This window comes from Myxocyprinus asiaticus, chromosome 6 (genome assembly GCF_019703515.2).
Source record: "Myxocyprinus asiaticus isolate MX2 ecotype Aquarium Trade chromosome 6, UBuf_Myxa_2, whole genome shotgun sequence".
NCBI lineage: Eukaryota > Metazoa > Chordata > Actinopteri > Cypriniformes > Catostomidae > Myxocyprinus > Myxocyprinus asiaticus.
Window position 1 is genome coordinate 14,328,517 of NC_059349.1, and position 72,089 is coordinate 14,400,605.

The following is a 72,089-nucleotide window of genomic DNA, read 5'->3' on the forward strand; positions in this document are numbered from 1 at the left end:
GATGTTGCTGTGTCCGGTGCGAGCTTTACACATCTATTTGGATCGCACGCAGAGCTTTAGAAGCTCCGAGCAGCTCTTTGTCTGCTTTGATGGACAGCGGAAAAGAAGCGCTGTCTCCAAACAGAGGATCGCCCACTGGGTCATTGATGCCATCGTGATGGCATATCAGGCTCAGGACGTGCCACCCCCTGCGGGGTTACAAGCCCACTCTACCAGGAGTGTGGAGTCCTCCTGGGCCCTGGCCAATGGCGTCTATTTGGCAGACATCTGCAGAGCAGCGGGCTGGGCAGCACCCAACACATTTGTGAGGTTCTACAATCTCTGGGTTGAGCCGGTCTCATCCCGTGTATTGACTGGCACAAGCAGGTAAGTTCCGGGACAGCTGGCCGGGTGTCCCGCTTGCGCATAGCGCCTTAACCCTCCTTTAAGGTGAAGACGTGCACTCTTGACTCCCAGTCGTGTTCACAGACTGTGATCCCTGGATGAATTTCCTCCTTAGCCCTCTGGCAGTTGAGTTTGCGGAGAAACTCGCTGCCGGAGCAGTATGTGCGCTAATCAGACCCTGTAATGAAGTAGGTGCTCCACATGTGCTGATTCCCCAATGGTGACCCCATGTGATATCTTCCACAAAATCGTTTCCTTGTCAGTAAGCTATGTCTTCCTTGGGCAGATGTAGGCCCCTCTGCCCCCGGTTGCCATGCCTTGTAGAAACTCCTCCCCCTTCGGGTAGGACCTACCATGGGACCTCTCCACATGACATACTTCCGACAAGACTTGGTAAGACCATGTGACATATTCCACTTAAAATACCCCCCCCCCTTTGGGTGGGGTGTGGTCTCCGCAGACACCCCTCGACGCAGACACTTATGGCTCCCAGTCGGTTAACAAATTCCACTCTTTTTGGGGAGAAAAGAGAGGAAAAGAGGCCTCGGCTGGCCTAGCCTGTCCCTATCTTTGGGCAGTTGACTTGTTCCTGAAGGACTGTTCGACGTTCATAAGAGCGTTGGGGGAGGTTACGTGATGGCCTGGTGCGCTGGCTACTAGGCACACAGCAGTCTGCCCGTAACACACCTCCAGTTCACGTAACACAGTTCAGAAAGTTGTGGCATTTTGTATAGGGACCCCTAGTGTCACTACATCGACACAACGTCGAGTGAGTGACAGATAGGGAATGTCATGGTTACTTTTGTAACCTCCATTCCCTGATGGAGGGAATGAGACGTTGTGTCCCTCTTGCCACAACACTGAACTACCCGCTGAAATGGCCGGGACCTGGTCTCGGCTCCTCAGCACAAAACCTGAATGAGTGGTTGCATGCCAGCTCCTTTTATACCCGTATGTCTGGGGGAGTGGCATGCAAATTCCACTCGCCAATTCTCATTGGCCTTTTTTAAAAAAAGCAGAGGTGTTTGGGGCTCCCAAGAGTGACCCTTAGTGTCACTACATCGACACAACATCTCGTTCCCTCCATCATGGAACGGAGGTTACGAAAGTAACTATGATGTTTTATTAGTCCACCAGGAAAAACATTGCTTTTTGAAAGGTACCAGGTTGATACTATAAGTTCTGCTGAGTAAGAACTAATCACTGTAATCAGCTTGAGTGAGTGGTATTTACTTGTCGGAAACTTGTGATTATAGTAATTCCAACACTGCATGACTGGATCATTAACAAATGTATAAAAGATGTAACCAGCCAGGAAAAGTAATACTCTATATAAATATATATGTGAAAGCATACAGTATATTGTATTTTATAATTTGTTTGTCATTATTATAATCACATTTTAGTTTTTAGAAAGAATAAATTAATATGATGTCATGACATTGCATATATAATAATGATATGAGCTGTTTGAAATAATTTGTACTACCAGTATTTACATTTAATTTACATTCCTTTGTATAACGAGTACTAAAACGGTACTGTCTCTTAGACCACATTCACACTAATAGGTTAACACATCTTTTTGACAGAGAAATCTGAGCTTTTCAAAAACGCACTCCCAAGTGTATAAATGTGAAAACGACATCTTCGCATTGTAGTGTGGACAGGGAAAATGGAGATACCTGAAAATGATGACATATTTGTTGTCATGTGATGCAGTCATGTGATCCATTCAACCCAAAACAATCAAGATGGCGGCACATGTTATGGTGATCAATGATTTACTGATGGCAGAATATGCTGGAGGATGATCCATATTAGTGTTTCATGATTTAACTGCAGCATTTGAAACAGTTGATCATTCAGTTTTAATTGATAATTGGGGCAGTGGTGGCTCAGCAGTTAAGGCTCTGGGTTACTGATTCAAAGGTCAGGGGTTCAAGCCCCAGCACTGCCAAGATGCCACTGTTGGGCCCTTGAACAAGGCCCTTGACCCTATCTGCTCCAGGGGTGCTGTATCATGGCTGACCCTACACTCTGACCCCAGCTTATCTGGGATATGTGAATTTCACTGTATATGTGCAAATGTATATGTGTGATAAATAAATATAATTAATTATTATTACATTAAAGAGATGGGTGGGAATATCTGGGGTGGCTTTAGACTGGTTTGTTTCCTACTTGATGAATAGGAAATGTGTAGTGTATGTTGGAGATGAGATGTGCTCCTCTTGAAAAATTAAATGTGGTGTTCCACAAGGATCCCTGTTAGGGCCAATATTGTTTTCACTATACGTATATGATGCCGCTTGGTTCTGTGATTCGAAAATACAACATTCATTTTCATTGCTATGAAGATGACCTGCAATTGTATTTGTCGTTGAATCCCAATGATCTGTATAATATAAATGTTCATCAAGCGTGTATAGTACTCTAGATATATAAAAAAAAAATTGGATGGCATGTAATTTTCCTCAGTTAAATACTAACAAAACAGAGGTTGTCATAATCGGTCATGATTCTAAAAAAAGTCAGATTGAGTCAGCACTTAATCAAGTGGGCCCAAATATTCAGTAGTTGGTGAGAAATTTGGGAGTCTATTTTGATACTTATTTAAATTTTGAATACCATGTCAGGAAGTTAGTTCAATCTTATTTTCATCAGATCATTATTAATTTCAAGGAACAATTCCAAGGTGAAAAATGTCGAGTTTCAAGGATACAGAGAAGCTCATCCATGCTTTTAATTCACCTCACCTTGATTATTGTAATATCCTTTTTTCAGTGTTAAATCAACACACTTTAGCATGGCTACAATCAGTGTAAAATGCTGCAGCTAGACTTTTAATGCGAACAAGGTCTTTTAATCATATTGCTCCAGTTTTAGCTTCTTTGCATTGTTACCAATTCATTTTAGGGTTAATTTTAAGATTTTATTAATTACATATAAGGCGTTACATGGGTTGAAGCCTGAATGTTTATCAGAACTTTTAAGTCTTTATGAAACAGTTAGACCTCTTAGATCTTCTAGTCATGAACTGCTGGCTGTTCCAAGATCCAGATACAAAACAAAAGGTGATAGAGCATTTGGGGTGAAGGCCCCACGATTATGGACCAGCCTGCCCAGGGATATTAGATCTGCAAAATCTTTAAGTCTCATTAAAAAACTCATTTTTATAGACTTGTTTATTACTTATTAATATGTGAATGTGTTGTGTTTTACTGTGTATGTTGCTTTTATTACTATGTGAATAATTTGGTTTTTACTGTGTTTTTTTTTTTTTTTTTAATTTTATGTTTTGTGAAGCACATTGTGCTTAATCGCTAAAAGGTGCTATAAAAATAAAATTATTATTATTAATATTATTATTATTATTATATTGTAGCGGCGTTGTTGTGCCTGGTATTCACTTTGATAGCATTGTTAAAGATATGTTATTTTGTACAACTTTCACATTGCATTCCTTCAAAGGCGATGAGAAGTTTACTTGGAATTGCTGTCTGGCTACAGAACACGAGGACAATTGCATTTCAGACCGTACATGGAACGGTAATTTTTTGCATGAGCAGTAAGGGGATTTAAGAATTGTTATCCTTTTCAGTGTGGATGAGAAACTTTTGGAAAATGCTTGAAAGCGCCAGTGTGGACGGAGAGCCAAATGAAAATGACGTTTTTCAAATGTATCCGGATTAATTTGGAATAGCGGCAGTTCAGTAGTTGTCTAATGTGAAATTTGGAGGCATATGCAAGTATTTTAATCGCATTGATGATATTCACAATTAATTCACAACCCTCTTCAAAGATGTGTGGAAAATTTATATTTGTTTCTCAGGCATGATAACTGCATAGAAAAGGTCAGTTTTAATTTAAAGCACTTTTAAGCACTTTTCAACAAAACAAGCCAATTGTCCAGGTATTTCAGTATTTACATTTCTAAAAACTAAGTTCAAGCACTTTAAGCACTTCAAGGACTTTGTGCGAACCTTGTTTGTTTGAGGCACCATATTAGCCAAAGCCTATATAAATAAAATGTATAATCCGTTTTTGTTTCTGAGTTGTATATATATGAAATTATCTATGAAATACACTAAATGAAATAAATAAATCTTTTCATGACAGTCCACAAATTTTTTTCAACTGTTTGCAGAAACTGCTTAGATTTGGATGAATTTTTCTCCAATACTTATAATTGCGGCAAACATCCATTTCAAATGGAAGGGGTTACACGCTGATCTCCCTGCTCTATGAATGGGTGGGGAGTTTGCCCTGAGCAGAACCATACCACCAACACCATGCTTAAATTGTGTACAATAGGTAAAGTATTCATTCAGTATTCAAGTAAGTATTCATTGAGGGAAATGGTCCTGACTGAACTGGCCTAAAACAGCATGTACATTCAAAAAGTGTGGTTGGTTGTTTTACTGTACATGTCAGTCACACAGTCTTCCTGTGCTGCAAAGTCATGGTTGGGAGGATTACTTTTAAAATGTAATCCATTACAAGTACTGATTACTTAGTAAAAATGTAATCAGTAACATAATCCAGTTACCTTGATAAGAAAGTAATGTAATCATAATGTACTCGATGACTTTTAATCATACCTTCTGAATGCAAACAAATCGTGTTTGAATAATGTTATGTGTTATGTAGATATTATATATATATATATATATATATATATATATATATATATATATATATAAGAAAGAAAAAACATGAAAAACAGGGACACTGCCTCCTTAATAGGAAAACAGAATATGTTAAAATGTAGACCAACTCAGAGCCAAATCAGATGAGTTATCTATCTGTTACAGAAAATAATTTATTTTCTCATCAAGCAAATACAGTTAGAACAGATGCACTGAATTATGTCTTGGTTAACATAAAAAAAAATCTGACAGGATATACCTCAGATTCAAAAACACTACAAAGTTGAATTCTGCCATGTATTTCAGTTAGCATGTAGACAAATTGGCACTGACCATTCATTAACTTCCGACTGCAATAGGAAGATCACATGCTATCATCATCATCATCATCATCATCATTATTATTAATGCCATAACAAGTTATTAACAAGTCATCTTGTTTTAAAGAATAGATCAAAATAGATTTAAACCTTTTTAGTGTATCTTGATCTAATTATTTCTACTTTCTATGAGTTTTAAAATGTTACATTTGCCAGTATTTCTCCCTCACCCATATTTTTGAACTGTTCTTAACAATACATTTATAACAAGTATTAAAATCAGATCAATTATCCATTGCATTTTTCTCTTAAGAACTTAATAATATTTTCAATTAATTTGGTAATTGGTATTCATGAGTACAATCTGGATTTTTTAACAAAGAAAAAAGAAATGCTGTCCCAATTACTGTTGTCATTACAACATGACAGCATTTCAGAGAACAATTTTAGAGTTTCAAATGAAGTTAAGATGGAAATTAGAAGTCACACTAAAGTTTCGAAAGTAGGCGTCCCGTGTACCGGAAAACTGGCTGTCCGCCGGGGGGAGTGGTCGTTTCTCCGCTTCTATTCCTGCTCCCGCGAAAACGATCGACAGATGGTCGGATGGCAAAATTAGGGAACACTTATGACAAATTTGAGCTATTTTTGCTAATGTGATTCTTGTGTGGGTTTTACCTTTAAATAATTCTTTAAATTATATGTTGGGTCCTTGGAAAATCACTGCATCATCACAGCTGGAAAGTAAATTGCACTGATCTGTAGTTTTGTGGAATTTCCACAAAAAATATAATAATCCTCCAGTGGCCATTGCGATGGAACAACACTTTTAATGGTTTGAACAAGTTTGCCTTGAGAGCACAGTGTTGATGTGAGACAGATGTTATTTACACATGCAACAATAAGTGGCAACAGATTCAGGTCAGTCACAGGAGAGAACCAGAAGAGATCTCCAGCTTGCATCTGATCATATCTGTACCACTATAAAAGCAAGCAGTGGTCTTTATCATTTTATGTCAGGAGGATCTTTTGTTTATTTTTTTATATATTGAAAATTTTAATCCTGCTAGTAATCCCAATTTTTATCAAACGTAACTGTAATCTGTAAACTGTAACAGATTACAGTTACACATTTTTTGTATCCTGATTACATAACGTCATTACAAGTATTCCGTTACTCCCCAAGCCTGTGCAAAGTTTACCAGACTTAATGCTGATAGTCGAAAGCTTGGCTACACAACACTACACCATAACTAATCCCACTGTTAGCTACACAAGATTTAGGACAATTGGTAAAAAGTAGCCGCATTAACATATTTTGGCCTTTACCTTTGGTCTTTACAGTGACATGGATGGCCAAAAATGTCCTCAGTAATGTGATAATTTTAAAACATGTTTCAGGTTTATTTTTGAATTCAAGATCTTTACACTCTTTATTGTCTCTGAGAGTGATGCTGTGTGCCTATACTTAAAACTAATATGTACAGTTTATATAATGCAGACCTTTATCATAAAACAAATATGTACAATTTACAATTTTTAGGCATTCTAAACATGAAGATTAAATTAGTTTGGCATTAAATCCTTCATAAGAAGATCCATATGTAAATTAATTATTAGTATTTATTCACAAGCCTACAGTAAGTAATGTTAATAAATAGCTAAGAGATGTATGTCACATGATCAAGTGCTATTGACAATATATATATATATATATATATATATATATATATATATATATATATATATATATATATACATACAGGGTTGGGAGGGTTACATCTGAAATGTATTCCATTACAGATTACAGAATACATGCTGTAAAATGTAATTTGTAACGTATTCATTTAGATTACTCAAGGTCAGTAACGTATTCTAAATACTTTGGATTACTTCTTCAGCACTGGTAGATTTTTTCACTTGTTTTGACTATAAAAACTCAGCCAATACAGTAAGACAAAATACACGTTAAAACTACATTCTCTGAAAAACCTAAATATCTTATGCAGTGTTGTTTCTAAAACAAGATGAATCTAACTGATCTTGTTTTAAGGATTTTTAGATATTTTTACAGGAAAACAATAAAAAAATTATTATCAAGAATAAGATTTTTGCCCTAATATCAAAGGTCTTACTAGAAAAAGAGAAATTATGATCCAACGTGAATTTTCTTGATAAATTTCTTGAAAAAAAAAGATCATAGTGCCTGGTAACATGTGCATGTAAAATGGCTAGAAATAGCATCTTAGCTGACAATTTACACAAGGTTTATTTCTATTTCTTCTGCTTCAAACTTACTTCAAACTTACTTCTCTGTCTGCTCATATGAATGTAACACATCATAAGAAAGTGTTTCACCGCTGTTCAAATGCACTTTGGATTGCATAATTTATATGTATAAATGTTTTCCATCTGAAAGGACTAAATATTAAATGAAAAAAAATGACAATAAAATGCAAAGTAATCTCTTCAGTAATCAAAATACTTTTTGAATGTAACTGTATTCTATTTACCAATGATTTAAATTGTAACTGTAGTGGAATACAGTTACTTATATTTTGTATTTTAAATACGTAATCCCGTTACATGTATTCCGTTACTCCCCAACCCTATATATTTTTTTTTTTTTTTTTTTTTTTTTTCCGTTACTCCCCAACCCTATATATATATATATATATATATATATATATATATATATATATATATATATATATATATATATATATAATAAAAACCTATATAATCAAAAACTTATACTGCAGTCCAAATCTACAACCAGGCAGCTGTGTCTTCACCACGTTCATTAAAAACAAAGGAGCGAGACCTTCTCCTGGTCATAGTCACTGGGCCTTTCCTCTTGGTCAGCGTCAAGTAGATATTGGAGGTGAGGAATCGTGGATAGCAGTCTCTTTTCATCAAGCTGTAGATTTTATCTTGTGCTGCATCAAAGCAGGTGTGGGTGGGCTGAAGGATGTTCTTCTCAATGGCAGTCTTGGTTGAGTGATCAATGTTGATCTGAGGGGTAAAGTGCAAAAAATTGAACACAATGATTTTACATGACTGCATCCTATATTTCCCAAAATTCTACTATCAGAATATTGTGCAATGTGACAAAAAAACAAGATACTTGAGTAATGCAAGATTAAAAATGATGTTGTATGTTCATGTGTTCTGTGTCAACCATGATTACGCCATATAACTGATCTGTGTTTTTGTCTGGTATATGAAGATCTTATGACCAGAATTGCACAGCCTACAAAGAAGGAAACTATCTTCACTTGTCATTATCTTGTCTTTCAGCTCAAGTTCCTATTTCAGATTCAAAATTTGTAAAATGTTATCAAATGATATCTGTAATATTTTTTTTGTTTGTCACTTACACACATACTGTATGCCCTAAAAACACATTTCTAGCTAAGTAAGCTTGTTTTCATGTGTGGTTCCATTTTAAAATGTGTCAGAACACATTTCTCAGCATTGTCAAAAGAAACTGAGGCTTGTTACCACCACAATAATGCAAGAACTTAAGTTTGTACAATGGGACTGCACACTTGTGATGTGTTGGCTACGCATTCACATCTTTACTTCTTTAGACACAATCGTAACTTCTTAAAACCTATTCCACAAATACTACAGCAGACAAACCACTGTTAAAAGAGACCATTACAGCTAACCCTAACCCTAACCCTCTATTAAAACAGCAGTTTTGGAGAGGTGAATTTTGAGATTGTATGACTCTGATTCCCTCAGATCTCAATTTTGGTTGTTAGAAGCTAATTATGTGCAGGCATATGCTCAAAATCTATCTAAATGAAATCAGGTAATACATTATTAAAGGTGCACTCAGTAATATTCATGTTCCGCTGACACTGGGTGGCATATATGCAGCACCATGCAAAAGCTCAGTTACCAATTGAACATTGAGGAATTTCACAGTCAGCCATTTTAGAGACAAAACAAGCAATATTCGGCTGGTCAAGTGATCTCAACATGGCAGCACTCATGAATGTGCGCCCACCATATGTACAATAAAGCTGCTCTTTCTTTAAGACTGATAAGACTAGAGTGTTAATCTAATGTGAGGGTACATGATTTTAAATAAACCTTTAAAACAATACTATTACTATTTATTTCAGTTGAAAAGTTTATCAATTAGCAAAAACACTTCATTTTTGGTGCTCTCACAGTCATATTACTGAGACCATTTCTCAGCAACATTTTGGACTATACAGTATGTGTGAAATTTGGTGAAGATTGGACAAGATGTCGGAGGAATGTAAAAAAAAAAACAACAACAACAAAAAAAAATTTTTTTTTTTTATAATAATTCAAAATGACAGACAGGCAATATAGCCGACCATGGAAACATTGGTATCATTGTATTCTGCATGACCCAAGGAATAAAATAAGACAATAACAATAAGCCAAGCTATTCAAAGGGTACAAGCAAAAATGGCAAATGTTCAGATTTTTTCACCACATAGGTATCCCAAAACTGTGCATGCACCCTCATGGTGGTGATCAAACGTCAAGTTTCTTGTCATTATGCTCAAGTGCTGCTGAGATACATCATCACTCCTTTTTTGGCATCCTTGTTGTCGCCTTCATAAGCAGATTTTTCAGGAACAGAAATTAATATATAAGAAAGTGTTAACTTTTTTTGTGGCTTATTCTCAAGATCATCTGAGTAAAACTGTTGTGCACATTAAAAATTCAAAATGGAATTACATTTCTAGCCCACATGGTTCAAAATTTACAAGCAGAAACATAAGTGCAAATTTGACCTGTTCTTGGCTCTTAACAGTTTGAGATAGTGACCACAAACTTTACCAGGAATGTTAATACTCTCCCCTATCAATGTGCCAAATATCAGAACTTTTTACCTTATGGTTCTATGGGCTGCCATAGGCGTCAATGGTGGAATAATAATACTAATTAGCAGAAAACGAACAGATACAATAGGGGCTTGGCCCCTAAAAATGTATTTCTTTGCAGTGCTAATTTTCATTCTTCACTTCTTTATTTCTTCTCACTTTGGTCAAAGAGAGCAAGTGCTCTATGGAAATGGTCGTACTGTCTCATTTTCTCTTCTCAGTTTTCTTCTGAGTCTATTTTCTCAGCTGTGTGGGCGGGTGAGGGGGGAGTTTTCAGCCAAAAGCAGGAAAACCACAGTCACATCTCTGCCCAAAGTCATGTGGCTGGGCCTCACAATGGCCTCTGTGCAGACACAATGTTCAGGCTCTGACCATGATGCAGCTCTGCACTGCACCACACACATCATTTAACAAAGCTCTACTTTATGGCACTCTTGTTGAGGTTACATTGCTCATGCTCGAGAGAAACATTGCATTGCTCATGATCAGCAATGGTTAGGTTAGGTTATTTTTTTTTATGTTGTGCTGGCCAATATGGCAGTCATCTTGATTCGCACCTATTGTTATGGGACCAGCATCACGCAGAATCATTGTGTAATCATCAATTGTAGAAATGGACCAATAGCAGTCAGCCATGACTGATTTATTCGGCTGGTCATGTGACCTCAGTGTTGGCCCCCATGAAGCGACCCACTCCGTGAATATAAACTGCTATTAAATAAATATAAACTCCATAAAATAAAACAGCTTTAATTAGAATACTGATATGACCGGAAACTCAATCTCATAAGAGGAAAACCTTAGTCTATGGGTCATTGGCATATAGGGTTGTCCAAGGTAATCAAAAATCTTTAGTTTAAAACACGTCAGGTTCACAGAAATTTAGTCTTCATGTCCAATTTGGTTTCATAACATTTTCAGCATTTTCAACTGGAATTCATTTATAGAAGATTTAATGATTAAATGACTTTAAATGTTATGTGGTTTAACCATACTGGTAAAAGGTATTGAAATATGTTTCTTGCATCTTGAAACATGAGATCATTAATTTCAAAGACGTTTTCAAACATATTTTTCAAGGTAAAAAAATGTGTTCTTAAAATATTATTATTATTATTATTTTACTGTCTCAGGACGGTTACACTACATGTCCATCACAGAAGTGGTGCAAAATTATGGTATGGTTCCAGACTGTGAAATAACTTGGATCTTACATGCCCCAGTGCAAAGAACTTTTCAGGCCCCCTTCTTGGGGGGCCTCAGCCATTTTTAATCCCTCATTCACCACGGGCCCTAGGGCAGCTGCCCAACCTGCCCTCCCTGTAGTTATGAATCAGAATCAGAATGAGCTTTATTGCCAAGTATGCTTACACATACAAGGAAGTTGTCTTTTTGACAGAAGCTTCCAGTGCACAAACAATACAACAACAAGATAGAGATAATAAAAATAGTTCTGCCCCTGGTTGCATAACTTCATGACAACACAGTTCAAAATGCAAAATATGCATGTATACATACATACCTCTTTGGGGGCTTCCTTGTCAATGAAAACTGCATATATCTGTTTGGCTTTCGACAGCAGTTTGGTGGCAGACTCGGTGGTCTTGAAGTCTTCACAGGCTAACCAAAACTCAATGTTCTCCTCACTGAACTCTGTGCGCAGAAACTGAGTGAAGATTTCTACCCCATCTGAATCAACAATAGATGTAATATAATGTTATCATTCAATGTATGATTTATACTCAATTTCAGATGAGTTTTCTTTAAATAAATTTGGACTATGAATAACAATAACAACAACTACTACAATTATGACTACTGTCACCTATGTACCCATGCCTAAGAAAGAGGTGCTTGCAGTAATCTAGGTGGCACAAAACAAACAATGTTTTTGTTGAATTAAACAGTTCAGTGAACTGGTTAGAAATATGACAAATTAGAAAATTCAGAAAACTGTCATCACAAGCACCTTTTCTCATCATGTGGGACAATCTATTCAGAACACTTCTGCTATAATAGAATATGTCTGACTCAAACAGTGGTGTTTGGTATGCAAACTATAACGACAAGATGTCCTGAGGTGATCTCACCTGAGTGACTAAGCATCTCCTCAAATGAATCACTCCATCTCAGAGCCATGTCCGGTGTTATGCTGTGAAAATCACATTAAACAGGAATGAGTTTTTAGTATTAGAATGGCGCTTCATGGGTATTTTTGAGTATTGGCACATTCATCCATATATGGATACTGTGTTTAAATAAATAACAGAATCAACTCAAGAGTGTAAATATAATAAACACCTACTGGATAGTTTTCGATGATGGCCTCTTCTCAGGACTGACATTTTCATGTGATCCAGACTTTGTCAGAAGTAGACTGAGTCGACTTTTCTTATCCTTATTCCTGTGAAGAGAGACATGTATTGCACTCAGTCACTGAGCCCACATCCACACTAATACGTTTTAGTTTGAAAATGCATCTTTTTCACTAAGTTTTGGCCATCCGTCCACACTGAGATGCTGTTTTTGACAGTGAAAACTGAGCTTTTCAAAAATGCTCTCCCAAGTGGATAAATTTCTTCATGTTGTAGTGTGGACAGGGAAAACAGAGATATCTGAAAATGATTATGAATTTGTTGTCATGTGACACAGTCATGTGATCCATTTAACCAAGGACAATTAAGATGGCAGCAAATGTTAAAGCGGCATTGTTGTGCCTGCCTCCCACTTTGATAGCACTGTTAAATATAAATGTTACTTTGTACAACCTTAACATTGCATTCCTTCAAAGGCGATGGGACGTTTACTTGAAATTGCTGTCTGGTGACGGAACACAAGGACGGTTGCATTTCAGACCGTTCATGAAATGGAGATTTTTCACATGCGCAGTAAAGGGATTTAAGAGTTGACATACATTTTAGTGTGGACGAGCAACTTTTGGAAAACGCTTGAAAACGGCAATGTGGACGTAGAGCGTTTTGAAAAACGAAAACGTTATTTTCGAATGGATCCGGATTAATGTGGACGTGGCCTCAATCACTCACTCACTCACTCAATCAATCAATCAATCAGTCAATCAATCAATCAATCAATCAATCAATCAATCTGTGAGTCCATCTAAGATACCTATATGTCTATCTACCTAAATACTATTTCAAAGAGCTGCAGTGTTTTAAATAGAAAAGTTGCCATACATGCTCACTTCAACAAAGCCATGACATACTGCTTTTGGCATACTATATAGAAGAGAAGTAGGCATATTCAGATGCGGGGACAGTGTACATGGCTTCCATCATGGAGGCAGAAAAAATATGATTAATGCCAACCATACATAACATATGGCAGCTATAAGGGGAAGTGTTGCCACAGTGCTAGCTATTGCTGTTTAACCACAAAAGCCAGTCTGATCAACAGCCATATATATATCTATATATCTATATATCTATATATATATCTATCTATCTATCTATCTATCTATCTATCTATATATATATATATATATATATATATATATATATATATATATATATATATATATATTTACATTTCACTTTTATTGGTTTTACTTTTCTAGTTGTTGCAATATTTTCACTATTAGCACTAACTATAACATGTTTTTATCATCTCACCAAAGAAGACACAAGGGTTTAGGCAGATCTTTTGTTCAACATAGAGACACTTTCACAACTTCTACAACTGCTGATGGTTAGGATAAGGTAAATTCAAGGGGAGACAAACTTAAATAACAGGCCTAAAATATAAACATGACAGCAGGTGCATTTTACAATTATCTGCATTCTATGATTAATCAAGTTTTTCTTTGTTATCTTGGTTTTTTTGTTTTTTCTTCTTCCATTAAACTAATACAAGGTTGCTTTGCTACATCTTAAAGGTGCAACCTTGCTTTAATGAAAGACAAATATATTTTATTTGGTAGCTCCTACACAAAGACTAGCTCCAGAAATAAAGGAAGTCACACACAACAAAGAAACAATCTTACCACACTTCATTTCAATTCACTTGCTAAAAATTTCTACCCCAGAGGGTGAATTTGCACTACAACATCTTTCCCCCAATGCTTTTGGCATTAATTTGAGAAAGGAGTGGGTGAAAAAATGTACCTCAAATGGGTCTCTTTCATTCTGCAGGCAAGCAGCTCGTCCTCACTGAGCATTTTGAAATATGCTTCCTCCTTGGGGGCAGAGAAGTTGAACTGAGGAAACAGAAACACAAAAGTCTTCATGCTCTTCCCTTTTGTTGACGCTCACAGATCAAGACAGCAGGTTGTCTGTCTAATGTAAACTACCACACACTGAAGCCCATTTTTGAGTGTTAAATGTGCTAAGAGGTAATTTCCCATACCTGTCAAGTTAACTTCCTGTCAAGGGAAACTACCAGCTATTTACCATAATATTTCAGTGCCTGAATTTCCTAGTTGTAGGACATCCATCTGCCTGCAAAGTTTACCTTTTTAATGAATTCTTACGTGTAATGAAAACATTTTGGCTATATTATAACTCTAAGTTTTACATAAATGTCTAATTTCTTCATAAGAGATTGCAGGGAACAGTAGATTGTTGTTGGTTTCTAAAGCACTGTAGACAGAGTACAGAGGATATAACTTCTTATTCGAGTTCTTATTAGGACTGCACATTTTAGAGAAGTACTATTTAAACACATTCATTACTGAAACAATAAGAATAATGATGTGTAACAAATCAGCATATAACAGTTTATTGTATTGTCTTTGAAGCAACATTGAGTATTTATGGCTATATTGCTGATAGAAGCATTTACGTGCAGTGCTGAATTTGGTTGCATCAATGAGTCAATGTAAAATAATGTGTAATTTTTAAACAAAAGTTAAAACATGTTCATGATAAAACAGATATTTTGAATGCATTGTATGTATGAAGTGCAGTATGTGAACTCTTTGGAATTAGCTGGTTTTCTGAATTTACTGGTCATATAATGAGCTCTCATCTTCAAAGTCACAAGTATAGGCAAACACTATGTGCTTACGCTAAAAACACACAAACAATTATTATCTTTCATGTCTTTATTGAACACATCCCATTAAACATTCACAGTGCTGTGGAAAAAGTAAGTGAACCCATTAGATATAATAACTGGTCGATCCTCCTTTGGCAGCAATAACCGCAACCATGTGTTTCCGGTAGCTGCGGATTAGACCTGCACAACGTTCAGAAGGAATTTTGGACCACTTTTCCCTACAGAACTGCTTCAGCTCAGCCATATTCTTAGGATGTCTTGAGTAAACGTCTCTCTTGAGGTCATTCCACATTATCTCTATTGGGTTAAGGTCTGGGCTCTTACTGGGCCACTCCAAATGGTGGATTTTCTTTTTTTTTAAGCCATTCTGTAGTGGCTTTACTTTGATATTTAGAGTCATTGTCCTGCTGCATCACCCAACTTTAACTGAGCTTCAGCTGGCACACAGCCACTCTGACATTATTGTGTAGGATACCTTGATAAACTTGGGAATTATATATTCCATCAATGATGGCAAGCTGTCCAGGCCCAGAAGCTGCAAAGCAGACCCAAATCATGATGCTCCCTCCACCGTACTTCACCGTTGGGATGATATTTTCATGTTGGTATGCAGTGCCCTTTTTACGCCAGATGTAGTGCTGCGTGTTCTTCCCAAACAATTCAACCTTAGTTTCATCAGTCCACAATTGTTTTTTCCCATTAACGTTGTGGAGTGTCAAGGTGGTCTTTGGCAAACTTCAGGTGCACAGCAATGTTTTTGATGGAAAGCAGTGGCTTCCTACATGGTGTCCTGCCATGGACACCATGCCTGTTTAATGTTTTCCATATAGTAGACTCATGAACAGAGATGTTCCAATGATTCCTTAAAGTCTTTCACTGTCACTCTATGGTTCTTTTTTACTTCACTGAGCATTCTGCGGTGGGCCCTTTGAGTCATCTTGGCTGGACAGCCAATTCTAGGAAGAGTAGCCATAGTACTAAATCGTCTCCATTTTTAGACAGTTTGTCTAACGGTGGACAGATAAATATCTAAGCTCTTCGAGATTTGTAACCCTTTCCAGCTTTATGCAAAGAAACAATTTTTTGATCGTAGGTCTTCTGAGATATCTTTTTTTGAGGCATGGTCCACATCTGCAGATGCTTCTTGTGAATATTCAAAATGTTTGAGTGCTTTTTATAAGTCAGAGTAGCTCTAACGCACACCTCCAATCTCGTTTCATTAATTGGATGCCAGGTTTGCCAAATCCTGACTCTAATTAGCTTTTCTTGATGTCATTAGCCAAGGGGTTCACATACTTTTTCTTGCCACTGTATTTAATGTTTTGAATAGATACAGACAAAAAAAAAAAAAGAAAAAAAAAGAAAGAAAGAAAATAAGTGAGTGTCACTGACCAAAGCATTTTCTTTTAGAGGATTGCAACTGGGGACTCAGACTTTCTTGAGGTCTGTTCTGTGAAAACTTTAGAGTGAGCAGTAAACCTACCATTACTTAAAGGCCTAAAGAAATGGAATAGAAAGACACACTTGTGCCTGTCACCTCTGCAGAGCCATTATAATGATGGACAAATTTGTTTCGGCACAATAAATGACAGGAGGGAATAGAAATGTCCTCAAACAAAGACAAGGGTGACATCTGCATTTAATTAACAGCCCGCAGAGCACACTGGGAAAACCACACAAACCACAGAGTGTCTTTTGATGGCAACATCTGAAGCTGATCAGTTAATGGCTGTGGACAGTTTTTAGTAAAATGTTTTCAATGTGCATGAACAGGCATTAGCCATTTGCAGATTAACATACTCTCACTTGATGTATAATGATAACTGTAATGGTTTCAGCGGTCTTTATCTTATAGTCATTTTGGTCTTGTGTCTTTTATTTTGAAATTATCTTGCCTAATGTTAATTGCTGGTTGTATCTTGTTCACTCAAATAAATTGTGTCCAGGGCTGCATCAGAAATCGCGTACTGTCAGAATATGACCTGCATTTGATGAAGAACGTACTGTGCTTCTCAGCCGATAAAAAAGTATGTTCTTTAGGAATGCAGGTGAGTAAAATGAATCAGTATTTTCTGGTAAATACTGGGTTTTGAACGTTAAAATGTCCCAGTGTCTAACAAATTCAAAAAATTGTCGAATATACAGTACAACATTATAACAACAACTGTGAAAATAATTTACTCTGGTTTTGATAAAACAAGCTAATTTAACCGCAATTGACAACTTTCTTGGCATTGCACTTACAGCAGTGGAAATGAGCTGCCAGATTTGCGGTTCTTCAACATTTTTATTTTTATTTTCCTATATGATGTCTCCTAAGCTCCCATGGCATTATAGGATAGTGTCTTGTGGATGCGCACTTCAGAATCTCACCGTCATCTGGGTATTTCTTGCTTACACTTTTAGGAATATTGAGGATTTAGACACCTTACTCCATAGGCATACTGTTTTTGACATAGTAAATATGCATATTCGGATGCAGCCTGAGTTTCTTGTTTGTTCATTAGTTCTGGTTATGAACAATATGATATAAATATTCAATGTGATCTCATTAGTATTTGTAGATATCCATACGTAAAGTGCGGTTCTATCATACATACATTTTCGTGCCTTTGCATAGACATGGAAATTAACATTATTGATGTTAGCATCTGCAATGTGAAAACTTTTACGTTTAACAACTTTATAGAGGTTTTAACATAGTTGTCCGGAAATTATATACAATTTTCTGAATTTGACATCTGTCAGTGGTGTCTTTTTTCTTGTGATTTGAAATAAATGTAATGTATTTCTTAGTAGGAAAATAATGTCACCACTAAACACAGGTAAGGATATTATGAACATTCCTACACAAATATTAGCTAAACAGTACTTAAAAGTGTATTAGTAGCCTATGTATTAGTTTAGTTTTTAATTACAGTAAGTATTACCAATTTTACATCTAATAAGAAGAACATAAATTCAAACCTTTAAAAGCAAACCTTGATATCAAGCTTCCATACCACGGTTTTTAGTAGTAAACTGTTTCTTTCTTTCTTACTTTTTAAAAATTAAAATAAAAAATATATATTTCTTGCACATTTTATGCTATAGTTGAATAGAATATTTTCCTATTAGACTTTTACAGACCGGATGTGTGAACACTCTTTAAGCAAAATATTGCAGTCTAAACCACAAAACTCATCTGTTTCACAGCAGCTTGATCAATCGTCCTGGTTACTTTCATAACCTCCGTTCCCTGATGGAGGGAACGAGACGTTGTGTCGATGTAGTGACACTAAGCATCGCTCTTGGGAGCCCCAGACACCCTGATCTTTGAGAAAAGGCCAATGGGAATTGGCAAGTGGAATTTGTATGCCACTCCCCTGGACATACGGGTATAAAAGGAGCTGACTCGCAACCACTCATTCAGGTTTTGTGCTGAGGAGCCAAGACAGGATCCCGGCCATTTCAGTGGGTAGTTCAATGTTGTGGCAGGAGGGACACAATGTCTCGTTCCCTCCATCAGGGAATGGAGGTTACGAAAGAAACCAGGACATTCCCTGTCTGTCACTCACTCGACGTTGCGTCAATGTAGTAACACTAGGGGTCTCTATATGAAACACCACAACTAGCTGAACTGTGTTACATGAACTGGCGGTGCAAGACAGGCAAACCATTGCGTGCCTCGTAGCCAGCGCACCTGGCATCACGTAACCTCCCCCAACGCTCCTACGAGCATCGTCCGGTCCCCTGCACCTCGGGGACAAGTTGACTGTCCAAAATGGGGACAGGCCATCCCAGTTGTGGCCTCTTCTCTTCTTCTTTTCTCCCCAAAGAAGAATGGAAATCATTCAGCTGGCAGCCATAAGTGTCCACGTCGAGGGGGTGTCCATTCCCAAGGGGAAGACACCGCGGAGACCACAGCCTGCCTGAAGGGGAGGTAATTGTGTGGAAATATGTCACATAGCCTTACCGAGTCTCGTCGGCAGTGTCACATGTGGAGAATTCCCTGTGGTAGGTCCTACCCATATGGTACGGAGCTCTACAAACACGGTGACCGGTGGCAGAGGGAAACTCTGCACAAGGAAGACGTGGGTTTACTGACAGGGAGACCGTCTCTCAGAAGATACATCACACTGTATTACAAACAGGCAACCAGTGCATGTGGAGCACCTACCCCAGTACAGGGTCTAACAGCACACGTACTGGGCCGGCATCGAGTTTCTCCGCGAACTTGCCTGCCACAGGGCTAAGGAGGAAGGACATCCAGGGTCCACGACCTCGTGAACATGGCTGAGGGGTAAAAAGCGCACGTCTCCCCCTCCAGGAGGGGAAAGGCAGTGTACGTAAGTGGTACACCCGGCCAGTTGTCCCGCCAACTTACCTGTTCGTACCTGACAACACACGGGATGAAACCGGCTCAACCAGGAGGTTGTAGAACCTCACGAAGGTATTGGGTGTTGCCCAGCCCGCTGCTCTACAGATGTCTGCTAAAGAGGCACCATTGATTGGGGGGGCAGCACATCCTGGGTGTGGTATGCCAAAGTGATGGCGTCAATGACCCAGTGGGCAATCCTCTGTTTGGAGACAGTGCTCCCATTACGCTTTCCTACGAAGCAGACAAAGAGCTGCTCAGAGTGTCTAAAGCTCTGCGTGCGATCCAAGTAGATGCACAAAGCATGCACCGGACACAGCAACAAAAAGACTAAGTCTGCCTCCTCCTGGGGCAGCTTCGCTTGCAGGTTCACCACCCTTGGGAACCATGGGCATATAGCTCGGTCGGGGCCTCAGGACCAAGTAAGAGTATTCCGGACTGAACTCCAGGGACATGGTGCGCCACCATAGCGGCCACATACACCCTCAAGGTGGGGGGTACAACCGCCCCATCAGCCTCTCCTGCAGGAAGGAAAGCACCAACCCGACTGCGCATCTCTGGGGGTCTTCGCATCGGGAAGAACACCACTTAGCGAACAGCCGCCACTGCAAGGCATGCAGGCACCTCGTAGAGGGAGCCCTAGCCTGAGTGATCGTGTCTACCACTGCAGTCCGCGTCCCGTCCAAGGGCCAGACATGGACATCCCAGAGGTTGCCAGAGACGACGTAAACCTACAGGCGCCATTTTGCGGGCACAGGTGCAGTGAAACTGCCTTATCCACCTGGGGAATCACTGAGTATCCCCTGGCAGCCCCACCATCGAGGAGTAGAGAGTAGAGGAGCTCGGAGACCGGATCCAGGCAGTGAAAGGTGCCTGCCACGACCTCGTGAGCTCCTCATGCACCTCCGGGAAGAAAGGGACCGGGGCAGGGCCCAGGAACCAATCGTCAAGCCGCGAAGGTTCAGGGGGGAGTGGAGGGGCAAGCGTGGCCGCCAGCTCCGCGTCGGCCTGCGACTGGGTGACTGCACCCAAAGGTGGGAGCCCAGTTGAGTTCTCTGCGTCAGACTGGACCAGCCTGCTCTTCAATGTTGCAATCAAGAGCTCATCCATTTCACGAGCACCGAATGAGATCACGAACTCACCCTGAGACGAGCCGGCGGTCTCATCCCAGAACTCAACCGGGGCAAACGAGCATACTGGGGAATGGGAGGTCTGTGGGGGGTTACCCAGAGGAGTGGCTCCCATTGGGGTCCCCAAATCGCCCCCAGTGCTAACCGACGCGGCCTCATACCCATAGGTAGAAGGACCGAGGCAGGGAGCCGCTGGGGTGGCTTTCCCTCTGACGAAGGAAAGCCGCGACCGCAATGTTACCATGGTCATGTTCTCGCAGTGAGGACGTGACCCGTCCACGAATGCTGTCTCCGCATGGGCAGCGCCCAAGCACGTGAGACAGCGATCGTGGCCATATGAAACGGAGAGGTAACGACCGCAACCAGGAATTAAACACAGACGGAAAGGCATCTTTAAAAAGACGCTCTCTGTCAGTGCCACTCTTTTAGAGAAAATATACTCTTTTATTTGCAAGAATATATACTCTTTTAGGCTGTTGGAGTGCCCAGGGGCGTTCTCTGCACTCAACAGTGCACAAGGGGGAGAAACTGCTGTAATGCACTGTAAATCCAACAGCTTTCTCAGAGATGAATGGAACGGCAGAGGGATTCAGCTCGCTGAACACAAACGCTCTGCTCCGAAGAAAAAATCTGAATGAGTGGTTGTGAGCCAGCTCCTTTTATACCTGTATGTCCGGGGGAGTGGCATGCAAATTCCACTTGCCAATTCCCATTGGCCTTTTCTCAAAGATCAGAGGTGTCTGGGGCTCCAAGAGCGACCCCTAGTGTCACTACATCGACACAACATCGAGTGAGTGACAGATAGCTAACTATTTTATTTTCTCTTCATTTAAAAAATCTACACTATGCAAATGTTGCCCTGTCATATAAAATCTTAACAATACACTGTTTTTTATACAAACTTTCTCAGCAAATTCACATCGTCCTATGTTTTCACACTGTGAAAAGCATCCGTTACCATAATACAGCTGTTCATGAGGAACTGAAAAACAGTTAAAGTTGTAAACGAAAAGCATTTGACACTTTAAATCATGCAAGTACAGTTCATAAACAGTGCCAAGAACAAAGAACACCTACGTTTTTCAGCCTAATTAGTAAGGTTTAGATATGAGCAACAACATTCTGTCAATGACTTTCTAATACTGTAAGAAATGTGTTTTGTTTTTATGGTGAACTTGTAGCTTGAGACTGTGAGTTCTTCGGAAGCTTTTGTCAGGATGTTGTTAATCAATTATTTACATCAAAGTTTCACTCAAGTGTGATTCATTTGTTATAGCCATCAGATGTATTCTCATAAGCTGGCTCTTGACAAAAAAAGGATATGCGAGAAAGACAGAAATTGAAACTGAAATGTGCTGACGTGAAGAGCAACTTCCTGTCTTTAGGACTGGTGGAAATACATCCCCTAACATTGTCTAATGCCCTTTGACACCTGATTTGCATTCTAACTGCAATGTTTTTATCAGGTTTTGTTTCAGGGTTGTGTGCCAATCAGAATGGAATTTAGAGTGCCTTTCAAATTTCAATTCAGCTCCAGAATTTGAATTAAATTTAAACTGAGGAAGCAGATACGATGCATTATTGTAATTAAAATGTGAATTTAAGGAAGTAAAATTAAAATGGAATGGTATTTGAGAAACTGCTGCAAAGGTAGATTTTAATAATGCATGAAAATAATATGCATAATAATTGATGCATAATAATTTATGAATAATGCAAATGACTACAGTTGTTAAATCTATGTCTTCAGAAGCAATATGATAGGTGTAGGTGAGAAACATGTCAGTATATAAGTCCTTTTTTACTATAAATCTCCACTTTCACTTGAAATCTGCTTCTCACACAAAGTGATTGCATCGCTTCAGAAGACATGGATTTACCCCAATAATCATATGGATTACTTTTATGCTGCCTTTATGTGATTTTTGAACCTTCAAAATGTTGGCCACCATTCACTTGCATTGAAAGGACCTACAGAGCTGAGATATTTTTCTAAAAATCTTTGTTTGTGTTGTGCAGAAGAAAGAAAGTCATACACATCTGGGATAGCATGAAAGTGAGTAAATTATCAGAATCGTAATGTTTCCAGTTAATTGTTGGTCATGTGTCAGACAGATGCCTTTGGAGCGCCTCACTCTGGTAGTGTCACGTCTCACTATAGTTTTCAGCATCTCTAGCCATAAACGCTGTGTTTTTAGAATACTGTTTCAAATGAAATGTAGTTTGAACCTTTGAAAAACTAAACCCTTCATTCTGTTGTGCTTGGTCCTGCTGTCTTTGATGAAAGGCCGTGCTGCCTGCACTCAGTTGGAATTGCGCTGACTGCCCCCCCAATGCGCAAAAACATCAATATGGTACATCAAACTTGAATTGCTTTAATGGTAGGAACATTACTTTTTACAGAATGCACGTAACAGCCGGGTGCATGATTAACTGAATAACTTTTTTATCAAGTTATTTGTCATGTTATTAATCACACTAAATTAACATGTTAAATCTGTAGCCCTAGTTAAAAAAATAAATAAAATTGATCTCTGAAAACCATGTTGAGTTTGAGATGGCTGTTCTGACCATCTGAGAAGACTGTTATATATATTCAATATATATAGAAAGACATTTAAAGTTGTTGTAGATTTGTCACATACAGACTATGCAGTGGCATCAATCTTTTTTGGTATTAAAAAATCTTGTTCCTCAGAGGAACAATTTCCTTTGTCAAAGAACAGAAGTGGCTTCAAACTGAAATGTTAGGGGCCTGTGGTTAAGGAGACCCTTGTGTGGTAGAGTCTGGCCCACAGCTCTTATCTTTTCAAGGGCACCATAGTGTCTGTGATCATATACTTCCTACTGTCTGCTTCCTCCATAACTGCCTTTTCATCATACACTCGTTTAACTATTCCCTTTCTGACTGCCAGTTGTGCATGCCGATTGAAGCAGAACAGAGCTGGCAGCAGGGTGTGTGTTTCACTCCTGGGACTCACCCTCAGATGAGGGGATTTCATGACAACCCAGAGTGTATTTACATTCATGAGTCATCAGCTGCTTTAAATATTATTTGCCATTCATTATTCTAAAACAACACAAGATTATCTGCAATAGCGAGTCTTTTTTAAACATATTTATGTGACTTTTCATTCCATTTTTAATTGATACCATGAAGTAAATTATGTCTGTCTAATTGAATTTATGCTCACCATAACCTTAAAAAAACAGTGCTACATTGGTACAATGGTGGTATGTGATGGTAATCATGTTGCCATGTTACAGTAGCCTAAAAAGTATTTCACACTTAAGCAACAGATAGCATGGCCCCCACAGACCCCCTATTGAACATCGAGTCAGTTTGGGATTAAATGAAGAGATAGAAGCAGTTGAGACAGCCTAAAGAGAACTGTGGCAAATTCTCCAAGAAGCTTGGAACATCCTATCTGCCAACAACCAAGAAAAACTGTGTCCAGGAGTACCTAGGAGAATTGGTGCTGTTTTGAAGGCAAAGGTGGTCACACTCAAATATTGATTTAGCTTTTTTTATTATTTTTTTTTATGTATATTAGACTTTGCATGACATTAATTGATAAATGAAAACTATTTATGGCATTATTTTTGAAGACATCCTTACTATGCAAAATTTTTCACCAGTGCCTAAAACTTTTGCACAGTACTGTATATATATAAGACACATATCATGCCTGCGAGGATACCAACTGTGTATATATATATATATATATATATATATATATATATATATATATGCGCATACACACTGGGGGCCAAAAGTTTGGAATAATGTATAGATTTTGCTGTTTTGGAAGGAAATTGGTACTTTAATTCATCAAAGTGGCATTCAGCTGATCACAAAGTATAGTCAAGACATTACTGATGTTAAAAAAACAGCACCATCACTATTTGAAAAAAAGTTATTTTTGATCAAATCTAGACATGCCCGATATCCAGCAACCATCACTCCAACACCTTGTCCTTGAGTAATCATGCTAAATTGCTAATTTGGTACTAGAAAATCACTTGCCATTATATCAAACACAGTTGAAAGCTATTTGGTTCATTAAGTGAAGTTTAACATTGTGTTTGTGTTTTTGAGTTGCCACTGTATGCAATAGACTGGCATGTCTTAAGGTCAATATTAGGTCAAAAATAGCAAAAAAGAAACAGCTTTCTTTAGAAACTCATCAGTCAATCATTGTTTTGAGGAATGAAGGCTATACAGTGCTTGAAATTGCCAAAAAACTAAAGATTTCATACAAAAGGGTACACTACAGTCTTCAAAGACTAAGGACAACTGGCTCTAACAAGGACAGAAAGAGATGCGGAAGGCCAGATGTACAACTAAAAAAGAGGATAAGTACATCAGAGTCTCTAGTTTGAGAAATAGACGCCTCGCATGTCCTCAGCTGACAGCTTCATTGAATTCTACCCGCTCACACCAGTTTCATGTACAACAGTAAAGAGAAGACTCAGGGGTGCAGGCCTTATGGGAAGAATTGCAAAGAAAAAGCCACTTTTGAAACAGAAAAACAAAAAGAAAAGGTTAGAGTGGGCAAAGAAACACAGACATTAGACAACAGATAATTGGAAAAGAGTGTTATGGACTGATTAATCTTAAAAGTTTGAAGATTTTGGCTCAAACAGGACAATGTATGTGAGACGAAGGGTGAACGAAAAGATGTTGGAGGAATGCTTAACACCATCAGTCAAGCACGGTGGAGGAAATGTAATGGTATGGGGGTGCTTTTGTGCTAGAGAAGTTGGAGATTTATATAGAGTGCAAGGAACCATAAACAAGGAAGAATATCATTCCATTCTCCAACGCCATGCCATCCCCTGTGGTCAGAAATTAATTGGGGCCAATTTCATAATGCAGAAGGATAATGATCCTAAGCATACTTCTAGGTTATGCAAAAACTATTTGGGGACGAAGCAGTCCTCAGGAGTACTGACGGTGATGGACTGGCCAGGACAGTCGCCTGATCTTAACCCCATTGAGCTTTTGTGTGATCAGCTAGACTGTAAGGTGCGTGAGAAGTGCCCAACAAGACAGCCACATCTATGGCAAGTGCTACAGGAAGTGTGGGGTGAAATGTCACCTGAGTATCTGGACAAACTGACAGCTAGAATGTCAAGGATCTGCAAAGCTGTCATTGCTGCAAGTGGAGGATTTTTTTATGAGAACTCTTTGAAGTAGTTTAAGAAGTTCTGAAAATTTCAAATTGTAATAGTAATTTTTCACGTTTTTAATATCGTGACTATACATTGTGATCAGTTGAATGCCACTTTGGTGAATAAAAGTACCAATTTCTTTCCATAAGAGCAAAATCTCTACATTAAACTTTTGGCCCCCAGTATATACATATAACATTTTGTTGATGTTATGTACATGATCCCCTGTGCGCTTACGAGAAAGCCAGTGACTTTCAGTAAATTCATTTACATTTCCCTGGTAGCACAGACACCTTCTTAACAACAAATGCTAAGACAGTCAACTTCAAGTGACATCATTTCCTCACCAACTCATTTGACAGCTTTGGATGCAAAAAACCCACAAGGCAGGATGAAGGGTTTTTCTCACAGCAAACTACTATGTATACCGGAACGTAAAAAAACAAAAACAAAAAACAGGTGCATAACAAATACAAGCAAGCCTAAGTCACCAAGTTTGAGCTGGGTTTTTCCAGGGATATGTCAACTAAAGAAAAACACATTTCTAAAAAATCACTGGAGCAGATCAAATTTTTGACAACTATGGGCCAACTTTATTAATGGTGCTGGTTATCACCATTAATAAATGCTGATGTTTAGCTGTGACCCTGATGTGTCAGGTGTCAGGTTCCAACCTCCACGGTTTACGCTGCTGTGCATTTAAAAGCGCTAACAAAATGCTGCAAATATATAAAATCATTTTTTTATTTTTTATTTCACAGTGTACACTGTATATTGCCTAGTGCTGTCCCTTAAAATAACATATGAAACAGATGGCATTATTCCACAAATCATTTTTAAAGCAGTAATATGCTACATTGTTGTCACATAACCTAATAATGTTGCATGTGAATTGCGTCCAGTTATTCTTGGAAATAAATGGTTATCTTGAATGTTTTTAAAATAAATTTTGAGTAAAACGTCGGAACTTCTGGCAGTCTGATCAAATAATGAGTCAAAAAATAAGTGTAAAAAATTGTGGTGGTAATTTCGGGTCATTCTTCAAAATGGAAATACAGCATCCCACGCATCATGCTCTATTGTATACCACAGTTTAACAAATCTGGGTATTGTTTGCTTACAGTTCACAGTACTGTATGTACTGTATATACTATATACTGCCAGAATAGTAAGAATTATATGGTAGTATGCTTTTTTGTAGTCATAGAGAATGAGAAATGAGTATGTCATTATTGTGTCCACTATACACTACATGCTATACAGTATTTGTTTAGAGCAGGAAAATGTCATATGCACACTGTAAGACAGTTTGGAAAAGAGCTTTGCTGCCCACTACAGGAAAACTTGATATACACTTATCAGCCTTTTGTTTCGGAATGTTGACAGGTCAAATATTCAGATCTCATTCATAGCAGAGCAGAACTGAGAGCTGAACTTGATGTGAGGAACAGCAAGATACTTCAGCAACCACTCCAAAAAATAAAAATAAAAAAATAAGACAAATAAATAAATATATAAAATAATGATAATTTGGGAATGTTTGCAATGAGAAACTGTCAACCTTTCTTTCACTTTTCTCTTAAATGTAGATCCTTTTACTGAAGCTGTTTGCTAGAAACCACTTTTCACCTTCTGAGTAAGTAAACAACTTAGCAAATACATAACAGCATCTTCCTTTGAACAGCTATTTGTGTGAATAATCAAATGCCATTTGTATACACTTCTCTTACAGTAGTTGAAAAGATGTACATTTAAAACACACCATCCTCTCATTCGCTGTATTTTTGGGATTTTTCTTAAGGCAAACTTTAACAAATTTTCAAGCATTTGATCTCTGTTGCTCAGTTGTGTTTGATAAAACAGCCTTTCAGAAACATAGACATCTGCACTTCATGGCCAAAATTATGTGGAAATCCCCTTCAAATTAATGGGTTTGGCTATTCAGCTACATCCATTACTAAGAGTTACATGAAATCAAGCATGCAGCCATGCAATCTCATTAGCCAATCTTTTAGTAAAAGTGGGTGTTCCAGCATGGCAGTACCCCTCTGCACACAGTGATGTCCATAAAGAAATGGTTTACCCAGTCTGGCAGTGTTGGGGAAAGTTACTTTTAACGTTACTATACATAACGATAACAGGAATATGCATGATTTGTTTACCACTGGCATGGCAGCCAACATGAATTACAAAGAATAACCTCTGTCTTACTAAATGCTACAAAGTCCAACACTTGAACCTGCTTCATACACTCACTGAGAACTTTATTATGAACACTTGTACACCTACTTATTCATGCGATTATCTAATCAGCCAGTCATGTGGCAGCAGTGCAATGCATAAAATCACACAGATACGGATCAGGAGCTTCAGTTAATGTTCACATCAACCATCAGAATGGGGAAAAAATGTGATCTCAGTGATTTCCATCATGGCATGATTGTTGGTGCCAGACAGGCGGGTTTGAGTATTTCTGTAACTGCTGATCTCCTGGGATTTTCACGCACAACAGTCTCTAGTGTTTACTTAGAATGGTGCCAAAAACAAAAAAACATCCAGTGAATGGCAGTTCTGCAGACGGAAATGCCTCATTGATGAGAGAGGTCAACAGAGAATGGCCAGACTGGTTGGAGCTGACAGAAAGGCTACGGTAACTCAGATAACCACTTGTAGTGAGCAGAATAGCATCTCAGAATGCACAACTCATGGAACAGATGGGCTACAACAGCAGAAGACCACGTCGGGCACTTTATTAGGACCATAGTGTTCCTATTAAGTGCTCAGTGAGTGTATATCATTATATGCGGTGCCCATTGACAATGCCAGTGTCTAATTTTTTTTTTTTTCGCATTAGGACAATATTTAGAGGAGAATGCCAACCTAATATGTTTTAGGAATGTGTCTGATGATTACATGAAAATATAAAGATGCTTTTTACTGTCGCAGGTAAGTATAAAAGTGCATTTCTGTTTAGATATTAAAAGGCTTGACTATTTGAATGGATGTTTTTCGTGTTATGGATTTCTGAATTTGAAAATATTTCTGTTTTTCCAAGCATTCTACTCATGTTGGTCATGCTGTTAAAAGATCATGGAAAGTTGCCAGCATCTCACTGAGGCTCAGGTATGTGTTTCATATCAACAATGAAGGAATCATTGTTCTGCCACTGTTGGACTGGGATACAAGGATAGACTCACCATCGGGATTAAACCATGCAGCGCATCTGCCGGCCACTGCATGAGAGCAAAACGGGACAACCACCGGCACCAGTCTCACACCCGAGCAGCGAAGCGCTGACGAGCCAGCATTGCGCTCGCGCCCTGATGTACAGTGTTAAACACAGAGCAAGTTGTGCAGCCCATTTGAAACACAGAATTAGCTGTTATACACCCGTGTGATATAGAAAGTCTTTCTTTTGAAACAATTAGGAATAATGTGTACTGAAGACAATGAAGTACTGAAGGACATTTTTTTTTAAAGAACTGGATGCCAGATCAGATGTGATTTTTATGTATTAAAGTTTTACTGTATTGTGCATTTAAACAGTCAAAGATGATTCTCTGTGAAATAATTTTGTTTTGTCAAGCCATTTGTGCATGTTGGTCAATAAATATTATTAACAATTACTTTTGTGTTTCCTGTGAGTAAATTAAATAGATTTAGTTAAGTGTTGTCTAAAATTCTGCAATAATTATAATAAAAAGGAGAAAAAAAAAAAAACACTTCTTTTTTTTTCAGGTTAATTTTACCCAATATTTAAAAGTAAACTTTGCCTATATCACAAAGGTAAATTGCATTTTACAATCTAAGTAATTTTAGTTAGACTTTACTGGATATTCTTAACCTATATTGCATGCTTTGCAAAATTTGCTCATTGAAAGTGGGTGCAAATTGCTGCCTCAGTTTTTAAGGGGTAAATTCTATAGGTTGTTTTTTTCGGTGTGTTATAGCAGCAAAGGGAGGGCATTAATGCCACTAGTTTTTAAATTAAATGTTTAAAAAGCCCACATGTGTGTGTGGTGTTTGGGTGTCAACACACATGCCCAAGTTCTGGGAATGAGAAATACATTTGCATTTAAGGTATTTAGCAGATGTGCTTGTCAAGACTGACTTAAAAAATTGGCTGTAATTTTCAGCTGAAATCATCTACATATAATGCTTTTCTGCATATAACGATCATCTAAACTGCTGAAAATTATACCTTAGAAAAAGATAAGGGACCAAAGTGCCATAGCGAGCGTTTCTATAGCAGCAGCAAACACAACTGTCAAATTTAAAGGCTCAAATTAATGTTTTGAAACAAATGGGAGTCAAAATAATGTTCATATTTGGCACTAAACACAGGAATCAACCATCTGTACTAAAGAACAGGCCAGCGATGCCACTTTGTCATTTACAGTGCTTACCTAGGAGGTCAGAAAATAATTTAAAACATTACATTTCAAAGTGAGTAACCATATTATGCTGAGAATGGCAACTTCTGTCATTATTTACTTGCCCTCATGTCGCTCTGAGATCATATACTTTTATTTTATTCTATGGAACATATTTTTTGCACATTTGTTTACTAACAAAGACAGTTCATAGTTCATGTCAAGCTCTAAAAAAGCACCAAAAAAGTGGACCATACAACTTGTGTACTATAATCAATGTCTTTTGAAGTCGATTGCTTTGTGTGAAGTAAACAACAACAAAAAAATTCCTTACACAAGCTATCATTTGTCTTCAGAAGTCTTGGAATACAGTATATCACATTAGTTGTTTGTAACAGGTTCAAGGAATGAGGAAGCGGGAGATGGTGAATCTAGCTCAAAGGTAAATTTATTAATAACACAAAACACGTTCGCTTGAATGCGCAACTGTAGCTTCAGAAAAATCACTCAGCAAATTCTTAATGGAAATGGCAGCGGCCAACACACACGTAGCTTGTCAGCTGGGTTCTCTCTCTCTCTCACTCTGAGGTCTGGCCCCTTTTTATTTCCCCCGTCTCTCATTGTGAACATAGAAACAGCAATTACCATCAATATATCTTAGGTGAAAACATTATCGCTTCCTCTCTTCCCAGACGAATGCTTGACCACACCCTCACCTCCACATACCCCACCGCCCAACTCAGGCCAGGGGAACTGTCCGGCCTTCCGGAGAGAATTCAGGAGAATGCAGAAGTGGCCCACCACAAAGTGCAGCTTTTACCTGCGTGAATTCTTGTTGGCACGGCTCTGTCCACTGGACCGGGTCTGGATCTCCCTTTTTAGTGAGATAAGTCAGAGGGCTGGTGACATCTGAATAATTAGGCACAAACCTTCGATAATAGCCAGCCAGCCCCAGGAACTGTCTCACCTCCTTTTTGGTTTTATCAGTTTGGGGCTGCACCTGACCATGACCCAAGTAAAACTCCAGATACCGTACCTCCACCCGCCCAATTGCACACTTATTTGGGATTGCTGTGAGCCCCGCTCCTCGCAGCGAGGAGCCCCAAACAAACCGAATGGAAGTGTCACAAATTGGCGTAAACCAAATGGTGTGGAGAAAGCCATTTTTTTATGGGACATCAGCATTAAGGGGATCTGCCAATATCTCTTTGTTAAATCCAGTGTTGAATAAAAGTGAGCTGTGCCCAACCGATCGAGCAGTTCGTCAACACGAGGCATTGGATAAGCATCAAATTTCGACACTGCGTTAACTTTCCTATAATCCACACAGAAACAGACTGAGCCATCGCTCTTAGGCACCAGAACCACCGGGCTGGCCCAATCACTATGGGATTATACTATTACCCCCATATCGAGCATGGCCTTTAATTCTTCCCGTACTACGTATTTCTTGTGTTCGGGTAAGCGGCAGGGACTACTATGTACCACTACCCCTGGGGTTGTCTCGATGTTGTGTTTTATGAGATTAGTGTGGCTGGGGAGAGGCGAGAACACGTCAGAGAAATTATTTTGCAACCTGACAACCTCCGTACGTTGTGACGGTGTGAGGTGGTCTCCACATGGTACTGGGGTGAACTGATTGGCTTTTAGATTCACCTCCGGTCCGAGCTCATCCCTCTCTGGAACTACCATTACCAAGGATACGGGGGCCGCCTTTCTCCAGAGTTTTAGTAGGTTGAGGTGGTAAATGTGACGTGCCCCGCCCCTATCCATACACACTACCTCATAGTTGACTTACCCGACTTGCCGTGTAACCTCAAAGGTCCCTTGCCACTTAGGGAGTAATTTTGAGCTTGATGTGGGCAGCAATACAAGTACTTTATCTCCCTGTGCAAACTCCCGTTGTCGAGCTTCCCTGTTATACAGCCGGGACTGAAGTTTTTGCACCTGTAGCAAATTCTCCTGTGATAGTCGCCCCAGTGTGTGGAGTTTTGCTCTCAGGTCAAGAACATATTGAATTTCGTTTTTGCTCTGTGAAGGTCCCTCCTCCCAATTTTACTTCATGACGTCTAAAACACCATGGGCCTTATGTCCATATAACAATTCAAACTATGAAAACCCCATGGAATCATATTTTTTAAGGTCTTATTAAATCATTTGACTAAGCTGTCCATTTGTGGATGGCACACGCTTGTCCAAATCGATTTAATACCCAATAAATCGTACAGCTCGTGTAGTGCACGTGACATCAAAGCAGTGCCCTGATCAGTGAGGATTTATTTCGGGATCCCCACATGGGAGATAATTCTGAAGAGTGCCTCCGCATCACTACGTGCTGAGATGTTGCGCATAGGCACCGCCTCTGGATATTGCTTTGCGTAATCCACCAGGACTAGTGCAAATGATGCCCAAATGTGGTCCGTTCTAATGGCCCGATGAGGTCCATGCCAATTCATTTGAAGGGGACATCAATCAACGGGAGGGGGTGCAATGGCGCTTTTGGAGCGGCCGGCGGATTCACCAGCTAACATTCACAGCATGCTGTACACCACCGGCGATCATCCATGTGAATACCCGGCCAATAGAAATGGGCCATGAGATGGCTTATTTTTTTCCCCTGTCCCAAGTGACCTGCCATCGGATTATGATGAGCCTGGAATAACATTTCCCGATGGCTCTTTGGTACCAACAGCTGTGTTGTATCTTTCTTCATGCGAGTGTCATGTGTCACTCTATACAACCAATCTTTTATAATTGAAAAATATGGATATGTGAGTGCGACGCCCGGCTGACGACACTGACCATCAATTCATCAAGCAATTCATCTCTGAATTGTATATATATATATATATATATATATATATATATATATATATATATATATATATATATATAAAACATATTTTAGTGGCTATAGACCCTAGATCTTTGCCGTAGTCATAGGTCTGGCTTCAAAGTATTGAGTATTCAAAGTATTAATCTAGTATTGAGGTCATAAACGTATGAATTAGATTTTCGGCATCAGCAACAGTGAGCATGTGTCGTAACTTCGCAATATTTCTGAGGTGGAAGAATGCTGTTCTACAAACACTGGGAATTTGATTTTCAAAGGACAGATTGGTATCAAATATAACACCTAAGTTCTTTGCTGTAGATGACAATGTAACAGTACATCCATCAAGAGTCAAATTAAATTTTAGTGTCTAATTTTTAGAGGTTTTTGGACCAATAATTAGTACCACCGATTTGTCGGAATTGAGTAGAAGGACATTTCTGGCCATCCAATCTTTGATTTTATTGATATACTCTGCTAATTTGGAGAATTGTGAAATAACATAACAGTGGAAACTTATTCCACGATTCCTGATAATATCTCCCAGGGGAAGCATATATAAGGAGAAAAGCAGAGGTCCTAAAACTGATCCCTGTGGCTCTCCATACGTAACTTTTATTTGATTTTACAATTCCTCATTTATACAGACAAAGTGGTAGCGTTCTGCTAAATAGGACCTAAACCATGCTAATGCAAGTCCACTAATGCTAACATAGTTCTCAAGCCTATTCAAGAGAATGTCGTGATCTATGGTGTCAAAGGCAGCACTAAGATCTAAAAGCATTAGAAGAGAAATGCTGCCGTGATCAGATGATAAGGGCAAGTCAAATGTAACTCTGATAAGTGCAGTCTCTGTACTGTGATGGGGCCTAAATCCTGACTGAAAATGTTCATATATACTATTTCTCTGTAGAAATGAACATAGTTGGGAGGACACTACCATTTCTAGTATTTTCAACATAAATGGGAGATTTTAAATCGTTATATAATAAGCCAATTTTCCAGGATCAAGCTGTGGCTTCTTAATAAGCAGTTTGATAACTGCCATTTTAAAGTTTCTTGGGACATGTCCTTAAGGATAGCGAGGAGTTAATAATATTAAGAAGAGGTTCTGAGATTACAGGGAATACCTCTTTTAAGAGCTTGGTTGGTATTGTATCTAACAAACATGTTGTGGCTTTTGATGTTTCGATACATTTTGTTAGCTCTTCATGACCTATGACAGTGAAGGATTGAAGTTGCTTGTGAGAAAAAATATGAGACACTGTTCCCTATCTGTCACTCACTCGATGTTGTGTCGATGTAGTGACACTAGGGGTCACTCTTGGGAGCCTGAGACACCTCTGGTCTTTGATAAAAGGCCAATGAAAATTGGCGAGTGGTATTTGCATGCCACTGCCCCGGACATACGGGTATAAAAGGAGCTGGCGTGCAACCACTCATTCAGATTTTCTCTTTGGAGCTGAACAGTCGATGTTTACTGAGCTGACTGTTCATTCACCTCTGCTGGATCTGACGGCGCATTTCAGCGGCTTCTCCCTCCTCTGCACTGGTGCACTTCAGAGAATGCCCCTGGGCACTTCGGCAGAAAAAAGAGAGTATATTTTTCTAAAAGAGTATATTTCTCTAAAAGAGCGGCACACACGGAACGTCTTTTTAAAAGATGCATCTTTTTAAAGATGCCTTTCCGTTTGTGTGTTATTCCTGGTTGCGGTCGTTACCTCTCAACTTCAGATGGTCACGATCGCTGTCTTTCATGTCTGGGCGAGACCCATGCGGAGACAGCTTTCGTGGATGGATCATGTACTCACTGCGAGAACATGACCATGGCAATGTTGCGGTCGCGGCTTGCTTTCGCTGTGAGCCACTCACATCCCGGGCAACCTCAATACTGCAGCGGACGCGCTGTCATGCCAGTGGCTCCCCTCCTCGGTCCTTCTACCTACGGGTATGTGGCCAGCGTGGCTAGCACTAGGGGTGATTTGGGGACCCCAATGGGACCACCTCTCCCCGGGTATTTCTCCACGGACCTCCCATTCCCCAGCATGCTCGTCTGCCCCGATTGGGCTTCCGGATGAGTCCGCCGGCTCGTCTCATGGCGAGTTCAACCCCTTGTTTAGAGCCCGCAAAGCTGATGAGCTCTTGAGCGCAGCATCAGAGTGCAGGCTCAGCCAGTCAGATGCAGTGGAACTCTCCACTCTCCCCTGAACCCTAACGGCTCGATGATTGGTTCCTGGACTTGTGGTGCCACTCAAAGCAGCCATGCCCCGCTCCAGTACCTTTCTTCCCAGAAGTGCACGAGGAGCTGTCAAAATCGTGGGAGGCACCTTTTACTGCCCGGTCCCGATCTTTCAGCTCCCCCGCCCTCACTACCCTCGATGGCGGGGCGGCCAGGAGCTATTCAGCGATTCCCCCAGTGGATAAGGCGCTCGCGGTGCACCTATGCCCACAGAGTGCCGCCACCTGGCACGGATGCCCAAAGCTCCCATCCAAGGCCTGTAGGTTCACATCGTCCCTGACGGCCAAAGCCTACAGTGCTACTGGACAAGCCGCCTCTGCCCTGTACGCCATGGCTCTCCTGCAGGTCCACCAAGCCAAGGCGCTAAAAGAAATGCAAGAGGGTAGTTCCGCCCCAGATTTGATGCAGGATCTGAGCTCGGCAACCGACCTCGCTCTCCGGGTGAAGAAGGTCACGGCACGGTCTCTCGGGCGGGCGATGTCCACCTTAGTGGTACAGGAGCACCACCTTTGGCTCAACCTGGTCAAGATGGGTGAGGCTGACAAGGCACAGTTCCTTGCTGCCCCTATCTCCCAGGTTGGCCTATTCGGCGACACCGTCGAGGACTTTGCCCAGCAGTTCTCGATGGTGAAGCAGCAGACGGAGGCTATCCGGCATATCCTGCCCCGGCACGACTCAAGATCCCGCACCCCGCCTGCTCATCACCAAGGGTGTCCCCCTGCAGTGAATGCACCGGCTCCACCGCAGCCTGCCCCTTCGGCCCGGCCCCGGCGTGGAGCCCACCGCAAGAAGCAGATGCCACCCGTCTCACGGCCGGCCACCAAGAACCCACGGAAGGCTTCAAAGCGCCTCTGAGACAGGCGACCCAGCGATGAAGAAACCCACCTTGGAGCTGGTAAACAGACCACTCCATCCCCCGGTGGAGGGCCGGGAGGAGAATCTTTTGTTGCTTTTTCATTTAATTTCGCTCATGCCCAAGTGGCTGCGGTACCCAACAGTTCAGCAAAAGAGCGGTTTCCTCGTTCCCTGGGTCAAATAACCGGTGTGCACGGCCGTCATCACGACCACCGTCCACCTTTTTATCCTTGCAGGATTGGCGCTCCAGCAGCGGTCTCCCTGCCCCTGCATGCCCAGCTGTGGCACAGATCCACCTCCATGGGTTGCGAGGACAGGCCTCTTCCTCCCCCGTCCCAGGCTGTTCCAGGGGTGGTCACAAGGAGCCAGGTAAGTGCTTCAATGTCCCTAGACTCAGCACGGCCACGACATGGTGTGGCACCTCAAGCTCCGCCCCGCCAAGAGGCCCCACCTGCCGGTATGTTCGATGAGATTGTCCCTTTGGTCCCCCTCGCGTGGAGCTTGGATGCATGGCTTGCGCTTTCCAATCCGTCGCGATGGCTGATCTGGACCGTCCGACTCAGCTACGCAATTCAGTTCGCCAGGCGTCTGCCCAGGTTCAGCGGTATCCACTTCACCTTGGTGAAGGACGAAAACGCTGCTAACTTGCACACGGAGATCGCCACCCTCCTACAGAAGGGTGTGATAGAACCTGTCCCTCCGGCCGAGATGAAGAAGGGGTTTTACAAGCCCTAATTCATCGAACCGAAAAAAGGCGGTGGGTTGCGGCCAATCTTGGACCTGCGAGTACTGAACCGGGCTTTACATTCTGGCGAGCGTCCGGCATCAATATTGGTTTGCGGCGGTAGACCTGAAGGACACGTACTTCCACGTCTTGATTCTACCTCGACACAGACCCTTCCTGCGGTTTGCATTCGAGGGTCGGGCGTATCAGTACAAGGTCCTCCTTTTCGGTCTGTCCTTGTCCCCTCGTGTCTTCACGAAGGTTGCAGAGGCAGCTATTGCCCCGTTAAGGGAGGTTGGCATTTGCATTCTCAACCATCTCGATGATTGGCTAATCCTAGCTCATTCTTGGGACATATTGTGTGCACACAGGGACCTGATGCTCTCACACCTCAGCCGACTAGGGCTTCAGGTCAACTGAGAAAAGTTCAGAGCATCTCTTTTCTTGGTTTGGAGTTGGACTCAGTCTCGTTGACAGCGTGCCTCACGAACGAGTGCGCACAGTCGGTGCTGACCTGTTTGAAGGCGTTCAAACCGAAAACAGCGGTTCCACTGAAACTCTTTCAGAGGCTCCTGGAGCATATGGCATCCTCAGCAGTGGCCACTCCCCTCGGGATGATGCATATGAGACTGCTTCAGCACTGGCTTCAGACTCGAGTCCCAAGATGGGCACGGTGCCATGGGACACATCGCGTGGTCATCACGCCGGTCTGTCACCGCCTCTTCAGCCCTTGGACCGACCTCGCGTTTCTACGGGCAGGCGTTCCTCTAGAGCAGGTCTCCAGGTGCGTCGTGGTCATGACAGACACCTCCAAGACGGGTTGGCGCGCCATTTGCAATGGGTGCGCAGCCGCCGGCTTGTGGACGGGCCCGCGGCTGCGTTGCCACATCAACTGCCTCGAGTTGCTGGCAATGAGATGTTGTATTACGATTTTAATGGTGGAGAATATTATAAAGACAAATAATCTAGTTATTTGTCATTTATCTCATTTATAATGGTTGTCGTACGTGACTAATTTCATTATAAATTTCTTTACATAATAATGTAGAATAGGGACAGTTTAATTTAATGCCTAGCTCACACATACTGTTTCCCTATATATAATGGTGAGCATACGCAGGCACTTTAACCCATCCCGTGTACATTTGTACTACCAAATTTGGCCAAGATTCGTAAACAAATTAATTAATTATTTACATATGAGTTTCCCTACAGTTACAAAGCACAAAGTCCATGCAAAAGTGAGTTATTTTCTCCCACAGACAACACTGCTCAAGAACTACACAAATTGGCTGGACTGTACTCCAGCCATTTCTTCTGTAAAGTATCTACATCACTATGTAATACATTTGCATAATGCCCTCCTAAGGGCTAATTTGGCCTGCCCTCAAACAAACATAGTTATAGCAGAGGCCAGGATGAGTTGGGCTAGTGTTTTCGCCATGTCGAGAAGACGCTTTTTTCTTCACTGCAAAAGCAAAACCTCTTTGGACTTCCAAAAGCAGATGAATTGAATAATCAGTGGTTAAAATGTATTTTAATTATTTAGCAGTACAACCACAACCAGTGCCAGATTTTCAAGATAGTTACTCCTGAAAGATGGTGCAGTTCCCAATTTGTTGGGACAATCTGGTGCTTCAGGATCACAACCTGTAAATAGGCTTGATTATTTGTGGATTTATCTGCTACTGAGAGTTCAAATGTGGAGTTTTGTGTTGTAGCTATGGTGTACACCCAATGCACAGCTGTAGGCCTCGGCTAACCTGCTAGCTAATGTTATTGTGTTAAATTAGTTATGCTAATCAGCTGCGGGCCCACTTTTACCTATAATTGTGTAGAATTATGCAGATATTTTATTTTTTTTTTTCACCCAATTTGGAATGCCCAATTCCCTATGTGCTTTTAAGTCCTTGTGGTCGTGTAGTGATTCACCTCAATCTGGGTGGTGGAGGACGAATCCCAGCTGCCTCCACGTCTGAGACCGCCAACCCATGCATCTTATCACGTGGCTTGTTGAGTGCATTGCCACGGAGACATAGCGCGTGCGGAGGCTTCACACCATCCACTGCGGCATCCACACTCAACTCACCATGTGCCCCACTGAGAACAAACCACATTATAGCGACCATGACGAGGTTACCCCATGTGACTCTACCCTTGCTAGCAACCGGGCCAATTTGGTTGCTCTGGAGACCTGGCTGGAGTCACTCAGCATAACCTGGGATTTGAACTAGCGAACTCCAGGGGTGGTAGCCAGCGTCTTTTACCACTGAGCTACCCAGGCCCCCCGAATTATGCAGATTGTTTGTTGTTCTTACTATCATGAATAGTGATCAAATGTGGAGATGATTTATTTTTACAAACGGTCATTTTACATCTGCAATCCACGGTAATGCTCGGCTAACTTGTTATATAATGTTATTGTTTTGGTAAGGGTTTACTATTCAGCTGTGGCCGACATTTACCTAAATCTGTGTAACAAAATTTTCAATCTCAAGAGTCTAATATAATTATATATTTACAAGCTGTAATGTTACAGCCACTATCCATCTCTAATCTCTAATACCCTCCAGTAATGTCCAACCAGGGGTAAGTCTCTGTTCTCCGTTCATATCTCGGGCGAAAAAAGTTCGGCTACACCCATTCCAGCAAAAGATGACTAACTTAGATGCACTATGTGTCTTTTACTTGAAGCTTTGTTAGGTTCACAATAATCAATAGTGTACTCGTAAGAAAGCTACAAAATTAAAACTTGAAACATCCTGCTCAAGTCGTGCTTGGTGGTTCGGGTCGATCAGCTTGTTCTTCCAAACTTTCATTATCGGACTCAAACTGGTACGACAAAAACCGACGCCAATGATTTCATAGTTACAATAGTGTTTACAGCTGCTAAGGAAACCTGAAACTCAGTTATGGTAAGGGCCGTTACATTTCCGACACACGCTCTACACGGTTAACCAGTCACAACAGACTAGACCAGCTGACCAATCAGAGCAGACTGGGCTTTTCAGAAAGGGGGGCTTTGAAGAGACAGGACCTAAATCAAAGCATTTAAGCCAGAGGATGAAAATAGGTTTAGAAGAAGTGTACAGTATGAGAAAAAGAATGTGTTTTTTTGAACATTAAAGCATGTAAACCTATTCTAACAGACCCCCAAAATAAAATCATGAATCTGTAAATTAGCATAATATGGTCTCTTTAAAAATATGGCTAAAAAAGTCAATGTAAATTGTATTCATGTGGCTCTTAGGGAATAACAAATTGTCATATAACTGGGGAAAAAATGCTGTCTGATTTGGCTTTAAAATTAGATAATCCAGGACCATTGATATGTAAGGAAAAAAATGCGGGAAACATGATCCACAAAACGGTCTTTGAATGATTTAACATCACATATTTTACACAGGAAGCAGGTAGGATCTAAGATAGAAGGCAGAAATTATGGTTGTTATACAGTAGGACCCTCAGTAGAAGCAAAAACCTTAAAATGAAATTCATACCATATTCAAAGAGTTGTAAGCATCACTGAATTATTTCTGAAGCAAGAGAGGGATATTGGGTACATGGAACACAATTAAAAGATATAAGCAGTAATACAGAGTGATGATTCTTAATGTATTCATGTATACAAAGTAATATTTTCTGAAAAAGGCTCTTCACAATGGTAGTACAAGAAATAAGGTGATGAGAAAAATGCAATTATTTTGAATAACTAGATTTTTGCTTTTTCTGAAAAAAAAACAAAAAAAAAAAACATTTCAAGTGGTGTTTGCCCATGCAAAACTTACTGCCACGTTTCTGCTGTATAGGTTATTATGGGTGGTTACCAGGGTGTTGCTAGGGCATTTTGGGTGGTTGCTGGGGTGTTACTAACTTGCCCAAAAGTCTCAATTATATTTTTGTTCAGAGATATGGTGCTAAAAATGCAATTCTATGATTTTTTTAGCTCATTTTATTGTCTGCCAGAAACAAAAAACATAAGTCTGATCACTTAGAAATGTAGGTTCACCTTCCCTTAACAAGCCGCACAATTTAAGGTATCATACATGTTTGTACCACAAATGATGTGCATGTGAGTTTAATAGGGTAATGGGTTTTTAAAAATGTATCGAAGTATCAGCAATAGTAATACAGATGCTTGCCTTAGCAAGCACCTCTAAAGAAATTTGGGTAGGATGTAAATTTTTTTACTGCATTAATCTTGTCTAACGTGTAGAAGTAAAGTGTACCGTCTTTAGATGTCAGACTTTGTCTGGGAGAGTTAAAGTGTAAAGTTTGCAGAGCCTGTTAACAAGTTACAGTCACCAAATATTGATTCAGAATGTCTCATCTGACAGTTTAGAAGCATTGACCCTAACACTAACTTCTGAAAGTTCATCTTATATCCACAAAATATACCAAAATATTTTTAAAGACATAATGAAAGGCAGGCATACTAGTATAAGATTTGTAAAATATAATGAGAAATGTACATTTGCATTTAAGGTATTTAGCAGATGTGCTTGTCAAGACTGACTTCAAAAATTGGTGGTAATTTTCATCTGAAATCATCTGCATATTATGCTTTTCTGCATATAATTATCATCGAAACTGCTACAAATTATACCATAGAAAAAGATAAGGGACCAAAGTGCCATAGCGAGCTTTTCTATAGCAACAGCAAACAAAACTGTCAAATTTTAAGGCTCAAATGAATGTTTTGGATCAAATGGGAGTCAAAAGAATGTTTATATTTGGCACTAAACACAGGAATCAAACATCTTTACTAAAGAACAGGCCAGCGATACCACTTTGCCGTTTACAGTGCTAACCCAGGAGGTCAGAAAATAATTTCAAATATTAGATTTCAAAGTGAGTAAACATATTGCGCAGAGAATGGCAACTTCTGTCATTATTTACTTACCCTCATGTCACTCCGAACTCATATACTTCTATTTCTTCTTTGGAACACAAAAGAAGATTTTTTGGAAGATTTTTTTGCACATTTGTGTCTTTACAAAGACAGTTCAAGCTCTAAACATCACCAAAAAAGTGGTCAATACACCTTGTGTACTATATTCAATGTATTTTGAAGCCATACTATTGCTTTGTGTGAAGAAAACACAAACATTTCCTTACACAAGCTATCATTTGTCTTCAGAAGACTTGGAATACAGTATATCACATTAGTTGTTTAAACTCCTTTTATGATGTTTTTTACCTCTTGGAGCTTTACAGACACAGTATGGTCACTGTGAACTGTCGTCGTATGGAAAGTAAAAAAAAAAAAAAAGATACAATTAATGTATAGTATGTTATTTTTATATATACAGTATATATATATATATATATATATATATATATATATATATATATATATATATATATATATATACACAGTTGAAGTCAGAAGTTTACATACACTTAGGTTTTAGTCAGTAAAGTCAGTATTTTTTTAACCACTCCACATATTTAATATTAGCAAACTATAGTTTTGGCAAGTTGTTTAGGACATCTACTTTGTGCATGACATGAGTAATTTTTCCAACAATTGTTTACAGACAGATTGTTTCACTTTTAATAGACTATATCACAATTCCAGTGGGTCAAAAGTTTACATACACTAAGTTAACTGTGTCTTTAAGCAGCTTGGAAAATTCCAGAAAATTATGTCAAGCTTTTAGACAATTAGCCAGTTAGCTTCTGATAGTTGTACTGAATTGAAAGTGTACCAGTGGATGTATTTTAAGGCCTACCTTCAAACTCAGTGCCTCTTTACTTGACATCATGGGAAAATCAAAAGAAATCAGCCAAGACATCAGAAAAAAATTGTGGACCTCCAGAATTCATCCTTGGGAGCAATTTACAAATGCCTGAAGGTACCACATTCATCTGTAAAAACAATAGTATGCAAGTATAAACACCATGGGACCACGCAGCCATCATACCGCTCAGGAAGGAGATGCATTCTGTCTCCTAGGGATGAACGTAATTTGGTGCAAAAAACGCAAATCAATCCCAGAATAAGAGCAAAAGACCTTGTGAAGATGCTGGAGGAAACAGGTAGACAAGTATCAATATCCACAGTAAAATGAGTCCTATATCGACATAACCTGAAAGGCTTCTCAGCCAGGAAGAAGCCACTGCTCCAAAACCGCCATAAAAAAAGCCAGACTACAGTTTGCAAGTGCACATGGGGGCAAAGATCTTAATTTGTGGAGAAATATCCTCTGGTCTGATGAAACAAAAAATTAACTGTTTGGCCATAGTGACCATCATTATATTTGGAGGAAAAAGGGTGAGGCTTGCAAGCTGAAGATCACCATCCCAACAGTGAAGCATGGGGGTGGAAGCATCATGTTGTGGGAGTGCTTTGCTGCAGAAGGGACTGGTGCACTTCACAAAATAGATCGCATCATGAGGACGCAATATCTGAAGCAATATCTCAAGACATCAGCCAGGAAGTTAAAGCTCGGTCTAAAATGGGTCTTCCAAATGGACAATGACCCTAAGCATACCTCCAGAGCTGTGACAAAATGGCTTAAGGACAACAAAGTCAAGGTATTGGAGTGGCCATCACAAAGCCCTGACTTGAATCCGATAGAAAATTTGTGGGCAGAACTGAAAAAGTTTGTGCGAGCAAGGAGGCCTACAAACCTGACTCAGTTACACCAGTTCTGTCTGGAGGAATGGGTCAAAATTCCAGCAACTTATTGTGAGCAGCTTGTGGAAGGCTACCCAAAACATTTGACCCAAGTTAAACAATTTAAAGGCAATGCTAGCAAATACTAACTAAGTGTATGTAAACTTCTGACCCACTGGGAATGTGATGAAAGAAATAAAAGCTGAAACAAATCATTCTCTCTACTATTATTCTGACATTTCACATTCTTATAATAAAGTAATGATCCTAACAGACCCAAAATAACAGGAATTGTGAAAAACTGAGTTAAAATGTGTTTGGCTAAGGTGTATGTAAATGTCATGAATCCCGCCTTTGTTGTTCCTCCCACTCACCACCAGAGGGCTCCATCACCTGGGGACTGACTTTAACTCTCTGGACTCCATTTCCCATAATCCCCGTCCCTGTCACTGATTACCTGCTCAGCTGTTTCTCATTTACTCAGCTATTTAAGTCTCACTCTCACTCTCTATCATTGCAAAGTCTTGTTTTGCCCTGGCTGACATTTCTGAGTGTTCTCTGAGTTTATTGTATTCCCTGTGTATGATCCTGGACTGTTTACCCTGTTTTGACCCGTTGCTGCCTGCCTACTATTTCTGCCTTGTTTACCTGGATATAACCTGTGATTGTCTGCCACCTGCCCTGACCTCTTGCCTATTTGTTGACTACCTCTCTGGATTACCTTGGATATTACTGTTGCTGGTGATTGACCCCTGCCTATCTTTATTTCTAAGTTTATTGTTAGTAAAGTTGCACATGGATCTCAACTCCATTGACTCTTTACAGTAAACTTCTGTCTTCAACTAATATATATATATATATATATATATATATATAATATAACATTTTATATAATATTATATAGTGTATATATAAATGTAATATATTTAAAATAATATAATAAATACAAATATTTGTATTACACTGTAAAAATAACAGCATATGGTTTGGAATTAAATGATGATGGAAATAATGTCAGAAACTTTATTTTTAGGTGAATTATTCAATTATGTCTACAATTCTCAGACAATTAAAGTTATGGAGTTAAAATGAGGAAAACAAATTAAAAACATCCAGTGAAGTGGAAATCATTCACCAGCTCATTTTAGCCCAGTTCTCTCTGACAGCAGTGTCCCTCTTCTCAGAACAGATTCTCTTGTTCACAACCACTGAATTGCTACATCACGAACTGTGCTTCCACTCGGGGCTGATTAATGGAGATGATTGGCCATTTTATATCAAGTCTTTCTCTTGGCACAGTCTGTGCCACTGTAATGTGCCACTGGGAATGCACTTGCTGAAATAACAGGATATCACAGAAGCAACATTATCCTGGTAGAGAGAGGTGAATATGAAGTTCAATTTCGGTTGTATCCACACAGACAGGGGGAAGTAATGACAAGGATTTCTAGGTTCGCCAGGTCCATCTAACTGAGAACGTATACATAGCAGTGGCTTGTTGCAAAATTGTGACCAACAGTGTTGTTTGCTTCCATGTGCCATATCCAACCAAATGGACAATTTCCTTCCCTCATATGCATCTTGGATTTCTGTTACCACCCCTCATTCTTGCCATGCCTTGACAAAACACACACTCATTGGGAATTCACTTAGAATGAATTTTGATTGCAACGATTCATTTGCATGTGCTGTCTGCGTTGTTTTAACACCCGATTCACTCAAGGAACTATGCAAAACATGCTTACAAAATTGGGGTTGTTTGCACAGTCTGATCACAATATCCAGTGGACAAACAAATATATATATATATATATATATATATATATATATATATATATATATATATATATATAAAATAAAAATCAACCTTTCTTCTCATTATTATTATTATTATTATTATTATTTATTATTATTTTTTTTTTTTTAAGCCATCAAATAACCACCAGATTTCAGATCCAGGTCACACAAGCACACTTTCATCATGGTGTTGATATCCAGTGTAAGTTGTCATCACAGGGTTCTGTGTACAATGTTTCACATTTATACTCAGTTGTTTCATATGTTCCCACTGAACAATATTAATTTCATTCATATGGGATATTTAATCATTGCATTTTCATTTTATGTAGTTTAGAAAGCCTGCAACTTGAATGCCATTCAATAACCACAATACTTGGTTTGATCTGTCTTATACCATACACACACAATTAATCGAACTACAAGAACTGCTGCCATGATCAACAGAAAATGTTCACACACAAAACTCTTTTTTAAATAAACGTGCATATCCCGCCTGCTTTCTGTGGGCGGTATTAAAGCCATGTTAACTGCGCCAGGCAAATGGTGCTGACGTTTGTGAATCTAGCACATTCTGGGGCGAATTCAAAGTCTGTAGAATTTATTTTTGTCATTCGTTATGTGCAAACACGCCTCCTTTCTACGTAAATTAGGTCCTGTAGCAACTCATAACATAATAGCAAAGCATAATGTAATAACTGCACATAATGGAATAAGTTCAATGTAATAAATGTTCATAATGTAAAAACATTTCTCAAACTCAAATGTAAGAGCACATAATGTAATATTATTATTTTTTTTATTATTATTTTTTTTTTTTTTTTGCAAAGTGGAATAGGTAATAATATGAAAAATGTATTACATTATGAACTCACCAAAACATTTCAGTAAAAAAAAAAATATAATTTTGTCATATTGTACTATTTTTTCAAAACAAATCAATATTATCCTTTTTAAGGGATAAAAAACCATTGGTATTCCTTTACAATAGTAAAAATGTTTTTAACTCAATCTAGTCTTAGAAATAGCAGTTCAAATGGTAGCATGGAGCATGAGTGAACCAATCATTTTCTTCTCTTTAATACAAGTTATAACACAAAATAAAACATGAATGAAAATAGGAGGGCATGCTGAATGATACAGTACAACTTACATTCATGTATTGTTTCCCGTGTAATCGCTAAATCTGTGTTTCAACCATGGGAAGACATCAATAAAACAGCTTGTGAACAACCTGTCACCTAGCGTTATGTTTACCTAAGGAAAGTTAGGCCTATAATGTTCTTAGTTCATTTTTTTGCATGAAAAATAAACTCTATAGATGAGCATATTGCAAAAATTATAGATACATTATTAATACATGCAGAATAATATAGTGAATACATATCTCCATTATATTTTTTATTATCTGTGATTGATGTATATAAATTATTTAATGTAGCCTATGTTTGAATAAATCAGGGCGGAGCTGGTGGAAGGCCTGGAGACTGGCACAGACCAAAGGGCCAGGGCAGAGCCGGCAGAGGATCCAGAGACCAGGGCAGACTCGGAGACCAGGCTGAGACTCAGGGGGCAGAGCCGCAGGAAGCCGAGACTCAGGGTGCAGAGGCACAGGAGGAGGAGCGGGCAGAGTCTCAGGAGGTGGTGCAGATGGCACCGCAGAAGAAGTGGGCAGAGCCACAGGAGGTGGAGCAGATGGAACCACAGAAGACCCAGAAGGCGGAGGCCCAGAGGGCCCAGTGGTCAGATTAACTGGGGATGCAGAGGTCAAAGCAGCTGGAGACATAGAGGGCTTAGTGGTCAGGACAGCTGGGAACTCGGAGTCTTCAAGCACTGGCTCTGGAACAGTAAAGTCTTCCAACAATGGCTCTAGGATGGCAGAGGCTTCAGGCACTGGCTCTGGGACCGTGGCAGGCATGTAGACGGCCACAGTGGAGTAAATAGACAGATCGGTGACAGCAGAGGGCTGTACTGACTGGTCGGAGGCCACAGAGGGCTGGACTGACTGGTCGGCAGCTGCAGGACAAAGATGTGACCACTGGGCAGAGCAAGATCAGAGGTGGCTACTGTGCAGAGGGTAAAGTCAGTGGCAGCCACTGGACAGAGGTCAGACTGGGCAGCGGCCTCGGTTGAAGGGTCAGATTGGACGTTGACCACGGATGAAGGCTCAGACTGGGCAGCGGCCACTGGTGAGGGGTCAGACTGGAGAGTTGCAGCTAAGTTGGTAAGTAGGGTATTGGCAGCCTGCAGAGAAAGTGCAGCATGTTTGGACCCCTGCTGGCATGCTACAGCGGGCTTGCACCCCTCCAGGGACACTGCAGCGAGCTCAGACACAGAGACAGTTTCTTCCTCTTCCTCCTACTCTTGAGGGTGGAGGGAAGAGTTGCTGCGGGCTTAGGTACCTCCCGGCGGACAGTGGCGAGGACGGCATCTCCTGGCAGTCAGCAGAAGGCTCCCTCACCCTCTGGCGGTCAGCAGTGGGCTCCTCCACCTCCTGCCGGTCAGCAGCGGGCTCCTCCGAATCCTCAGGGGTGAGTAAACAATGGCTGAATTTTTAATTTTGGGTAAACTAATCCTTTAAAGAGATGACTCCTGAGTCATGGATCACAGTAGTGGAGTGATAGAAACACAGCAGAGTGTGTCAGATCGTGGTGGGCTGCTGCATTATCCACTATATAGTGCTCAGAATCAGACCGCAAGTTTGTTTTGCGACTTTGCCTGATCTGCATAATTCCTTTAGTGTACCAGCAGTAAATCAGCACAGACAGTGCATGCAAATTAATGCCATTTTTACTGGGTGCAATTAAATCTTAGTGGATTCCCTCTACTGGGTATAATCAGTGCTGGGTGGTAACGGATTACATGCAATCTGCATTATGTAATCATATTACAAAAAAAAAGTACTTGTAATTAGATTAAATTACAATTTAAAATACTCATTACAATTACAATTGTATACAATTACTTTTTGTGGATTACATGATTACATATGTATCGGGCGTAATCCAAAAGTAATTTAAAAGCAATCATATTACATTACCTTAAAATGTATCCAAGAAATTACATTACTGACTACAAATTTAGCCATGTAATTTGTAATCAGGACCAGATTACAATACAGAAGTAATCTACCCAGCACTGTGTATAACAAAGAACATTGAGCATAAATGAACGATAAGCTCCTTTACTCTGAATAGACTTTGTTAACTGTTGATTCTGCTCAGATTGGTAGTGAACTCTGTGTACATCCATCTCAACTGGAAAAGTGAAGCATGGTAGTGATGGCTCAGCACATTATCCGATGCTCTAAACTGAGATGTCTGCGTAAAAAGGACAGAGTACCAGTCGCTCTGTCACTTACTAGTGTTCCATTCTTCCAGTCTCTGAGTGATGCACTAGTAAAAAGGTTGGGACAGTTTTCTCTATTACTGGTCTATGAAAGCTTCACAGTCCCTATGATAATCACACACAGATGCCAATAGTGATGGATTCCTCCACCGAACGGCCCCTAGCCGGACAGCACACCCATACAAATCAGAATTTACATGTCAAATCCCCTTGATCAATGCACATTTTCCCCTTTAAAGGAGACTTCTTCATTTTTTTCTCATCCTCCTGAAACTGAATTCCACTTTTCACAAATTGAGTTGGGTTGGGTCACCACTTTGGGGCAAGTAGCTTGCAACATGTCGTGAAAATCTCACGCAGAGAAATGAGCCTGAAGCTTCCATTAAAACCAACATAATATTATCCTATTGTTGCACATACGTGCTAAATAAATTGTGACTGTTTTTTTGCACGTGTAAAACGAACAGAGCTTAAATAGACCATATTTGATGATGTACTCAACAAGTCCTCAGTTGTTGTCTTTTTTAAGTGTTTTTAGAGTCAAGGCAAACAGTCTCTCTAGATTTGTTTATTCTCTCTGCACACTATAGAATATACACAATTACATTTTGATGATTTTCTTTCAGTTAATGGACAAGTACTCGTCATGGTGTTAGGATGCTTCAAGCCTTTTTATGTGCATTATCAAATAGGAATTCAATTACACACACACACAGCATTCCTCTTGCATTGGAAAGCTTCTTCACATCAGTAGGCAAGTGAAGCTATATATCAGCGGCGTAGCTAGACCATGGCTGATAGGGCCGAAGCCCCGGATCTTTTGTTAATAGACCGGAATGTTTTTTTGTGATGAGAAACATAAAGAAGTAAGGCTTAATGTTAATTACATCAAGGTACAAAAGCAACAAGATAGGCTTCAATTCTGGCTTCAAATGTAAATTAATTCTGATTAGTGAGCCCAACTTGCATTAAGGGTGTGTTCACATTTGGCAGGTTTGGTTCAATTAAAACGAACTCTTGTGCGATTGCTCTGTTAGTGCGGTTCATTTGAACAAGTGTGAACGCTGCCATACAAACCTTGGTGCGTACCAAACAAGCGGACCGAGACCACCTGAATAGTGGGTCTCGGTCCGCTTCCAATCAAACTCTGGTGCGGTCGACTGATATATGAATGCAGCATGGACCAAAGACATCTACACAAACCATAACAGGAAGTAATTTGCCTTTGCTGACCTCAAGCATACCTGGTTCTTCTCATCATAGTAGCTATGTTTCCCATTACAGTTTGGTACAGGCGTCAGAACCGCCGTCAGCCATCCTTGCAGCGTATCTTCATTTGTGTGTGCAATGGAGGAATTCCTGGCACTGTTTTGACTCCTTTACACATTTTATTAGCTCTTTGTTTGTTCTCAGCCAGTAAAAATGCCACCATATATACATAAATCCAACGAGCGCATTTAGCCCAGCAGCCAGCATTGTTTTGGATGTTCGGCAAGTTCCGTCCCAAAATACTGTATATGCCATAAAAGCTGTCCAATCAGGTTGTGACCTTATCCTTATGCCTTTTGTTTTGTATCTTTAGGTTCGGTGTTAAAAATGCCTGTGTGAATGCTAAGCGAACCAGGACTAAATGTATGATTTTGTTTTTTGGTCCAGACCAACAGGACCAAGAGAACCGAACTACAAGTGTGAACACACCCTAATTGACAGTTCGCACTTTGATTTTTACCTGCTGTTCCTTGCTCAAGTTCATCAGACAAATCGTTATGAATGCCTTGTGTGGGAGCTTTCTATCATGGGGGTGCAGCTTTTCTGTAACAGAAGCACTGAGGTTTTATTATGCAAGCCTTATTTCGAAATATATAATCTATAAGACTAATTTCTAATCTTCGTTTGTTTTTAACAATCCACACACCAAGTAAATCTTAATGCATGCACCAGTCATCTTGTTCGGTTATTCGGGTTTAGTCAGGAGTCGGTACGCGGAAATAAAGCATGTTTATTGCAATGTAATTTCCTCAAACGCAACTCAAAATAGCAGCACAGTGAGCTATAAGCCTAAGTAGCACAATACATAGGTCTTAAAATGATAAAATCTCACATTAAAGTCAAACAAAAAATGACTGCCTGTATATGTGCTCTGCCCGTGCTGGTTCACATTTCCATGTCATGTGCGTGGAGTTAAACTGCTGTGTTAAAATAGCCTATTTGGGGTGCCTTGATTTTTAAATGGTTTAAAATCAAATTACATTGAACTTGTCGAATTATTGTACTTAAGTCTGCACACCAGAGCAAAAGAGGGGGAAACACTCTCTTACCATTTATAAAGGGTTGAAACTTTGCTTTGTTAAAAACAACCTGGAATCATGTTTAATAACAGTCATGAAACCTAATGCAGGTTTTTCGAGATGCGTTTATAAAAATGTAAGTTATTTTTAATTTTACTCAGTGATCCCACCATGGCGTTTTACTGCCTTGTTAAATAAAAATAAAAAATGTACGATTTCGATAATAAAGTCGTAATATTTTGCGAATAAATTAAAAATTATGAGAATAAAGTTGTAGCATTATGAGATTAAATTTTGTATGAGAATAAAGTCAAAATTATTAGAATAAAGTCGTAGCATTTTCAGATTATAGTCATAATATTTTGAGAATAAATTCAAAATTATTAGAATAAAGTCTTAGCATTGTGAGAATAAAGTAGTATATTGTGTGAATAAAGTAGAAATATTAGAGAAAAAAAAAATCTCAATATTAGGCTAAACAGAGCGTCATCATCACAACGATAGAACGGACGCCGAGCCAGCAGCTTCATCAATGCAAGAGATGGATGTGGAGGACGTAGTTAAATCATACTTTAGTATAGGATTTTGCAATAAGGAAATCCTTGGTCCTCTGGCACATCAGCACAGAGTTATTAGTATCTGGACACTGCAGCAGTTTTGATGGAAATTTAATTTATTCAGGAGAAAGAACCAGACAGATTCGAGCAGTCCCACTTGCCATTGTTATTTGGGTTTCCTCTCTAAACAATACTGTAACTGAGGGGATGTTACCACATACAATATCTTGATATGGACTTATATAATTTACAGCAGTTCCAATTATTTTTCACTTCACTTGAGTGCGAGCCTATATCTCGCGCCTCCATTGACAGGCACCCACATGTTGAAAACTCCTGTAATAATGCACAGAATCTTCCCACAAATTCAGCTCAGTTGCATAGCCAAGTTATTTCCTTTGTTAGTGATGTTGTATGTAAAGACCCAGACACTCCACTTTGATGTTGTCCACCACATCACTTTGATGTTACAAACCTTTCAATTTATTCTTTGTTCTATTGATTTTATTGTTAGCATTAATTTCTGCACAATGAACAATGAGCCATCAAGTTGTAATTCTAGCTTTGATCCTCCGCAATTTAAATTAAAACATATTTGATCCATTTATTGTGTGCCTGACATTTGCTTATAAAAAGGAACCAGTGTCAGTGTTGCTCTTAATATAATTATTATTTGACAGGTAGGGTGGTAATTTTTTAAGTCATGGAAGGAAGCATTCTTCTTATTTTTATATTATAATATGGCCTGTGGGCTAAGTCCCAGATGACACTGAAGCCTAGCAACTCCCCTGGTATATATACATTCCAGTTTTTTCTTATTGCCTTTTTTATCATTTAAAGTTCCCTAAAAAATGTAGACCCCTAACCAGTTTTCTCACTTTACTGAATTATACGGTATGTAATTACTCTGCAATGGTGTTGTGTATTAAGATGGTTTGGATGTGCTTTTTTAATGCTCGATTCCCCCCTTTGTCCCACTTTTAGTACTACTAAAGACATTTAATACTACTTATAATAATAAATAAAAATTAATATAAAGGTTGATTGCCTTGCAGTGATTTGGTCACTGTAGAGGTTGGTGAGTTGAGAGAAAGGTTTGATCCAGGTAAAATTGACAACATTACTATAGTAATATTGTAGTAACCATGTTTTTTTTTTTGTTTTTTTTTTTGGCAGAAGCCATAGTTTTAATGCAATTAACCATGGTGTTACTACAGTAATATGTTGTTACTATAGTAACCCTGTTTAATTTTTCGGTAACAATTTATTTACTACAAAATAGCATGGTGATACTATGGTTACTGTAGTAAAACCATGGTAAATTTGTGTAAGGTAAGGTTAGGTTTAGGGGTAGGGTTTGTGTAGGGAGTCTGTGAGACTATAAATAAACACAATAAACACACTGCCTTGATACTGTTTGTTAGTATTTAATTAGAAGTGCAAATAGCATCTAACGCTATTTGCACTTAGTGAAATAGAAGATGCTTTTTGATGCAGAAGATTTTTTTTTTTGCTATTTAGTGTACATAGCATCTATCCCTATTTGCACTGAAACCTAAAATCAAACATTTTTAGTGGTGCTCAGGGTATGGAATTTGAACAAACTCACACCCTAGGATCTTTGGCATGTAATTCGACATGCATGTACTGTTTGTGCTACAGATATGAATGTTACCTCAAAATGTGTGTTGTGTTGTGGAGAGGTGTGCTATTGCATTTCTAAGCAATCAGCCTTACGATTATCTTCCAAATTGTGAGTCTGATGTAAAGCTATGTCTAAAGCATTAGATTCTAGCATTAAAATAAAGTTAGAGTTTACTGAATAAATCATAATAATAAAAAATGCAAGCCATTATCCAAATGATTAGATTAAATTAAGTTATCAATAATATTAGGAAGTTAAAGATATATCAAACCAACCAAACACTGCCTAGAAAAGGTCCTTCACATTGTGCATGAAAAAAAAAGGACACTTGTGGAAGAAACCTTAGGGAGACAAATGAGTAAAGCAGCACAAATCTAACAAATCAAAAGCTGGGAAAAACACTGACCACGTTTACTTTCACTTAAGAAAACTGATTGTTCCAGGGTTTTTGCAGAAAGCGGCATTCTGAATTATGTAAACATAGACACATACATAGATTATGTGGCCATGTATACACATAAGTGGCGATCTTATAGGCTTTTTAAGAGTGTGCATTTGCGTGGAACAGTCCGGATAACAAAGTCATAGGATGTAGCCCTACTGTACATCTGGGCTCTTCAACTTTCTTGCGGGGGACAGATTATCCAGATGAAAACTTGATATTTTCATTGATACTAACATGTAGACATGAAAAACAAAATTAAACTGTTCATACTATGAATTTATTTACATTAAAAACAGTCATTCATATTCATTTTTAAGGTTTGGCCATAAATTCCTTCTAAAGATCTGTCTGAAGAACAAATATGATCTTACACCCTCAACTAACAAATAGGTTTTGATTAACTTTCTTTTGAAAAAACAAAAAGCAAAACAAAACATAGTGATCATATTAACAATGTAGGGCTATTGTTTATAAGTTATGAAAACTAAGGAAGAACATTTAGATCTGTTAAAGTCTGTGTCCTTGACAAAATCAACCCACACAAGAAAACAATGACAATGTAATATAGGTGGTCTTTTTACATTAAGACATACATAAAGATATCCTCCATTTCAATGAGGGGGAAATTAGCCTTGTCCTTGTCCTGCAAATATTGTGAATCTGTGCAGGAGCCAGATATTTGTTCATTTGTTAATCACTGGTAAACGGAGAACAACTAATTTGATAAAGTTTGGAATTGAGAATGCTGACTCATATAAAACCAAACATAGTCAGGATGTACGGTATGCATGTATGCAGGTTCAGTGGCACTTCACATACGTTATCAGTTTTTACGAGCACTAGACCCTGTAGAAACACGTATTTTCATGTTAAGCGCTTTCTCCTCCATAAAAATCCATCATAATGCATGGTTGCTTAAAACAGTATTAAGACTTGTAATAAGATAGAAGCCCTGGAAGGCCAAATAATATGGGTAGTGATATATACTATTGTTAATACATTAGTAGGGGTTCTGTGGTGTGGACAGTTATCCCATCATCATGCGCTACCCGGACGGCATTCACGATAGCGCGCTGTCTCCATGTTTACAGAATATCCGCATCTTACGCTGAACGGGTTTAGATGCACACTACAATATGGAATAGCCTTTCTGTGGAAATGTTGCCTACGTAGGCAGCTCACTAGGTTATGGAGCCTGTTATTTTGTATGAACTCATCAAATCATAATAAATCATAAAGGTGATCAATCTGATACCAAAAAATCTTTGAATCTAAAATCTAAATAAATCTGTGCTTTTATAGAAAAAAAAAAAAAAAAAAAAATCCCAAGGACAATTCCACTCTAATTTGCTGTCTCATCGTTTTGGATGCTCTGCTGCCTGCACACAGCTGAGCCCTCAGACACTGACACCTGAAATGTCTTTGTCGAGAAACGTCCTCATGGTCAATTCTGCAAAGTAAATCACTCCATGTTTCACACCTTTTGGAGAATTATAAAACGGCGTGTGCGAGTTGTGACAGCAGTTCGCATCACTTCAGTGCCTTTCAGATAGGGTTGCGAGCACGGAGAGCCTGTAACGGACAGGATGTAACAGCTCCAGGATAGAGCATGAGATGATGGGGGATAACTTTCATCTGACAGACGTTTGTCTGCGTTGCATTCGCTTCACGGACGTCTGAGTGCCTGTCTGTCTCAGTAACTCTTTTCTTCAGAAAAAAGACGTGTAATCTTGCTCTAAGAATTTTTAACTTTTGAGCTGAATTTAAAGCTAAAGTGTTTGATTTCTGTGCAGCCTCAGTAGTAATGGATTTCATGTAATCTGGATTATGTAATCAGATTTCAACATAAATTACTTGTAATTGATTTACAGTACATTTTGAAATGTACATAATTAGATTGCAGTTACTTTTTATAGATTAGATGTTTACATTATTTATTACATTACAAATCAGCCAACAGCAATAACTAGTGCAGAATTTATTATCCTAAATTTTAAAAGAGCGGTCTGAGCCAGATCCTGAAATGCAGTATGTGATAAGCCTAATAACACTACATATTAGATGTCATACACAAATAACGTAACTTTCAAAGACACATGGTGGAAAAATAACTGAGCAATGCAATATTTGCATTTCAATACATATATTGTAATGATTTACAGGTTCTCTCATGAAGGAAGAAGTGGGAGCCGGGTGAACAATCCAACATACGTCACTTTATTTTCACATACACTATACATTTTTCAGTGTCACACATAACAATATGATTTTTAGCACCACATAAATACACAGAGGTTTGATTTTCAGCAGTCTCTCAAACACATTGCTTTTCAATAGTACGAATAACATCGACACACACACACACACACACACACACACACGTTGGTGCGGCTATCCTTATGAGGACTCTCCATAGACATAATGATTTTTATACTGTACCCTAACCCTACCCCTAAACCTAACACTCACAAAAAACTCTCTGCATTTTTACATTTTCAATAAAACATCGTTTAGTATGTTTTTTTAAGTGATTTGAATTATGGGGACACTAGAAATGTCCTCATAAACCACATTTATAGCATAATACCCTTGTAATTACCAGTTTGTAACCTAAAAAAATGTCTTCGTAAACCACCCAAACCTGCCCACACACACACACAGCTCTGTGCATCTCCCCCTCCAACTGCAGCTCTGGCTCCTCTTTATCTCTCTCCCGGCTGATTGAAATAATTCCCCCCCAGGTGTCCATCCTTAACACTCGGCCACGCCCTGCTCGCCACAGATATCTATTGAAAAAGACCCTGCTTCGGAAATAAATGTGAATTTTTAATAGTTTTGATCATTTTGGTGTTGTAGCCTATTAAAATATGAGTGTCAGTGTTTCATACATGCCCTCATCCACCTGTCCATAATTCTAGACACACTACTGTAAAAACACGTGTTGCAAAAAAACATTTCAGAGGTGTCTGTCACAAGGCACACCTTCTCAATAATAATTATGAGTAGTTAGGGCTTTTGGTGTAGGTCTAGCTGTTGGACCAGTATAGCCATGCTTGCTGTTCACTAGAAAAAAATGCTGGTCAATCAACATTTTCTGATGAATGTGGTTGACCATGGAATTCTTGCTGATATAAAATAACATATGCTGGTGACCAGGAATTCTCATCTTTTCAACAGGGTATGCAGTGACATTAGCTACATATTAGCTGCAGATTTTTGGCCCAACTTCTTTTCACAACTTTCTTTTCTTCTATTTATTTTTTTAAAAATTTTTTTGCAATTACAAGACCAAATAATAGGAGCTGTAAAATGCACACAAAAGAAGCACTTACAATGTATAAACTGAAACATTTTTGTTGATAATTGCTCCCATCTGAGACACTGGACAATTGCTAATACTCAACCAAGCTCTCCTGAGAAATGGTAATGATGTATTGTAACAATTTCTAAACCCTACATCAGGTGTTCCCAGTCCACTGAACCACAAACAGCATGGACATCTGTGAGAAACACTTCTAATTGGTTCAAGCGTTTTCATTGCACACAAGTTTAGATCTGCATAGTTTGCATGCTGCGTAACAGACAGCAATTTATATTGTTTCCATGTATTACTGAGTACTGTTTTTTCCATCTGTGTCTTTTGGGAGTTTGAGTTTTATAGCTTCATACTCGTGTTTATGGGGTTAGAAAATTGCTGCAGGGATGTTACTTTGTTGGTTGGCTTCTGAATTGTGATTCACTTTTATCTTTTCAGTTAGTGTGAAAGCTTAGAAATGCTGGTGGAAACTGTTCTTTTCAGATAAAACTTCACATGAACAAAGATTCAGCACATGCATAAAGCTATAATATTCACTAAAGGCTTTGCCAGTTGCAGGCAATGACCGGTCAGATAAAAAGGTTTAATTACTGAATCTGGGTAAACACAGTGGAACACTATCAAACCACTGCAAATATCAAAGCTTTGTCTAAAAATAACTTTGGTTTAACCATACGGCTCAGTTCTCATATTATAAGTTTTAGCCAGTGTTGGGGAGTAGCTAACTACAAGTAGTGACACTACTAAATTAACTAAATTTTTCAGTAGATTGACAGTAGCTAAGCTGCTTTTAAAACAGTGTAGCTTTTCCAGTAGCGAACTACTTTTTCCAGCAAGTAGCTGTGTAGTGCAACATCATGTTTTGGTTTGATTATAACTAATAGCCTTCTTTATTTCGTAGAAGCCAAACTTCTACCAGAAAAACATCTGATGAACTTGAAGTGTATTCTGGCTACTGCTCAGAATCAGACAGCGTTTTTCTTCTTCTTCTTTTGTTACTGCAGATCACAAGCTAAAATAGTGCATTACTGTGACCTACTGGCAGCTTATTAGGGCTCCCGATAAAAAGAGATTGTCTGATGATTATGTAAAGCGACCCACCACAGTTTGTTACTTTTACAAGGTGTACAGTGGCAGATAAATCTGAAAATGACAAAAGAACACGATTCTATTCTATGAAACAAAGAAAGACACTTTGTTGTTAATAGACAACATAACAGCAAATGTACCTACACTTTTTTAAATAAAAAAATTAAAAAAGTTATTATTGCCTATTGAGGGATTTTTTTCCTGTTCTGAATATGTTTTATTTTGCTTCTCATTACCTGTGTGTTATTGGGAGCAGTGAGATAAATAATTCCTATCATGCATACCTATTTGTTTTCTCCATTAATTAGCATTAACTATTATTTTCATGTAAATAAATAAAATTTTTGGTAAAATAATAATTTATAATGGCATGTATTATTATGCGACAATCTGTTATAGGGTGACCTCTTTTTCCCGAACATGTCGTCTTTTTTTGGACCTAAATAAAGTGTCCTGCCGAGATTTCAAAATTGCCTCTAAATGTCCGGGGGATTTTTGTAGAGCAACCTCTTTATGTGACCTGTAAAGCTGGCACTTGTGCATCAGTGGCAAAAGAGTCAGAAAATACAATTAACACGCACACACGTGATTGGAGAATCAAGCCCTTAGTCTCTATTCACATATTATCCATACTCAATATTATGTGACAAGCACAAAACGTCAGCCCAGGGAGAGTTTGTCATAAAAATGTGATCTTTAGGGAAGTAGGCTACACCTGGGCACAGCAGGAGGACTGAAAAGTGTGAAGTGTAGTATAAAAATAATTTTTTACTGATATCTGATCTTTTCTGTTTATATTTTAAGGCCATTATTAACAGTATTAATGTTACTATTCATTAAATGAATTAAATACTGTACATTTAATGTATTTGATTAAATATATTAAATGTATATAATACATGTATTAATAAATAAATGTTATTAGTGTAAATTCTGTTGTTAAAATTATTGGTTTGATAAGAACATTGTAAAAAAATATTGCCTCATTAAGTAGCTTCAATGTAGCTAGCTACTTTTTGATAGTAACTTGTAGTGTAGCTAACTACTTTTTCAAAAGTGTAGTGTAACGATGCTGGCAATGACAGGCACACGATGATGATGAAGTGTAGAACCCAAGTGCAGTGTTTATTTACATCAACGTGAAATCCAGAAACCGTGAACAGAAAACATGAACTAAACTAGACTTGACTTGACTACCAAACAATGTTACATAAACAGAAAACATGAACAAAAACACATAAAACCATGACATACCACCACCACCACCACCCCCCCCCCCCACTAGGGGCAGATCCCGATTCCCTAAAACAAAAACACAGAGTTCAAGAGGGAGCTGGGGGGGACCGTGGTGACTTGACGTGGTTACATGGCATGACATGGTAACATGGTACGGCAGGATCCTGACTTGGCCATGGTAGGCATGGATGCTGACTCGTTGGCCGTGGCAGGTGTGAGCGCTGGCTCGTAGTCTGGGGCTTGGCTGAGACATGGCATGGTGCAGGCTGAGGCGTTGCTGTTACATGGCATGGCACAGACCCAGGCGTTGCTGTGACATGGCATGGAGCAGGCTGAGGCGTTGCTGTGACATGGCATGGAGCAGACTGAGGCGTTGCTGTGACATGGCATGGAGAAGACTCAGGTGTGGCTGTGACATGGCATGGAGCTGACTCTGGCATGGCTGTGACATGGCATGGAGCTGACTCTGGTGTGGCTGTGACATGGCATGGAGCTGACACTGGCATGGCTGTGACATGGCATGGAGCTGACTCTGGCGTGGCTGTGACATGGCATGGAGCAGGCCGAGGTGTGGCTGTGACATGGCATGGAGTAGGCCGAGGTGTGGCTGTGACATGGCATGGAGCTAACTCTGGCGTGGCTGTGACATGGCATGGAGCTGACTCTGGTGTGGCTGTGACATGGCATGGAGCTGACTCTGAGACCATGACGTGGGACCCTGGCTCGGCGATCATGACTTGGGACCATGGCTCGGCGACCATGACGTGGGACACTGGCTTGGCGGCCATGAGGTGGCCTCAGCAGACTGAGGCGTTGCTGTGATATGGCATGGAGCAAGCTGAGGCGTTGCTGTGACATGGCATGGAGAAGACTCAGGCATGGCTGTGACATGGCATGGAGCAGGCCGAGGTGTGACATGGCATGGATCAGACTCAGGCGTGGCTGTGACATGGCATGGAGCTGACTCTGGCATGGCTGTGACATGGCATGGAGCTGACACTGGCATGGCTGTGACATGGCATGGAGCTGACTCTGGTGTGGCTGTGACATGGCATGGAGCAGGCCGAGGTGTGGCTGTGACATGGCATGGAGTAGGCCGAGGCATGACATGGCATGGAGCTAACTCTGGCGGGCTGTGACATGGCATGGAGCTGACTCTGGTGTGGCTGTGACATGGAATGGAGCTGACTCTGAGACCATGACGTGGGACCCTGGCTCGGCGACCATGACTTGGGACCCTGGCTCGGCGGCCATGATGTGGAACTCTGGCTCGGTGGCCATGACGTGGAACTCTGGCTTGGCGTCCACCTCCCCCACAATGAACGATGAACCACATATCAGTGAGGCAAGGGCGATAAATTGAGTCAGGCTGTAGGTACTCCAGCCACCTGGCATCAAGGAGGAGATTGGCTCATTCAGCCCAAATCGAAAACAGTCCTTGAGGGCAATTTCATTAAAATCGATCCTGCTGGCCAGAGCACAAAAGTCCTCTACATATTCCTCCAGGGGATGATTCCCCTGACTTAAACGAAGAAGCCGAACTGCTGGGTTCATTTACATTAATGTGAAATCCAGAAAACGTGAACAGAAAACATGAACTAGACTAGACTTGACTTCACTTGACTACCAAACAACGTTACATAAACACAAAACATGAACAAAAACACATAAAACCATGACAGGTAGCTTGACTGTAGCTTATTTACTTTAAATTATGAGTAGCTTGTAGCTTGTCAAACTACAGTTTCAAAGTAGCTGCCCCAACACTGGTTTAGCTTGATCTTCTTTCATTCTGGGGGCTTTGATCATTCTGAGAGAAGAAATAGAGCAGAGTCAAATACTATCTCAGTATCTTACACAAACACCAGATGTTTGTCAGAGTTTTTGCTTTAATGTTATATTTTGGCCACTAGAGCCCCTCATTGTGTTTCATTTCAGTTTCCTGCCATTGTATCATGTGTTATTGTTTTCACATGTGCCTCGTTCTGGGCTGTGTATTTAAGCTGATCACTTCCTTTTGTTTCTTTGCTTGGTTATTGATGTTCCTAGCCAGTTGCTGCCGTAAGTCTGCTCTAGTTCTAAGTACTAAACTTTGAAAGCCTTTTGGATTGTTTTTTCCCTGTGTTTATTTTTGCTGTTTTTTTGGTGTCTTTTCCCTGAGTTCTTTGAAGATTATTTTTTCCTCCTTTTGGATCCTTTTTGGACTAAAGATTTTTCTGTTTTGTGGTTGTCAGTAAGAAATTGCTTTTTGTACCCTTTTTGCTATTTTTGTTAATAAACTCTTCTGAGTTCATTTAAGAACGCATCTGACTATTGGGTTCAACTCCCTTCTGTGGCTCAGTGGTGGAAATTAAGACTCTTGCGCCAGAGACCCAAGTTTGAATCCTGGCTCTGACAGAATAACCAAGCCACATTATGAACCCAGAGATGCCTAATGCTCAGGATCTTCTGGCCACAATTGCTCAGCAGGAGTCCACAATCCAACGCCATGAGTCAGCACTAGTTCAGCAGGAGACTGTGATGGCTAAACACTCACAAGTGCTGTCTGATCTCATGATTTCTGTCTGTCAGATCCTGGACCGGCTGCCCTCTACTGTTGCCTCGGTACCCCTTCCGGATTCTCGAGTGCTCTCTCCTCTGAGTGAACCTCGCCTACCTCCACCACAACATTTCTCAGGTGATCCCAGTGCATGTGATGGGTTCCTGACTCAATGCTCTCTCACATTTGAATTACAACCATCTTCCTTCCCCTCAGATCGGGCCAAGATCGCATATGTTACCACCCTCCTTTCTGGCAAGGCTCTTTCTTGGGCAACAGCGGTCTGGAAGGCACAGGCACCCTTCTGTTCAAGTTATTCTGTGTTTGAAAAGGAGTTCAAGCGAGTCTTTGACCACCCCCTCAGTGGCCGGCAAGCCTCTAAGAGACTTCTCACCCTCCGACAAGGTAATGGCAGCGCGGCTGAATATGCCATATAGTTTTGGACAGTTGCAGCAGGGAGCGGCTGGAACGACGAGGCCCTCATGGTGTGTTTCCTGAATGGTCTGTCTGAGGCAATCAAGGATGATATGGCTACCAGAGAACCTGCTCGTGATCTCGAGACCCTCATGGATCAAGCAATCCGGCTGGATAATCTCCTGAGGGAGAGAAGACTGAACCGGCCATCTGTTTCCACATTGTCTGCCAGTCCAGCACTTGCTCAAATGCTACCAGTGCCCCACGAGTCCTCGGAACCCATGCAATTGGGAAGGACTAGGCTTTCCCCATCAGAACGAGACCGTCGCATGAGAGAGCGCTGTTGTCTATATTGTGGATTGTATGGTCATTTTCGCTCCGCCTGCCCCGAACTTTTGGGAAACGCCCAGTCCCGTACAGGCAAGGAAGGACTGTAACGGGAGTTACACGCACAGCTTCACCTTCCAACTCTGGATTGTTCCTTCCCATCACACTCACTTGGGGAGATCAAAAACACCAACTCCAGGCATTGATTGATTCTGGTGCTGCTGGGAATTTCATGGATATTTCCTTTGCCAAAAGTCTCCAGATTCCTATTAATTCCCTTCCTGCCCCCCTAACTGCGATAGCCTTGGATGGAAGACAGTTAGCTCCAGGGAAAATAACCCACCTCACCTCTCTCCTTTGTCTCGTCACTTACCAGCACCAGGAGAGAATGTGCTTTCATCTTATACAGACTCCAGAGTTCCCTATTATCTTCGGTCACCCCTGGCTCCTCCAGCATAACCCACACTTTGACTGGTCTACTGGCACTGTTCTCAGTTGGGGTCCCACCTGTCAGACTACATGCTTGGCCCAGAACTCCCCTGATCTTGTTCTCAAGTCCCAAGAAGCCCTAGATCTGTCTCAAGTCCCTGCTCAGTACCACCACCTCACAGCAGTGTTCAGCAAAAAGGAAGGCCACCTCCTTACCTCCTCATCGCCCCTATGATTGTGCCATTGAGCTGCTCCCAGGAACCTGTCCCCCCAGAGGTCGTATATTCTCTTTGTCTCCCCCTGAACGAACTGCTATGGACAAATACATTAACGAATCCCTTGCGGCAGGTATCATCCAACCATCCACTTCCCCTGCTGGAGCTGGATTATTTTTCGTTGGGAAGAAGGATGGCGGACTCCGGCCATGTATTGATTACAGGGGCCTTAATAAGATCACTATTCGAAACCGCTATCCCTTGCTGCTAATGGCCACTGCTTTCGAAATTCTGCAAGAAGCCTCCATCTTCACTAAGCTTGACTTGCGCAATGCCTACCATCTTGTGCGCATCAGACAAGGAGATGAATGGAAGACCGCCTTCAACACGCCCACTGGGCACTATGAATATTTAGTTATGCCTTTCGGTCTCACTAATGCTCCTGCAGTATTTCAAGCTCTCATCAATGATGTTCTCAGAGACATGCTCAACCAATCTGTGTTTGTCTACTTAGACGATATCCTCATCTTCTCGAGTTCCCTCCAAGAGCATGTAAAACATGTCAGTAAGGTTCTCAGATGTCTTCTTGATAACCATCTTTATGTTAAACCTGAGAAATTTGAGTTCCATGTGACCAAAGTTCAGTTCCTGGGGTTCATTATCAAGCCTGGCCAGATACAAATGGACCCTCAAAAGGTTCAAGCAGTTGTGGATTGGCCCTCCCCCTTGTTGGTAAAGGAAGTACAGCGTTTCCTTGGCTTCGCCAATTTTTATCGCAAGTTCATCCGGAACTTCAGTACTGTGGCGGCTCCTTTATCTGCCCTCACCAAGGGGAACACAACCAGCTTTAATTGGGGACATGAAGCAGAGTTGGCCTTCAGCAAACTCAAAAGCCATTTTACCTCTGCACCTATTCTCATTCTCCCTAACCCAGATAAACCCTTCATCGTGGAGGTCGATGCTTCGGACGTATGGGTTGGAGCTGTGCTGTCCCAAAGGGGGGAGGACAACAAGTTGCATCCATGTGCATTCCTTTCCCACCGCCTTACACCGACTGAGATGAACTATCATGTAGGGGATCGAGAGTTACTGGCAGTTAAGCTAGTGCTTGAAGAGTGGAGGCATTGGCTTGAGGGGGCCAAACACCCATTCCAAGTATTCACGGACCACAAAAATCTGGAATACATTCAGCAGGCAAAGCGACTCAACCCCGCCAGGCACGTTGATCCTTATTCTTCAACTGATTCAAGTTCATCTTATCCTACCGCACCGGCTCTAAGAACCTAAAACCTGATGCTTTGTGCTGAGTATATGTAAACACTCCTCAGGAAGATTCTATTGCATTGATTATCCCCAGTTACAAGATAATAGCTCCTATCAGGTGGGATCTGGAAAATACTGTAAAACAAGCCCAAGCCCGAGAACCTGACCCAGGAGGGGGGCCAACCCACTGCCTGTTTGTCCCTAAAGCTGTCCGCTCCCAGATCCTCCAGTGGGGACACTCCTCTCATCTCACTTGTCATCCTGGTACCTCTCGCACTCTTGAGTTCCTCCAAAGATGATTTTGGTGGCCAACTATCAAGGAGGATGTGACAACATTTGTAAACGCATGTCCCACGTGCAACCAAAATAAGGTCCCTCACCGTTCTCCTCAGGGGCTATTGCATCCTCTCTCCATACCTCATAGACCTTGGTCTCATCTTTCCATGGATTGTATCACTGGACTTCCGCTATCACAAGGCAACACCACTATCTTGGTCATAGTTGATAGATTCTCCAAGGCCGCCCGATTTATTCCTCTGCCCAAACTACCCACCGCTAAAGAAACTGCTGAATTGGTTATAAACCACGTCTTCCGAGTCTTTTGCATCCCACAAGACATCGTCTCTGATCGAGGACCCCAATTTTCCTCCCGATTCTGGCGGGCATTTTGTCAGTCTCTGGGGGCTACAGTGAGTCTGTCTTCTGGGTTCCACCCGGAGTCCAATGGGCAAACGGAGAGGCTTAACCAAGATCTTAAGACTACACTGAGGTGTATGGCAGCTAACAACCCATCCTCTTGGTCTTCCTTCATCATGTGGGCAGAATACGCTCACAATACCCTTCGCTCCTCTGCTACAGGCATGTCCCCTTTCGAGTGCCAGTTGGGATACACCCCTCCACTATTCCCTGAGTAAGAAGTGGAGGTTGCAGTTCCCTCTGCTCAACAGTTCGTTAAACGTTGCCGCCAGACATGGAAAAAAGCCCGACTCAAGCTCTTGAAGGTCTCTCGGCAGTATCAGCACCAGGCCAATTGCAGACGCAGACCTGCCCCCACTCTGTGCCTCGGCCAAAGAGTCTGGCTGTCCACTAAGAACATTCCCTTGCAGGTGGAATCCCGTAAACTTTCCCAGAGGTTCATTGGCCCCTTCAAGATTGCCAGGAAAGTAAACCCAGTTACTTATCGTTTATACTTGCCTAAGTCTTTGAAGATAAATCCCACTTTTCATGTTTCACTGTTAAAACCTGTTTTGTCTTTTCTTGCGACAGGTAAACCTCCCCCTCCTCGTATCATTGGTGGCCAGCCAGCTTACACAGTCCACAGAATACTGGATGCCCGTCAAGTACGTGGGTCCCGGCAGTATCTTGTGGACTGGGAAGGCTATGGTCCTGAGGAGCTCTCCTGGGTTCCTGCCAAGGACATCTTGGTCCCCAAACTAATTCAAGAATTTCATGCTCGCAAGTCCAATCATCTGGGAGGGAACGTCAGGAGCCGTTCCTAGAGGGAGGGGTCCTGTCAGAGTTTTTGCTTTAATGTTATATTTTGGCCACTAGAGGCCCTCATTGTGTTTCATTTCAGTTTTCCGCCATTGTATCATGTGTTATTGTTTTCACATGTGCCTCATTCTGGGCTGTGTATTTAAGCTGATCACTTCCTTTTGTTTCTTTGCTTGGTTACTGATGTTCCTAGCCTAGGCCGTAAGTCTGTTCTAGTTCTAAGTACTAAACTTTGAAAGCCTTTTGGATTGTTTTTTTCCCTGTGTTTATTTAGCTGTTTTTTGATGTCTTTTTCCTGAGTTCTTTGGAGATTATTTTTTCCTCCTTTTGGATCCTTTTTGGACTAAAGATATTTCTGTTTTGTGGTTGTCAGTAAGAAATTGCTTTTTGTACCCTTTTTACTATTTTTGTTAATAAACGCTTCTGAGTTCATTTAAGAACGCGTCTGGCTCAGTGGTGGAAATTAAGACTCTTGCACCAGAGACCCAAGTTCAAATCCCAGCACTGATAATGTTCTGCTAACCATCAAACACCTGCCCAAAAGAATAACAGACCAACCTTTGGAAAAACACTAGATCTTTTTCATCATTTCTCAGATTAAAGGAATAGTTTAATTTAATAGTTTAACAACCCCCCCCCCACACACACACACACACACACAAACACCATAGGGGATGTTAGACAGAATATTTATGCTTTTTTACAGTGAAAGTGAAGGGAGACAAATGCTGTCAAGCTACAAAAATGACAAAATTAGCACCATAAAAATATCGTAAAAGAAGTCCTTATGTCTTATGCACTATATTCCAAGTCTCCTGAAGTCATGCAAAAGCTGTGTGTAAGGAACAGTCTGAAATTTACATTTTAAATGAAATTACATTTCATTTACAATTTATTAAACAAGTTTCTCTCCGCCTGGCTTTTTATCTCTTATTCATTTTTGCGTATATTTAAATATGGTGCTTCAATAAATACATTTTCTGTGAATTATCCCTTTAAGACTGAGTAACATCACACTTGATTGTGAGAATAAATAATGAGTGTATACAAAATAAGTGTCTCAGGATGGTCAGGTCATAAAATTGTATTTATTATAATTACAATATCTCTATAACATTATATATTATTATAAGGATTTGATTAATAATTGAAGATTAAAGGAAATTAAACTGTGTGGATATCATCTTGACAGACACACAAATACTGGAACTATACAGTCTTAGATAGAAAATGAGAGAGTGAAATCAATTTTATATCCCTCCAGTGTTGTATGTGAAAGGCTTATTAGATGCATATTGTAGCTTTGTCAGCATAACTCTTTAAATGCACCTTAGCAGCATAATGATATGTTATCTTTGAAATTCCCTTGCCTACCCTGTGTATGCCAAACAAAATTAACATGCAGGAAAACAGAGTCACAACAAAATAATCTGTCTTTATGATTCCCTGAAAATCCTAAAGCAACTAATCAATATAAACTGGGAAGCTGTCAGCATTACCACAAAAGCTAGGCACCAGTGCATTATCATTTTCACCTTCATTGCCTTAAGGCCTAGTAGTTTATAATAATTTCCTCTCTTTGCTTACTTTACTCTCTGTGATCTTATTTAAAAAGTGTAGACATTGAACATAAGAAACAAATGTAAGCAAGAATACAATGTCATTGTATTGGATAACAAAACATCAAACCAGGTAGCATCTGCAAACAAATAATGGTCAGACTATGGATGCCACAATGTCAGTTTTCAACGGTTACCCTATAAAAAAAATTTTTTTTTTAAAAATTGGTTAACCAGTTTTAAGATAATTTGCTAATTATGCAATAGCACTGAGGCAAAAAAGTCATCATATAACAATTCAACATGTTAGTGGACGTCTTTCTCAGGGAAATATGGATGCTAAACGCAGCCCTACAATCAGAAAACTGATAAGAACACAACCAATAAATAGGAGGTACATAATAAGAGATGCTCCAACATAGGTCACAACACTGTTTATGCATGTCCCGGGCACAGAATGATTTGCTTCAATGTAACCAGAGTGCTTGGAGCCACTTCAAAAGACTGGAAGATTATTGTGGGTGTGCAACATATAGTTCATGGCATCCAGCAGTTTTTTTTCTTTTGCAACAGTTTATTAAAACAATCCGTTGTCTGCCAGAAACCCTGCCATAAAGGACTGGCAAAAGACTCCATAAAAAACTGTCCTTTAATCTGTCCACAACACCTCATAAATAAACCTGTGGACTATGCATAATAATAAGAATATTATACAGCAAGTGATTTAAAATCTGATAATGACTTTAATTTAAATTTATGGTTTAATGCGATGAATTTGTACACAAGCAATGCTTTAAATAATGAGGATGATATAAGATGCAACTTTTCAAAGTTTATCACTCTGATAGTAACTATCAGACGCAAATGCACCACACACTGTCAGCACGCTTAAACATTTACAAAAGATGCATCTCTCAATTCATCCCTTTAAAATCACCACAGCTAAAAATATTAAACCTCCCATATGTAGGCTGTCTACCTTTATATGACTTCTGTCATGTTTTACATCCGGCATCTTCAGTAACCCACAGTCATTCAAATGCTCCCAAACAGCCGATTTAGGTCGATTTTTTGGTGGATATGAGTCTGGCAGATTGAATCCCTCTGTTTAGAATTTGTTTGTAGCCCAAGTTTCTCGTGAATTAAAAGTTCACATTCAGTCAGCGATACCAAGCCAAGCACCATGCAGACACCATCTGTAACAGCTGCACTAACCATACAGGAACAAACACAAGAGATTTTCACATTTAGGCTTACACCAAAAAACTCTTTTATATGAAATATTTATTTATTATATATAGAACACAATGGTCCTAATAAAGTGCCCGATGTAGTCTTCTGTTGTTGTAGCCCATCCACCTCAAGGTTCGGCGTGTTGTGCATTCTGAGATGCTATTCTGTTCACTACAATTGTACAGTGCGGTTTTCTGAGTTACCGTAGTCTTTGTTTCAGCTCAAATGAGTCTGCCTATTCTCCGTTGACCTCTCTCATCAGCAAGGTGTTTCTGTCCGCAGAACTGTCGCTCACCGGATTTTTAAAAAAAATTTTGACACCATTCTGAGTAAACTCTAGAGACTGTTGTACTTGAAAATCCCAGATCAGCAGTTACAGAAATAGTCAAACCAGCCCGTCTGGCACCAACAATCATGCCACGTTCGAAATCACTGAGATCACATTTTTTCCCCATTCTGATGATTGATGTGATCTTTAACTGAAGCTCCTGACCCGTATATGCATGATTTTATGCATTGCACTGCTGCCACACAATTGACTTATTAGATATTCACATGAATATGTAGGTGAACAGGCATTACTAATTAAGTGCTTAGTGAGTGTACATAGTATTTTTACCACGTGTAATTAAAACTTTCATGATTTTTAACCGTAGATTCTAAATTCTTACGGTAAAATTAACCGTGACATTTTTACTCGCAGTTAATAGTGAAACCATATAATTGCAACATCCCAAGTTCAGACTAATCTCACAGTGAATACAGAAATAGTTGACATTTCTTGAGTTAAACTCGGTCTGTGCTTACCAAAATTCGAAGCACTGCCCCCAGTGGCCAAAGTGGGCTGTGTCGTTGAACGTGTGGGCAGGTGTGAGCTCCAGTCACAAATGCCCACAGAGGCTCGCCAAAAGCAAGTCATAAAACGAGTTGTTTTTAGCTGTAAATGATGTAATACAGTGAACAGGAATGCATATTTTATTAACTGTACCCCTAAACCCTAAACCTAACCATCAGTAATGTAAAAATGTAATCTTAGATGGAAAATTGAACCTCAGAATTGCACTCGTCACTGTTTATGCAAACACAATTACTTCTTAGTTTTGATGCAGGACGACAACCCAGGTCTCCCACACTGCTGACGCACCGCATGATCGGTCATGTCACAGGAGTAGGTAAACACATTTAAACTGATGCAAAAATGTCTGATGGGAGATGTCACTTTTCAGAAACTCAGCATAAAGGGGCCTGTGTCAGGGTACTGGAACATTCTGAAGCAACAATGCTAACTTCCCATGTGATCATGTTGCAATGATAGACCTTTAATCAGAATTAACTTCACATTTCTGAGGCATTTTTGCAATTACTTGTAACCAACTGGTGTCAAGGTGATTTTTGGTGGATGAATAAAGTCAGTAACATCAGATGTAGTTCCATTTATGTACATGTTCCACTAACATTTGCCAAACAGAAAGTGCCCAAATATATTTTGTCTTCATTTTGAACAGTACATCTATTGTTTTATCATTTAAAACCTCTTTTTTTAATTCATGTTTTTCTTTAAATGTGCTGGTGCAATCTTTCTTTAAAATAAATGCCTCTTGGTTTAATATTTTGTTAAGACAATGAGTGATTTTCATACATGTTTAAGTGTGATGTTTAAGTGTGGCTTAAAGCCCAAAGTATACTTCAGTTGTCCGCATTGCTGATCGTTCCGCGCACCGTATGGGTGACACAAATTTAGTCATCAGCATAGTCTGCACGGAGTGTCCGTAGTCTCGACACATTTTTCTCGAAACATGCATGTGCCAGCAATTGACTGTACTAAAAGAGTATCAAAAAGCAGTCATAGTGTGCATGCGTTGTAAACTTTCGTATTCGCTAGCGATCAAAAGAGTATACTTTGAAAGGCAATGCGGTCGACCTGGCGTGATCCGATCCGAAATGCAAAAAAGAAGTATACCTGGGCCCACCTGCCACAAATTTCGTCGTCAGCAGAGTGCTCAAGCACTGAAAGCGTGTAGCCCGATTTTTCTAACCGCGCATGCGCATGGAATTATTACCATGAATTAGTGGATCCACAAGGTGGCAATTCTCACATTTGAGCCATTGCTGTCACAAAGAAAGGCTAGAAGAAGACATAATCGCCAGTAAATAACAGGAGACAAAGGTTAAAACAAGAACAGTAGATATGCACGTCAAGAGCGTGTGTGTTATGAGGTCAGGACATACCTGCATTTGTATAACTCGAGTCTGAATGAATATAAAGACATCTTTATGGGTCTAAACTCCTGAAGAGAAATTGCTTGGCATCTCATAGCAGCTGTAGCGCATGTGCCAAACACCTGTGTTTCCGCGCACCGTCAAATGGAGTATACTTTGATTGGCTTGCGTCCGACTGTACGCAGACGCGGAGTGTTTTTGTCAAATCGAAGTATACTTTGGGCTTTAAAGTATAGGGTATTTTTTTGGGTCCAAAAGATTTTTGAGGCCACTGTAGTAGTGACCTGTTTTGTCCTACAAAGGCAGAAAATAGTTCATTAAAAATGAATTTCAACCCCAAAACTGAGAACAATGACTTCAAAGTTTTTTCATTGTTGATTAGTAACTTTTCACAACGTTTTCTCTGAGTCTTAGCATAGCTGAACCAAACCTGTCTGTCACAAGACAGATTCTAGTCTAAGAGACTAGATTTGACAAAATATGTATCGTAATTAATGCCTTTTACTGTACATTTGAAGAGCAGTGTAATTAAATACAGAGTCCTGTTCCCTCATATGCTTTACCCATGCTACTATATGTAAAGAGTTACTGTGGTACAAATATTGTTATTAATAAATTATTAAACTGCAGGCCCATTGATGACAAATCAGATCCTTTCTGTATTGAATTATTCATTCTTTAGACTTGCTACTTTGAACAAGCTGGGTGGAAGTTAGAAACACTGAATAAAAATGTTTTTGCAACTTTATACTGTAGCACTTCCCCCCCCCCTACAACCAATGTCCTCATGTAGTGCAGAATTGGAAAAATCATGAGGCAGTAACACCCTCCATTACACCTTTCATCATGCACATGATAAGAGACATACTGGTGCATATGCATTATTATTTACTTTGTTCTCATCTCTTGAAAAATGTTCACCAATAAAGAATTAAATCACCTGCTTCATGGAGTGACCGCAACGATCATTACGGGCATCTTATGGGGAATCGGGTCATCAAAGGAAGCTCTTCACAGATGGGCGAGGGAATGTGTCCACATCTCAAAAACATAGTGATCATTAGTTTTCTGTGCCGCCACCCCCAGGCGCTCGGTCTCAATGGACCATAATGTAAATCAGGAAGGTC

The 72,089-nt window shown here is 40.0% G+C and overlaps 1 protein-coding gene across 1 annotated transcript; it reads right to left on the minus strand.

The window, feature by feature from the left end:
• Positions 1-6,736: 6,736 nt before the first annotated feature.
• rgs18 (regulator of G protein signaling 18) lies at positions 6,737-14,537 on the minus strand. The gene is made up of 5 exons (XM_051701573.1): positions 14,349-14,537; positions 12,533-12,631; positions 12,318-12,379; positions 11,750-11,916; positions 6,737-8,368 (listed from the first exon to the last, which is right to left on the minus strand). The coding sequence occupies exons 1-5, from the start codon at positions 14,468-14,470 to the stop codon at positions 8,123-8,125; spliced, it is 696 nt and encodes a 231-aa protein (XP_051557533.1). The 5' UTR covers positions 14,471-14,537; the 3' UTR covers positions 6,737-8,122.
• Positions 14,538-72,089: the final 57,552 nt, after the last annotated feature.

Coding starts and splice junctions, on each gene's coding strand:
- rgs18 (XM_051701573.1), bottom strand. CDS start 14,470: ATGAAGACTTTTGTGTTTCTGTTTCCTCAGTTCAACTTCTCTGCCCCC. Junction 12,380..12,532: donor CCATCATCGAAAACTATCCA/GTAGGTGTTTAT, acceptor TGATTTTCACAG/CATAACACCGGACATGGCTC. Junction 8,369..11,749: donor ACAAGGAAGCCCCCAAAGAG/GTATGTATGTAT, acceptor TTTACCCCTCAG/ATCAACATTGATCACTCAAC.